Below are 72,089 nucleotides of genomic sequence, written 5' to 3' on the forward strand. Positions count from 1 at the left end.
CATAACATTGTAAGAGTACCTAAGGCCATAGAATTGTGCACTTGAGAATTATAATGGCAAATTTCATGCTATATTTTTTGATAATTAAAAGAAAAATGACAGCAAATTCATCTATAGATTCATCTACAAATTAGAACCCAGGTGTGCTTAGTGACTGAGCCACATCCCAGCCCTTTGTTTTCATTTTTTATTTTGAGAAAGGGTCTTGTTAATTTGCCTAGGGCCTGGCTAATTTGCTGAGGCTGGCTTCGAACCTGTAATTCCCCTTCCTCTGCCTCCCAAACCACTGGGACTGTAGGTGTGCACCAGCCCAGATAAACAGACACATTTCTTGAAAGACAAGAAATATTAAAGTTTACATGAGAGACAGATAATCTGAATGGCTCAATATCTATTAAAGAATTTTAAGTGGCTGAAACATTCCAGGTAAGTCTAGACTCAAGCAGCTTCACTTGTGAATTTTAACAAACTACTTTTTCATTGTACTTGGAATTAAACCCAAAGAATATCACATAGTAGGCAAGTGATATACCACTGAGCTTCATACCCACCTATTTTTATTTTGAGAGAAGTTCTCAAAAAATTTCCAAAACTGGCCTTGAACTTCAATCCTCCTGTTCTTCACCTCCTGAGTATCAGTATTTCTGTGTTATAAAGTATTTTCTTGAATAGTTATAGTCTGTCACCTACCGAGAGTCAGTTTTACTATCTCTCATTTCATCTTCAGTCAACTTAGAAGCTCTGTGAATGATCAATAGGTCAATGTGCTATTAATTGACCTATTCTTATTTCAGGAACTGTTGGCATTCAGGGATGTGGTCATTGATTTCTCTGAAGAGGAATGGGAATGCCTAGAGCCTGCTCAACAGAATTTATACAGAGATGTGATGCTAGAGACCTACAGAAACCTGGTCTTCCTGGGTGAGTAGAGCTACCTTTCAGAATTTTTAGTTAATTAGAATTGCTCATTATATAATTTCCTTCCCTCAAAGAATGCCCTTTGGAAGCTTCTGCTTTTCATGAATGAGTTTCAGATTCTTGCTTTCAAGAAAAAGTTTTAAAGCCAGGCATAGTGGCACATGCCTGTAATCTCAGCAGCTTTCGAGGCTGAGACAGGAAGATCCTGAGTTCAAAGCCAGCCTCAGCAAAAAGCTAGGCATAAACAACTCAGTGACACCCTGTGTCTAAATAAAATACAAAGTATGGCTGGGGATATGGCCAAGTGGTCAAGTGTCCCTAAGCTCAATCCCCATTATCTCTCTCTCTCTCTCTCTCTCACACACACACACACACACACGAGAGAGAGAGAGAGAGAGAGAGAGAGAGAGAGAGAGAGAGAGAGAGAGAGAGAGAGAGAAAGTTTTGTCAGCTGTTACAGAGAAGAAAATGTTAATGTCATTTCTTTCTTTATTATTTGTGGTGCTGGAGATTGAACCCATGGCCTTGTGCCCATGAGGCAAGCACTCTACTAACTGAGCTATGACCCAGCCCTAATGTCATTTCTTTTTTTTTTAAAGAGAGAGAAAATTTTAATATTTATTTTTTAGTTATTGGCAGACACAACATCTTTGTTTGTATGTGGTGCTGAGGATTGAACCGGGGCCACACGCATGCCAGGCGAGCACGCTACCGCTTGAGCCACATCCCCAGCCCTTAATGCCATTTCTTTTATTCCTTATTTTCTCCCTTTCTTGAGATGATATACACCTTTCACTTTAAATCAGTGGTACTTACAGTAATTCAGTGATATGGAATGATGTGACCTACACATCAAAGTCCAAATTCTTCCCTATATGCTACAGAATAGAAGCATCAGTAGTCAGAGGGAGAATCCCAGGAAATAGTCATTTCATTTTCCAATGAACACATTGTCTCTAAGCTATATTTTGACACCTTCCTGTGGAGCAAAGTAGAGAGCTCTGAGCCATGTTCCCAGGTGGATAGAATTCATGAAGCAGAGGACACAGTTGGGCTATCCTCTTCGTCCAAAGGTAAAGGACGAAGCCAAATTTAAACGTTAGTGAAGTTATTATGGCACAGGAGTGGTTTTCCAGAAGCGTAGTTTTACTTCTGTTTTATCCCAAAAGGACACGTACTGCCCCATTTGGCATGCTTTCACCTTCTTTTGTCCCTCTTTCTCCTGCAGTGATGTCCCACTATATTCAAATCCACAGCTCACACCCTCTCATTTGCTTGTAAGGGTCAGCATGATCTGACAGCATTTCCATTATTTAGGGAGTCTCCTGGAGACCTCTGGGGAGGCCATTGTCACCTATTAGTATCATAAAACAACTTCTCTAATATCATTTATATATTTGTTCATTGAAATTCCCTTATCAGAGCTTATTATGAATACTTATAATTGATTTTCTGTGGTATTATTCTGCCACATAATGAATGCCAGTGCTTCACAGTGGATGCTCATTCTGGATGCATAGTCAGAGGTGAAATTTGTAGTGATATTAAAAGAGGTTGTAAAATAAAACATTCATGGTTATTCAGAATTTTGTTCATTAAATTTCCTTTTTCTTTTCTTTTTTTTTCCTTTTCTATGTTTCATTTAGATTTCATGTTGTAGTGTGGGTTTTCTCACAACAGTTAATAATGTTTTTAACCTACATTTTTTGATTCATTGGCAATTTCCAATATTTCTCAAATTTGGGCAATATAATGTGAAATTAAGATATGCCTGATCCAAGCTGGGGTTGTGGTTCAGTGGTAGAGCGCTTGTCTAGGCACTGGGTTTGATCCTCAGCACCACAAAAAAATAAGGGTACTGTGTGCATCTACAACTAAAAATATTATTTAAAAAAATTTATGCCTGATCTTTCTTTCTATTGCCATTCAAATTATATTTGCTTCTATTTTATTTTTTTTATCACCACATAGGTGAAGAATATGGTAAAAGTTTTACTAAAAGAGAATACCTTACTCAATGCCAGAGAATTCATCCTGGAGTGAAGCCCTACAGATGTAAAAAATGTAGCAAAGATTTTTAAGGCTTGTTTATCTTTATTGAACACCAGAGGATTCATGCAGGAGAGAGGGCCTACATATGTGAAGAATGTGGCAAAGCCTTCGGTTTTAGATCAATTCTTTTTATACATATGAGACTTAATACTAGAAAGCATTCCTACAAATGTGAAGAATGTGGGAAAATTTTAAGAAAAAAAGCACAGCTCACTGAACACTTTATTAGGAGAAAACCCCTATAAAAGTAATGACTATGGAAAAGGTTTTACTCAAAAAGATAGCCTTACTCAATACCAAATAATTCATGGAGAAATGTCCTACAAGTGTGAAGTATATGGAAAAGGTTTTAATCACAAAACAACACTTACACAACACCAGAGAATTCATACTGGAGAGAAGCCCTGCAAAAGTATTGAGTGTGGGAAAGGTTTTACTCAGATCACACCTTGCTCAACACCAGAGAATCCACAGTAGAGAGATGCCCTGCAAATATTAACATTGTGCCAATGACTTTAAGGATGGTGCAACCTAATAGCAAACTACAGGAATCATAGTAGAGAGACATTGTACAAAGCACAAAATGTGACAGACTCTTTAAAGTTGTTTGCACCTTTTTCATCACTGGGGAATTCATAATGGGCAGAGGTGATACAAGTGTAAAAACTGTTGCAGACCTTTTAGCAATTGCTTAAATATTACTACTCACTGGAAAATTCACAGTGCCTAGAAATCCCAAAGATTGTAAATACTGTGCCCAAATCTTTACTCAAATTTCAAACTTTCTTTAACCTTAGAAACTTGCTGCCTGTACGTAATATGGAAATACTATAGCTAGTTCTAACCCTATCAGTTACCGTCACCCTAAACCTTGAAATGTACGCCTTTGATAATAACAAAATGTGCATAATGAAGAAACACCATGAGAAATATTTTAAAAAATACCAAAGCCCTTATATCTACCTCAATTTTTGATGTATGTAAGAAGGAAATGCAGAATTGCTTTCAATTTTTGCTTAAAATTTAGTAAACATCCTTTGCTGATGTAGTAGAAATAAAGAAATTCTTACAAATAACCTTGAATAATGCAGAAAACTTGTCTCAATAATTACTCAATATCCTCACTTTTGAAAACTAGAGAAAACAAGTTTAACATAGGTCCTTTTATCAGAAGAAGCTTTGTTCCTGGAAGCTGTTATTTTTGAGACACTATGGTGGATTTTGAAATACTTTATTCACATTATGTAAGAATTTGTTTACAAAATAAAGGTATAATTTCTTAATGTGTTAACATTGTTATGTATTGAATCATGGCAGTATATCACAAGACCACACTGTTCCTCTTTACCAAAGGTTCTACATAACAGATAGTGAAGACATGTAAAAATATCTCTATTACTCTTTTTAGAAACATCAACTTACTTGGAGTATGGTATTCCCATAAATTAGATCTTATTTCATTTCTTCTGTTTCTAATTATGAAGATATTAAAATATTTATAGATGTGAGAACATGAAAGTAAGCTGTAGACATCTCTGTTTTGAATTAATACTGTACAATTTTACCCTGCAGGTGGGCTGGGTTGTTGATTATTGGTAGAGTGGTTGCCTAGCATGTACTAGGGCCCTTGGTTCAATCCTCAACACCCCATAAAAGTAAATAAATGAATTTATTAAAAAGTTCTTATTCTACTGGTGCCAGTTGCAGAGGTGCACATCTTTAATCCCAGCAACTTGAGAGGGTGAGGCAGGAGGATCCCAAGTTCAAAGCCAGCCTCCACAACTTAGCAAGGCCCCAAGCAACTTAGTGAGACCCTGTCTCAAAATAAAAACCACTTGTGCATTTGTTTCAGTGGTTAAGCACCTGTGTCTTCAAATTCTAGTACATTTTTTTTTTTTTTTACTTTATGGAATGAGAGTATTCCTAAAAGCCTTGAAACTTGGGAGAACATAACTTCCCAACAGAGGAATTTTGTATACCCTAGAAACCAGGAACCACCTGTTCATATTTTGTGATAAGGAGGGCCATTGGAGAAAATTATTCTCAGTGCTTGCCTGGGAAGATATGTGGTCAGCTGGACACTGGCCCATCCTGGCTCCTGTCATATGTCATAGAAAACAATAACAAAAAGACTGAAGAACCCAAGAAGTTCCTCATGAATTCCCCAAGAGTAAACCCTGAAGCAAACTGAATCACATCAAAACATTCAGAAAGATATTTTTGCCCAATATCAGATACCTGTTTAGACGTGGACAACAGCAGGGTGACATAATCAGAAACAAGAGCCCAAAAATGAGGGTGAAAAGAAAGAGCCACCATACTCATGGACATGGAAACCTCCCACATAATTTACATAATTATATATCCTTTTACCTTGGCCATCTTTTATTCTGCTCTAGAATTTATCATGGTTATTATACATTTTTGGACTAAAGGACAGAAAGTCTGTGACACAGGCTCCCCAAACTTCTCTACCCCTGAGTTCTTATGAGATTCTCTAAATTACACCTGTCCCTTTCTGGTCTTAACAGGAACATGAGCACATGCCACCCCACAGAGAAAAATGAAGTTCTTATTCAGGTGAGACATTTGAGTATTTACCATTTCTGTTCCCAAGCTATACACAAAACAAAAAATATTACCTTATGTTTTTTTTGTGTGTGTGTGTGTTAGCCTTTTGGCTCAACAGAACATACACAAACATCCAGTTGATTTCAGTTGATTGGGATATATAAATATTGCAAGGTAATGATAAATTTTATGCATAAAAGACATGGAAGCAGTGTGTGTGTAGGATCCTTTGATTTAGGTTTCATCTACATAGCCATCAGCCATTCCAAGGGTTATGACTCTACATTTTCTGCTTGTTTCTATTCCAGAACATCTCATGCAGGAAACTGCTTTGGTTCTGATGAGTCATTTAAAGTTGTCTAAGGTATGTTAAGTTTTTTAAAATATATTTATTTTATAATTGAGCACAATATCTTTATTATTTATTTTTATATGGTGCTGAGGATCGAACCCAGGGCCTCGCACATGCTAGGCGAGTGCTCTAATGCTGAGCCATAACCCCAGCCCCGCATGTTAAGTTTTAATTTGGTAGAACCTGGTAGTTGCTGCAATTAAAAAATTTTTTTTAGTTGAAAATGAACATAATACCTTTGTTATGTATTTATTTATACGCGGTGCTGAGGTTTGAACCCAGTGCCTCAAGGATGCTAGGCAAGTGCTTATCACTGAGCTACAACCTCAGCCCAAGTTACTGCACTAGAGAAAGAATAATTTTCATTTTACAGGTAAGAAATTTAAGTATTGTGTTCAGATGATACATGTATATATTAAATGATCCAACCAGTAATTCACATATCTTTCACTTCATATATTTTGCATAATTATGGGGAAAACAATCTTTGATTGCACCACATATTAATAGCTATAGTCAGTTAACTGCATAATAAGATCCTAGATCCCTGGAACATATTTTCCCCACATATCTGTGTGTATAAATCCATCATTTGCTTTGAACACATATGCAGAAGTCGGGTACCTGAATCAGTCACCCCAGATGGCTCTCTCTTTTTCTATTGGCATATGTTCCTATTTTAGGCACCATGACACTGAATGTCACCATACATGCTTGTCAGCAAGTCAGGAGAGCAGGCTTTGGAATGGGAAGTTTACATTTCTTTTTTAAATGTGTGTTGCCAAAATCTTGGTCCTTGTCTTTCAATCTATTCCAATAATGAAGACATGGTTTTGAGAAAAAAGAAAAATAGGTTTATTGCTTTGCTACAAGGGAGAAACATAGGGGAAACCTGTCTCTGTCTATCAGCAGAAACAGAGGGTTTTTAAAGGGGTGACTCAAGGAATGCATCCCATGTGTTCCCTGTTTGGAGTTGTCATTCAGTTGCTAATTTGGGAGATAGTCATTTCTGAGTTCTTCTGGTGCCATCCCCAACATATGGATCTCTTTGTTCTTATGGTAGGCATGTACTCAAGGACACATAATTATCCCTAGGATGGGGAACAAATGTAATCCTGTTTCCCATCAGGTGAGAGAGGGGGAGAGGAGGAAAAAGAAACATAAACTTTTAAAAATAAGTTGCATTGGCAGAGCAGCAAGGATTATATTCAAAGCATAAAGTGGACTATTGTTACAAGGAGTAATGTGGTGTGTTTCATTTATTTGCTCCACTATAATTGTGTAGTACAACATGAGCCCCTCACTTCCTAAAAAACAAAAACAAAACACAAAGTATATTTAATGACGCCATGATTTTCCTTGTTTTCACAAAAGATAATCAGTTTCCCAAATGAACCATGATGTAACTGCTTCAAGATGGTAAGTCTTGAGCCCAGTTTTCGGTAAGAATTGAAAAATCATATACCTTCAATCAAGAATGGAGACTGCTAAGTAGATGGGACAGTCAGTCAAGTGCAATAATTGTGATTACCTTATCTATTTAACCTAGGGTGACATGGAATATTGGTGGTATTTTATTAAGTTGTATGTGTGAAACAGTATTACAACGAAAAAAATTTTTTTTGGCTCCTATACCACTGAGCAACATCTCTACTCTAATATTTACTTTGAGAAATGGTCTTACTAAGTTGTTGGGTATCTTGCTAAGTTGCTGAGGCTGGCCTCAGAATTGTACTTCTCCTGCCTCAGTCTCTGAGTCACTGGTATTACTGGCATGTGCCACAGTGCCTTGAAAAAAAAAATACCTGCACAGATCTTAAATATTCATGGAAAGATTTTTTTTTTTAACACTTGGATGATCACAAACCCAATGCGTTTTAGGATATTTCTAATGCCTCCCAACAAATTTCTTGTGTTTGCCAAAATGGAATGAATTATAGTCAAAGTAAAAATGTCAACTAAATACTTAAAGTTAAAATCTTGGGGCAGAGCATTGGAGATTGAACCAAGGGGTGCTTATGCACTGAGCCTCACCTCCAGCCTCACCTCCAGCCCTTTTAAATATAATTTTTAGAGACAGTTTTGCTGAGTTGCTCATGGCCTTGCTACATTTCTAAGGTTGTCTTTGAACTCATGATCCTCCTGCCTCTGCCTCCCAAGCCAATGGGATTACACATGTGCACCACTGAACCCAGCTTAAGCAATCTAAGGGAGTTTCACAGCACATTTCATAGCCCAGTAGGGAGAGCAGAGGACTCTAGGTGTTTGTCTGTGGGCACCTTTTGTTTAATGGCTTGAATGTCTCCAAAGGTGTTGCCTTTGACATGTTTTTTTTTTTTTTTTTTAAAGAGAGAGGGAGAGAGGGAGAGAGAGAGAGAGAGAATTTTTTTTTTAATATTTAGTTTTTAGTTATCGGCGGACACAACATCTTTGTTTGTTTGTGGTGCCGAGGATCGAACATGGGCCGCATACATGCCAGACGAGCGCGCTACCGCTTGAGCCACATCCCCAATCCAACCTTTGACATGTTCTAATCTCTGGTCTTTACTCAACATTCTTATGGAAACCTGGAGAGCAGGTGAGCACTGTCTTTTGAGCATCTCCTTGAATTGTACTCTATCTCCAGGTGCTCTACAAAGGAAAGTGGTGACAAAAGTTGCTTCACTGGCACTCAACTAAGCTGCTGGAGGAAGATCGCTTCTCACAATATTGAGGAATCATGGGAAGTGAGGGTGCCCTGCACTAAGATTTCCTTTTTAATTTTTTCTTTTTGTAGATTTGATGCCCTTTAGAACCCTCTGTAATATTGGTACTTGCTGTGAATAAGCATGTTATTAACGACTATTTGAAGCACTCACAAAGTAGACAACATACCCTCAAGTGCTGCCATTTAGATTGTGCTAGCAGAGTGGCACTCTTCATTATCTGCTCCCCAGGCACAAGCCCCTCACTCCTGGGCTCCTGTTCCCCACATGTGCCCTCACTTCACTCATTGTTGCACTTGAAACCATCAGTGTAAATATCGTCAGTCTGCTCCTCTCATCACACTCCTTACAAAGAAGAAACGGGGCAAGTGGCCCGAGTTCTCTGTAATGAAATAGATGCAGGGGCATGCAGGCACTCCAGGATTTGTTATTACAACTTTAGACTCTCCCAGAAAGTGTGGGAGCATTGAATATTCAGAAATTACTCAGGCCTCTTGAGCAATTCTGAATTGCATTATAGTCTAGGACACATGTGCCCACCTAGGTCCTTTGGAGAGGAGAGGAAGGAAGTGTCAGGCTGCAGGAAAGGTCAGTTTATGTTGAAGGCCATTGAGTCTGTGGGCATCTCTCCAGTGGGCAAGGGATTCCTGTATGCCATCTGGGTAAGGATGGTCTGTTGCTGGGCATGAAGTAGTAGACAGGCTCTGTGAGGGCCTAGCTGGTGCCCAGGACTGCAGGAGATGCAGATTAAATGTGCCTGCTGGTGTGAATGGGGGTTTGTCAGTGCAGGCAGGGAAAGCACAGCAAGAATGCTGCATGGGCTTCGTGATTTGTACGTCTGACACTTGTGCAGTATATATAGATGATGTGTGGATGATGTGTGGATGACGTGGGCGTATTTATATGATTTGTCTATACACCTACCCAGTAGGGGCCAACAAGCTCTTTAAGAAAATAGCTGTCCTACCTTTAAATTTTAAAAACATTCATGGTGTCCAATTTGATCTAGTAAATTAAAGCAAACAACTTGCATTTGCAGAAATTAAATGCACTTAAATTTCCAAAAGTAAATATGCAAGACTATGCTACATTTTCAAATTCTTACTTTTAAAACACTCAAAATCATAAGTTAAGTTTCCAACAATAATTAAAACTTCAAAAACACATTGTTCTTCTTTTAAAATTGAAATATATTAGCTTTAAAGTTGAATAAATTGTCAACTTTGCTCACATCTGGATCCTTGAAGAAAATGCTATTTTGAGAACCCAGAAACTCATAATTTTTTTCTTCAAAATTACTTGAAAGACTGCTTTGATCCCCCTTTAGCATCTCACAGGGCCTTCTGAGTTATGATATCTTGGAGCTCTGCTTTTTCCTGTCCCACCTCTCTTGCTTAGGGTCAGTGCCCACCTGTGGGGACAAGTGCATGGAGTACTACATACGTGGCATACATTAAGGGCATCTGAGTGGCAAACCACTTGTCCTATAGGCACAGCCCTGGGCATGAGGCCATGTGTGGCAGTCCCTGCGCTTGCTCCATGGCCCACTCTTTGATTGGTCGCTGCGGGGATAGTTGGCCAGAATGCATTGGTGGCTGCCCGTGATCTGCTTAGCTCCTCCCTGAGTACATATATATGGTAACTGCACAGTAAAATCAGACCTGCTTCCTGCTTGGTCTCCAGAGGTCTGATTAGCCACTCCGCAGCCACACTCTCCTCTTCCCTGTTCTGTGGACCTCCTCGCTGGACAAGAGAGCCCACAGAGCTGGCGCCCGGGCAGAAGTCTGAGATAAGCCAATAAGACAGGGTGTGGCCCCCTCACAGAGCCGTGAGGAAGGGGAAATGGGGAATGTACTGGGTTCCAACACAGACTCACAGCTGCAAGTACTGCATACTCTCTTAGATACTAGAGGTTTAACCCTGAATAAGAGGGAAGCCCAGAGGTTCCGGGATATAAACACTAACCCTGGGATCGTTGCTGCTGATGTCTCTGATCCTACTATGTAGAACAAGAAGACAATGGCAAATGTGTGGCAAGCTGAAGTGAGACAGGGGTGTACTTTACCACTACACTTTTTTTCCTATTGTGACAGCCATTCAGCAAAGTTTAGGGGGCCCTGCTATAGACCCTTGCCATATAATGATGGCCCTGAGGGAAGATGGGGCTGTGAAAGACAGAGGGAAGAAGGCAGGAGTGACAATCTACAGGCAACCACAGCAGGTACAATGTCAGGTGGGAGGATACCTGTTAAGCTAAGTCTTTCTAAATGTCTATACTTTGAAAGGCAAAAAACTTTTCTCTGAAAATATAAATCACCCTTATTACATGAAAGCCCTAAATTTAGGAGACTGAGTGAAAAGCTTTCTTATTAACAAGCTGTATTTCTAAGGCACACTTAAGAATGCTTGCTTTTAATCAGTGAGTTTAAAAATCACCACTTCCTCCCTGAAAACTAACATGACTCCACATGGAGAGTTCCCCAGTGTGTCCACATGCTTCTGATTCTGCAAATGTCAGAAAGCAGGTTTGGAGGAAAAATAGGATTAGAAACCCAGCTGGTTCCCTAATGAATGACTTAACCAAATCAATCCCACCTTTTCAAGATGAGCCTTACACATCTGCCGCCACTCACTTCCACATGCTTGGCTGATAAGGGTCAGGTTCTCTCCACACCTAAAGTGACTTGCTTGCTCTACTTCATGTATGGCCAACTTCTGCTCCATTCGTGTACAATGAATTGAGAAGCTTTCTACTGTCATGTATAACTGATTAGAACTAATAAAAAAAAGTGACTTGCCTGACCTCAACACTATCCCCTAAGATGAAAAAGTCTCATGAGAGCACCTCAAAGCACTTCAGAGGCCACATTCTCCTACATTCTGTCTCCTGTCACCATGCCCACAGTGTTCCTCAAAGCTCATCCAAGTGTCTCCATTTTGGCAGAGCAAAGCTCTGGGAATTTTTCCTAGGATCACACCTATCACTTAGGTGTCAACACTAAGACATAAGATAGAAATTCTACTTTTACCAATAAATGTTGTATAATTTATTCTTCCAAGGCAGGTGGTATTTGTTGCTCTGCACATGATGGGACTGTAGGGTCCCATAGTGACAGTCCTCATTGGGTCCCTGCTGAGATGCACTCTGACAAACTTGGAACATGAAGCTGACTGCAGCTCCGTCAGGATATGTGTGCCATTTGTTAGGAGCACGAGAGACCAGACATTACTGTCTGTAGAGGACACAGGACACAATGGCTCTAAGAGGGCTTCAGTGCCTCTAAGCGAGAGCAATTATCACGGCACCTGTGTTCCTTATAACAGCAATCCCTGCTGCAGCTCCAGGGTTCCCAGAGAGCTCTCAGTTTTTCTTTTTAAGACACGAAGAAGCCATCCACAAAAACCTGGAAATATAGCAGGAGGAAGAGCTTACAGACCTCTAATCCTGGAGCACTTGACATAATTTGGATGTATCCAGAGGAAGTATGTATGATTTATTTTTTCCAATATTGGCAGAAAAAGTCCACCTGCCACTTTCTATACTCCAGCCCTGCAGAGACTGGCAGGAGGTTCTAAGAAGCAAAGGCTGGGGCTGGAGTTGAAGGTGGTAGGATGGTGGGGTAGTGGGGTGGTGGTTGGAGGTGGGTGAGGAGGGCATCCTGGTGGCACTTCTGCAATGGATCAGCTGTGCTCTTGAGTTCAGTTCACACCCAACCCCACGGTGGTCACTTCCATGTATACAGTGGCAGGAAAGAAATGTCCACTATGGCTACAGTAGATGGGTAGCAAAGTCTGAGTTGTGACATTATTCCTTACACTAAATTCACCCAAGCATAATGTCAGGGGATGTTGAGCAAGATTCCTCACTTTTTGAATTAGATCCAGTATCTCTACAATTTTTATACTACCAAAGTCCTAAGCTTGAGTCCATCTAGACCCTCACAATGAACCGGATCACCAGAAACATCAACATTTGTCTGCTGAAGGCGTTCCTGCACCCGCTGTCTGACAGGGTCACAGTGGATGCTGTGGCAGGGCCACACCATCTGGAAACCGGAATCATTAGGGATGTTAAGTGTTTTGTTTATGATACTCATGAACATGGATAACAGGCCATACGTCAATCAATAAGAAAAGTACGTGTTGCCTGAGATTGCAAGAAAATTCCCAGAATGAGATTAAGGATACAATAGAGACATGCCATGTGGTGCGTTTCAATGTCTCTCAGGATACAAACAACAGCCTAAGAAACAAGAAATGTTTATCCCACGGTTAACAATTTACACTAGCACCCCCAACCCCACCCTAAAGCCACAACCTGTTCAACAGCCTAGCTACAGAAAAACAATTGTTGTGCCAACAGTACAAGGACCACTGTATGTAGCCTATGGTATCCCCTCGAGGACAAGAGGCTAATAAAAATACATTACCCCACCAACAGACCCTCCTTTGCCTTACACAGGAATTTATGATGAAAATGGAAAACACATAGTTAATATAAATGACAAATGGATGGAGGTGTAAAGTCTGCCCTTTAGTTAAAGATTACAGACATAAGAATTGGTGAGCTTTGACCAACGATCAAGGAAACTCTGTAAGAAAGAAGTTAAATAGGTCATATAAAAAAGAAACTTACCTTGGGAATTAAAAATGAAATAATGTAAAATTAACATAGATGTATTTTAGAAGCACTTCAGAGTAGTAGGCTTTTTAAGTTTTAGACTTTCACTATTTTAAGTGTGTTTTACTGGGATTTTAGTTTAGAAGTAAGAAAGCTTACCAATAATCATAAGTATGCGTTAAAGTTAAAGGTTAATGAAATAATTATAGGTATGCTTTAAAGTTAAAAATGAATAATAGGTCAGGAGACGTAGTCTAGTTACGTAGTCTAGCACCTAGTGTTTAAGGTAAAAACATAAAAGCTTAATCATGATTGGCAAAGGTTACAGGAAAATATTTTGAACAATGTACTCAATATCTTAGTAATCAATGTATGTCAGAAAAGATTGTAACTCTTCAAAATTATGTATATCAAAGAAGTTTTGGGCTTTGAAGCTATTCATTCGCTACCTGAAAAAACACCTGTAAAAAAGGTATAAAAATAAAGGCCCCTCCAGGGCAGCAGGTTTTTTCTGGGGGCTGCTTGTAATTTGCAACCTGTTGTCTCATCTCTTCTTTCGCCGATGCCACTTCAGGACCCCTGGATCTCCACCGGGGCTGGACCCCGGCATCTGTCTCCTCCTGGTGGTAGTAGTGGGTTTTAGGCATAGCAGTCCTGAGTGGAAACCTCCTTTCCAGAGTCCCTAAAGTATTTTTGGGAGGTACTGGAATTGAACTCAGGGGCACTCAACCACTGAGCCACACCCCAGGCCTATTTTGTATTTTATTTAGAGACAGGGTCTCACTGAGTTGCTTAGTGTCTCACTTTTTTGCTGAGGCTGGCTTTGAACTTACAATCCTCCCATCTCAGCCTCCTGAGCTGCAGGGATTACAGGCATGCACCACTGTGCCCAGCCCCAAAATATTTTTGAAAGCATTCTTTTAAAATGCCACCTCTGTCAGAAGAGCCCTTTGTTACATTTTCCTTTATGAAAAAATAGGAAAGTATTTTTCAAACTCCAAAAGATCTATTGGGAGAGTAACACAAGACATTAACCAGATGCCAAGTGTGCAAGGACATTGCCAGAACCCGTGACTGTAACCAACCTGCAGGGAGCAGATGAAAGCCACTGTCCCCAAACTGGGCTATCCAGCCACCTGACTTTCTGAAACGAGAGAATGCAGTGAAGTGGATTTTTTTTTTTACAGGTATCTCTTATTTTGGTTTGGAATTTTTCCATATCATAAAAAGTATCTAGAGGATTCCAAAAGTTTTGGTTAACAGGAAACACAAATGGAGGTGGAAATGAAGAATGGAATGGAACCCAGTACTCCATAGATTGAAAACCTAGGGGCATCGTAATCAACTGAAGCAGCACCACTTTTGTGGGAGGGAAGACACCTGCAGCTGAAAAGTTTTAGAACTCAGTTTTTCTGTCCCAGAGACTTTTCCAAGTTCTCTTTTCAGGCACCCTGATGATGGAGGAAGAGCTGTCCCCCTCCCACCGTGGTTCAGACGGTTGCTATTGTTCTTTTGCTTTGGTTATCTTTTTATTTTTCTCACCATGTCAAGACTTTTGGGAAACTCTGGAAGTGGACTCCTTTGAATGATAATTTGAAAATTAAAAAAACAAAACCAAGTATCTCAGTAATCTCAAGATTCAGCAATTCTTTTTTCTTCCTCCCCAGGCTAGGCTTAGAGGTATCTCCAGGTCAGACTCTGGGGCTGGAATGAAGCCAAGGGCAACATGGCCCAACTTGCCCAGGGAGGTCTGGGGACCAGCACAGTGGAAGAGCTGGCTCAACTCCAAGCCACCACGTTCCAGGCAGCATTCATCCAAGATGAATCCCAAGTCACTGCCCGGGAACTCTGGCCTCAGCACCACACTGGACAGGAAACTCCTCAGGTTCTTGTGGCACTTGTAATCTAAGGTGATGGTGTGGATGGTCTTGTGGTCCTTGGGGTAGAGGATGATGGTGCTGAAGAAGGGTGTGGCATGTGGCAGGGCTCAACGTGCACCCTAGCCTTGTAGTTGTGCCATGTGCAATTGGGGCTGCAGGTGATTATCTGGCTACAAGAGGCCATTGCCAGGCCCAATGGCAGCTGCACGTCATCAATGAAGTGTCGCTAAGTTATACTTGATGGAGGAAGTGTCCCTTACTTCCATTGGTAAGGAGTCAAATTCCACTTCTTCACCAAGGAACAGTGGGCACAGCCTTGGTGGGTGTTGGGAAAGGTGTTGGGTTCAGGGCCACTGGGGTCATCACTGCATCCAGCTCCAGCATTCCAGAGGCCACTCAGTCCCACTCCTGCTGCCACCTCCAGCCTCTATCAGTCCCCAGCCACTGGGGCTGGGGTTGGGGGTAGCTCTGATACTGGTCTGTCCAGGACACCATCACCCTTTTACTTTGTGTCCTTCAGGCTCAGCCTGCCCATCATGACTGTGTGTACGGTGGGCCCGGGAGCACCCAGTGCAGGGTTCACTGATGAGAGAGGGCCGAGGGGAGCCCAGGCCAGTAGGGGCCACTGCCCTCAGGGCTATCTTCCCTACATGGCTGTCCACATGCTGTCCAGGTGTTTACTTTTATCTCTTCTTCCACTCAATTTAGTCCACTATCATCCATGCTTAATATTTCATTCTACCCTGTTGTTAGGGTTTGGATGTGGTGTCCCCAAGAGCCGTGTGTAAGGCCGTGCAGGAACGGTCAGAGGTGAAATGGTTAGATTATGAGAGGTACGACCTGATCAGAGATTTAATCCAGTGGTGCAGATTAACCAGGCAGGAACTACAGGCAGGTGGGCTGGGGCTGAAAGAAGGAGCTGGCTGGGGGAGGCCTTTGGGGTTTATATTTTTTCCTGGGTAAGAACACACACTCTCTCTCTCTCTCCTTCTTGGTGGCCATGTCCTGAGCTGTTTTCCCTTGAGGTCCTTCTACCACAGTTCTGCCTCACCTCTGGCCCAGAGCCATGGAGGTGGCCAACTGTGGACCTAACCTCTGAAACAGTGAGCCAAGATAACCCTTTTCCTCTCTAATTTGTACTTGTCAGGTATATTGGTCATAGCAATGCAAAAGTTGGCTAAAATAGAAATCAGTACCCAAAGTCCAGTCATTGCTGGGACTAACCTGACCATGTGTTTCAGAAGCCTTTGGACCTGGTTTTTGGGGGGAGAAATTTTGAAACATTTAAAGACGCAAGCTGGAAAGCTTTAGAAAGCTGTGAGTACAGCTTAGTGGGCAATTCCAGTAGGAGCTCAGAAGACCAGATGCCAATAGGATTGTGGACACTCAAGGCTGTATTCACGAGGTTTCAGAGGAGGACTCATGTTCTGGCAAAGAAGTTGTCTATATTTTGTCCATGCCTTGAGACTTTTTTGTGAGGCTAAATTTAAAGGTGATATACCACCTAATCTAGGAGAGAAAATTTCAAGGTAGCACCACATTCAGTAGATTTCATGGTTATAGCTGGAGGCTTTTAGCCAAGATTACTATGAGGATCAAAAAATCAGAGCAGAATGATTTGAAAGACTTATGTATGGCCAACAAAATTTCAAGAAAACCTGGGACTAAAGAATGTGTGATTATTGAATATTAAACCCAGTAAGGAGATGAAAGGCACTTTGAAGGGACAATAGGAAAGATAGCTTAAGGACATCTCAGAAACTGTGAAGACAACATGCATCTGAAGCTCAAGAGTGTAAAGAAAAAATATTCCTAATAAGTGGTCATGGGCTGTGTGTGGTGTCACATGCCTGTAATCCCAGTGGCTCCCGAGGCTCAGGCAGGAGGATGGTGAGTTCAAAGCCAGCTTCAGCAAAAGTGAGGCCTAAGCAATTCAGTGGGATCCTGTCTCTAAACAAAATACAAAATAGGGCTGGGGATGGGGCTCAGTGGTCAAGTGCTCTGAGTTCAATCTCTGGTACCCATCCACCTCCCAAACAAGAGGTCTTGGGGCACCCTGCTTTCACAGGAGTTACTATAATTTTGTTTTAAAATTTTTACCAATCAGCCACACAGACACTCAGAGGTTTGTTCATTCATGATCCCAGGAGGCTTGGCTACCAGTCAAGATGGTGGTGACTTTGGAATCAACACATAGTGCTGGCTATGCAGGGATGCAGGATGCTACGGTCAGAGGGTCATTGAGTCTTCCACGGAGATTTCAAAGGAAGGCCTGGGAGGCCAGTATTGCAAAGCTGGAGTCCCTGAAATCTTCCCTGAGAGGGTGATGTATGAAGAGGTGAAAAGAAAGCCCAAGCCGTGGAGGAAACCTCTGGTACTTAAGATGCCAGTAAGTTTGGATGTCTTATGAAGAAAGCTGCAGGAGTCTAGAAAAACAAGGCGAGAGAGAGAGGTGTGTGGGCTCCAGCCAGCCAGGTCATAGGTGCAGAGCCCTACAAGCCCTTTGGAGCGATATCACCATGCCACGTGCCCAGGGGCCAGACATGGAGCTACAGAACTTGGTTTCCCAGCTGGATTTTGGCCTCACTTTGGTCCTATTTCTTCTTTTTATGCCCTATTTCTCCCTCGTAAGGAGAAGTGGAAATGTTTACTCAGTGCCATTGCATATTGAATGTATGTAATTTGTTTTTGACATTTACTGGGGAAAAGAGCTTAGAATTTGCCTTGAATCTCAGAAGAGATTTTGGACTTGGACTTTTGGGTAGTCCTGGGACTCTTAAGGTTATGGGGACTCTTGGAAATGGACTAAATGTATTTTGCTTTGTTAGATGAGCATGAGCTTCTGGGGGCCAGAAGCAGAATATTATGGTTTCAATATATAGCATCCTCCAAAACTCATACATGTGATAATGCAAGAACATTCAGAAACAAAATAATTAGATTGTCGAAGGTGTAACATAATAATTGGATTAATGCACTTGAATAGTTAACCGAATGGCAACTCTAGGCAGACTGTAGCTGGGAAAAGTAGATCACCAGGGTTGTGCTTTTGAGGCTTATATTATAAAAACTCTTAACAAAAATCTGAGCAACTTAGTGAGACCCTATCTTAAAATAAAAAAAAATAATAAAAATGGACTGGGTATGTGGCTCAGTGGTTAAGCACCTCTGGGTTTAATCCTCAGTGCAAAAACAAAACAAACCCCCTTCCCAAAACTTGTAATAGGTGTTTTTGGTGACTCCATTTTACAAATGAACAGACAAATATTAGGAAGCTGCTCAGCCTCAATGCCCAGCAACCTAGCATGTCTGCAGGGTGGCAGCACAGATGGAGCTTGGCCAGCCTGTCATCTACCAGGCCTGGAGGAACCCAAGTGTCCTCTGCTGCGGGGATGCTGAGCAGCCTGATGGCAGCTACCTCCCAGCTACCTCCCAGGCTTGTGCCCCTGCCCAGCACTCCTCTGCTCCTCTGCCTCTGTGGACAGCAGCCCTCTGCAGCCTTCCTGCCTTGGCACCATGGTCTACAGTGCCATGAGGCCCGACCTGTGGCTTGGCTGCACTCGCAGGTTATCTCCTGCAGGCAGACTGACTGGCTGCTAGGCCATCTGTTGTCTGGATCTCAGCTCACGTCATTCTGCAGGACGAGGATGCCATGCTTAATGTTTGCTGCTGTGACCTGCACGGCCATTAATTCAGGTCCTAGACAAGGCAATGAGGGATGGAGAAAAGACAAACAGACTTACAAGTAGAGGAAAGGCTGGGGCCTCAAGTTGTCCATCCCCTATGACAGATGGCCACCCACAGCCATCTCAGCCTGTTCGACATTCAGGTTTTAACATCAAAGGGATTTGTTGTGAGGAAGGTTCTTCAAAGCAAGCAAAATCAAGGCCGTGAGGAAGAGCAGCTTGATTATGATTATCAGCTGGTGCCCATAACTTTTTACCCCCAAGGCAGCTGACTCTGAACTCAAGGTCAGGAACTGAAAGCTCTGTGGCTGGCACAGTCCCTACTGTGGGATAGGGATTATCGCAACATCTGGGCCACTTAATCAGCACCTTTGCACTAAAGTTCCTAGGAAGGACATCACCTCTGCTGCAGGACAGCACACAGAACACATTTAGTCACTGCTCCAGAGAGCTCGCTCCTTTTGTGTCCCATCTACGTGACAACCTGTCTGAATCCATTAGCTGGACAACTCCTCAGCCCACCTTGTGGAGTGCGACCTTGTGGCTGCTGCCAAGTGCTGCGCATAACCCCACGGGCCACCAGACAGCTGCTATGGGTACACTTAACAGGATATGTGGAGAGAAGTCTATGTTCACTGCTCCCTCCACTGTGATGGCCAGGTCCTGGGGCAGGTGACCTGACTCAAGTAGGACAAAGCAAGATCTGTCTGGCATGTTATCTAGTAACACAGTAACTTAAAGTGAAGGCCATTCCAGAAAATAAAATGTTTGTTCTAGTGCTCACTCTGACCCCTTCCAAAGGTCGGTCTCACCTTTATTACAACAGATTCTGAGCAAAGAACCCATAAGTGTCCTGCAGGCATGAAGACAGGGGTCCTGGGGGAACTTCTGGGTCATTCTCTCAGAGTAGCCACCCAAGACCTCAGAAGCTCTGGAGAAGAACATGTGCAAATTTCTTTGCAAGTTTGGAAATCCAGCTGGTGGTCTTCAGACTGTACTGGAACACTGTCTTCAAGAGGGTCACCTGTTTTCAAGGCAGGAAACCTTCCTCCATGAGGGACACTGGAACTGTGGCAACCCACCCTGCATTCCCCTGCCACCCTGCAGCATTTCTTCTGTCCTCAAGGTGACAAGCTGACTCCTTCTGGGAACCAGAGGCAGCAGATCCTGAGAAGCCTCCACTTGCATTTGTGGTGGAAGACATGCTCAGCAGTGATGGGGTGTGCAGGGTAGGGTGTGCAGGGAGAGGTGTGCAGGGAGAGAGTGTGCAAGATAGGGGGTGCAGGGAGGGGGTGAAGGAAGGCCAGTAACCTAGCATGTCTGCAGGGGTGTGAAGGGGGTACAGGAAGGGGATGTGCAGGGAGGGGGGTGTGCAGGGAGGGGTGTGCAGGGAGGAGTCTTGCTCTCCTCCTATTTTTTTGAGATGGGATCAGCACCATGAAGCAGTTCCATGTTGTTAAGAGGCTGCTCTGGTGACACAGGACCAGATCTGGGAAGCACCAGACCTGGGAACAAATCACAGAGCAGGCCTAGTCCTCCTCCTGAGGTTGGCCCAGCTCATCTGGGAGCCTTGCTCCTGCCCTGTGAGTGCCAGCTGGCTGTCAATGAGCAGGGATATGTCCAGAAGGGCACCTGACAGCTTCACATGTGGTAGGATCCAGCCCCTGTCCAGGCAGGAGGGGTCTGGGAAACACGCACTCCCGTGTCCCCACCCTGAGGAACTCCCTCTGCTCTTCCAGCTTTAGTGGAATGTGAGGAACGTCCCTCCTGAACAGTCTTGAGTCTGAGAAGGGAGCACCTGAGGCCAGGCCCTTCTCATCAAAGCAAAACCTGCCCTTCCATTCTCATGCCATCTGGGTCAAATGGTGTGCCGAGCATGACTCCAGAAGCTTGAAAGGAATGTGCCCTCATGCTGGGCACCCTTCTGGATATCTGCACTTGCCTTTCGCTCACTCATTAGGGTGGAGGTAAGGGGACAACAGTGCACCCTCTTTAGACCAAAAAGGTCTGAGATTGACAGCAGGCCCTTTGTTCAATCAGGGAATTTAGATGGGCTGGGTGAAGTGGCATCCCAGTGTCTCTGAAGGCTGAAGCAGGAGGGTCTCAAGTTCGAGGCCAGCCTCAGCAACTTAGCAAGGCCCTAAACAGCATAGGGAGACCTGTCTGAAGGGATGGGGTGTAGGTCAGTGGTTCAGTACCCTGCTTCAATCCCCAGGACCAGGAAACTAAAAGTAGTTTAGATGGGTTATTTTACCTCATCATTTCGATTCGCCTGGCATCATCTTGTTTTTGAAAGAATGCAGGCAAGGCCCAGGAGGAGAGGGATCCTGTCCCAGCTCGCTGGTTGCTGTCTGAGGTGGGCAGGGGTGGCTTTCCCACCACAATGAGGGCTTCACCATTCGGTAGCAAACAAGGATGAAGTTCAGGGAGTGGCCACTTGGGGGCAGTGGAGGCCAACGAAAGGAAAAGCGACTTGTGCCCCAGCCGGGGTTTAGATCTGTTTTTAGGATTTGGCTGGTGGTCCTGGTCTTGGACCAGAGGCTTGGGTCTGACACCACTCCTCTCATTCTCTGGCTGTGAGATCTGGGGGAAGTGTGCCCTACTGCTGTTCCCTCCGGGACCTCTGTCCTCTGAGAAGGTGTTGGAGGACAGAGGAGGCCACACACCGAGGAATGAGCAGGAAGCAGGCTTATTAGCTGCAGCAGTCCAGAGGGGCTTTCACCTCAACCATTTGTTCCTCTGAACCCCAAGAACAGAAATGTTTAGAACTTTAAACCGAGAATATGGGGAGGAGGAGCTCAGAGGCTCACAATCTGCAGAAATCCACAGAATATTAGTTTTTTTCTACTGTTCTGGGAAATCAACCCAGGCCTGAATACAAAAGCAATCCAAGGACACCCTGTGAAAATCAGTCCTTGGGGAAGGGAAATCACCCCCCTCCCCCAGCTGTTTCCAAGGAACCTAATTTGCACCATTTACTATTAACTTTTTACTGTAAAGGATTTCCCGAGGATATAACTGCTTTTCTTTGACATGTACACATCCCTGTGTAGGCTCCCCAGCCTAGGCTACAGGCCTCATTAAAGGAGCCTGTGCTCCCCAACTGCACTCTGCTCTTGTAAACAAACATCCCACCTGAAAACGCTTACAAACAATCAGAGATCATTTTAGACTAGAAAATTCATGACCCCAGAGGGCCTATCAATATGGTGGAGAAACAAGTAAGAAGTGCTCAGAATCTGGAGTGCTGCTCTCCTCCAGGCCGGTGGCCATATTGAATTACTGTAAGACAGAGCAACAGGAAATAGAAAGCCTAACCATGTTTGAACTCTTTTGCAGAAATTCTTGCTGATAGTCCAAGAGCAGTTATGGTGAGGGTCTCTGGAGGAGCTTAATTAACATTTTCTCTGGAAGAGGGGGTGCCACTAAAAAGGGACTCACAGGGTGGAGTGGGTCAGGGCTTAAAGCTGCCAAGGGTGTGACAGCAACTCACTGCAGTGCAGGGGTGCGATGAACTGCGTGAGCAGGGCTGAAGAGTGGCTCATGTACATGAGTAGAACCTGGCCAGCGAGGAACAGAACAGTGGGTAGCCAGCAAGGGCACCAGCCAAAGGGCCCAGGGCAGATTTGACCACGCCCCCACAAAGCTATGCCCCAGCATCCTCTTTCACTTGCTGATGTAAGGTGCTGAGATGAAATCTAGGGCTCACACCCTGGGAAAGTGCGCCACCAACATTCAGCTCAGTCCTTGCCCAGTTCCTAAGAGTCAGTTTCAAATCCAGAACCTGATTGAAGAGGCCACAACTGCAGAAGGAGGGATCCTGACTGCAACCCCAAGGCTGCAGAAGACCCAGGGTCTTGTGAGCTTGGAGGACTAGACGCAGAGGCTCTGGACACTTTATTACTCATGCATCCTTCACTGCGGTGAGCTTGGACAAAGTGCAGGACCCCCAGTGCCCCTGAGTGGGAACACTCAGAACAGGGCGTGTGCCCACTGCACAGGGGCAGCTCTCCTGGTGTTAGAGGACCGCCCTTTACTGCTTGATCCCCGCCCAGGTCTGGAGACAAGCAAGTGGCCAGCTCCCCTCTCCTTGCCTCCTAGTCCTGTGCTTGAGGTCCTCCTTATCTCGCCCCCAGGAGCAGCGGCTTTGTAGGCGCTGACGTGACCCCACACTAACACCACCTGTGTCCCTCCCATCTCTCCCCAGGAAGCCCCGCTCACTCCTGTGGGTAACTGGGCTCTGAGAAAATGAAAATGCCCAAACACATTAAGCCTGGGTGGACACCGACTCCTACTTGACACTGATAACCTGAGACCAAAATGTGTCATGGCCTCTGCTTCTCTAGAGCATCTATGGGCAGAGAATATGAGACCAAGTTCTGTCCAGAGCAGGTCGCCTGAGTCTGGTGCTTACCCAGTGGCCATTCCCTAGTTCTCCAATGTGCTTTCGGAGTAGAGACTCTTGACAGTGGGCCTAATATCTACGGTTGTTGTATTACAGCCATTTGAATCAGTATGTGGTGGTATTTCAAGGTGTTTTCAGTTTGCTTTTCCAAATTGACCAGTGATGTGGATCATCTTTCATATGCTTAATAGACATTTATACATCTTCTTTGCTGAAATGTCTATTTTGTCTATATATTAAGTGAGTCATTTTTTTCTTTTTTTTTAAAATACCTTTATTTCACTTATTTATTTTTATGTGGTGCTGAGGATCGAACTCAGGGCCTCGCACATGAGAGGTGAGCACTCTATCATTGAGCCACAACCTCAGCCCCGAAGTGAGTCATTTTTGATTCTTGCCTTATGACTGAGTTGATTTTTTTTTGCTAGTAGGCATTGTACCCAAGGATGCTCTACCACTGAGCTACTTCCCCAGCCCTTTATATTTTTATTTTGGGACAGGGTCTCAGTTGCAGAGGCTGGCTTTGAACTTGTGATCCTCCTGCCTCAGCCTTCCAAGTTTCTAGGACTATGGGTGTGCCCAGTGTAAGTTTTTAAATATATTTTGGATATGAGTCCTTATCACACGTGTGTTGCCCAAGCAATTTATCCCCATCTGTGGCTTTTTGCTTTTCTTAATCATGTCTTTCATAGAAAAGAGGTTTTTAATTTTGATGAAGTTCAATTTTTTATGGTCTTCAATTTTTAAGATCATTCTTTTGGTATCCTAAGAATTCTTGCCTAATCCCAGATCTTGAAAAGATTTTTCTTTTATGTTTTCTTTTAAATATCTTATAGTTTGACTTTATACATTTGTAACTATAATCATATTTGTTTTACCACTAATTCTATTACATTATCCAAGTATTATGCAATTGTATTTTTTAATTGCATTTAAATTCACTCAACAGCTGCATGTGGTGGCTGTGCCTGAAATTCCAGTGGATCAGGAGGCTGAGGCAGGAGGATACAGTTCAAATCCAGCTGCATCAACTTTGGGAGGCCCTAAGCAACTTAGTAAGGCTCTGTATCAAAATGAAAAATAGAAAGTGCTGGGGATGTGGCTCAGTGGTTAATCACCTCTGGTTTCAATCCCTAATACAAAAAAATAAAAAATAAAAAAATTCATGCAATGTACACTTAGCCATTTTGAAGTGAACTATTTTGTGGTGTTTGGTGCACTCACCTGTGTCCAGATGTTTTTGTCACCCTGTACCAGTCACACTATGTCTGTCCTTCCCTGAGCCACGCCAGCCAGCAGCTTGATTCATGTGTGGATTTACCTTGCCAAATGCTGCACACCCACAGAATCATGCAGGCACACCCTGTGTCCCTCCACCCTGAGTGTGTCCCAGGATCTTACACACTGCAGCCTGCATCCAGATTTTCTTCTTTTTTAGGGCTGAGTATCCCATTGTACATGGGATGTAGATAATTATAATTGCTTACCAATGCTTTGAACTTCAAGCCTGCCTGCTTGAAGAAGCTTTCTCACAGAAAATCCCTTTGATGATGAAACCTGTGTAACCAACATGCTGAGCTACCTCTGGGTCATGTCTCCAATCAGAGGATGCTGCCTCACAGAGTCCCAGCTTTCTCTCTATAAGTATTTGTTGACTTTCTTAATGACCCCATCCTCCCTCGCTGGTTTTCAAGGGTCACCTGTTCAGGTTGTGGCAGCAAAATATAAGCAAATAAATAGATAAAACAAACATAAAAGGCCTGCTGCTGAAGCTCAGTGGTAGAAGGCTCACCTTGCCTGGGTATGGCCCTGGCTGTGCCCCAGCCCCATACACAAGTATCTATCATGGGTGCAAATGCAGGTCGCACATGTAAGCCACTGCCTGCCACAGCCTGTCCTATTCACTCAGAACATCCAACTTCACACAGCAGTGTTAAGTGTCTTATGTTTCTGTGCTGGGGATGGATGTTAAGTACACTCGACCACTGAGGGTCTCTCCAGCCCTCAAAGTACTGAATATCTCATGCAGGGTGCTGAACCCTGTCCTGAAAGCAAGCACTCCAGTGGTTGTATGGGGACTTTGCAAGGTCACAATCCCAGAAAACAAAAGTCAGGGACCAGCTGCCTGGTGACTTTTTTGAGAGTTTCAGGCTGTTGGGGATTAACCTGGGGCTCTCAACACTGAGCACAAGCTCTGCACACAGCCTGGGTTGAGGTCTTACCAGGCCAGATGTTTCTGATGGTGTCCAGAAGTCACTTCCTGACTTCAACACAGTGTGCCACCTAGAGAATGAGCGCTCCAGAGAGCTCTCCACATCAGGACATCCTGCCTCTTGAATACAGAGGCATTCAACCACATCCCATCCTTTAAAACTTTTTTTTTTTTTTATTTAGAGACAAGGTCTTGCTAGGTAGCTTAGAGCCCCAGTAAGCTGCTGAAATTGAAGTCATGGTCTTCCTGCCACAGCCTCCAGAGCCCCTGGGATCATAGGCGGGTGCCACCACACCCAGCTCATGTAAAAAACAAAAACAGAAAAACAAAAGTCCTCCCTTTTGTCCACCTTTATCTCCTTGTATGTTACTCCAAACAGCACAAGAACCTTAGGCACCCTTTCCCATTACCTGCCACTCCCCACCGGCCCTCTTCCCTCCAGCCCCTGGCAGCCTCCCCTGCTCTGGTCTCTACAGTTCTCTGTGTTGGGAGCTCTTCCTGTCAATGACATGGGGCACTGGCCGTCGTCCTTACTGACTTCTTTCCCTTGGCAAAATGTGTTTGCAGTTTACCCTGCAGCAGTGCTATGTCCTTGCCCAGTAATTCTCCATTGCAAGGACCTACAGTGTCTCATCTTCCCAGTCTTCAGCTGATGGGGACTTGACCTACGCTACTCTTTGTGGATTCCATGACTTCCAAGGACCAAAACTGGCCTCCCATTTTGGACTTTCACTTGGTCATAGTCCATTTCTGACTGTCCATCCCTAACGTGGTGTGTCTGTGTGTGTGTAAGCTATAACCTCATGATGTACTTCTCAGCTCACCTTTTCCTGCATGCTGTGCTGTGAGATTCCTCTAAAATTCATGTTTTGAAATTTAATACCTTATGGTGGGATTGGAAGTGGGACCTCTGGGAAGTAGAGCAACGTGAGTGAATTAGTGCCCTAATTCATTAGGAAATTAGGGAGGTGGCACAGACCCCTTTCCTGTGCCCTGTCACCCCTCTGCCATGCAGGGACAGTATTCACATTCCCTGGGAGAATGCAGCAACAGTTCCCTCAGAGGCAGAGAACAACCCTCAATAGATCCTGGCCAAGCCAGCACCTTGAACTTGGACGTTCCATCCTCCAGAACTGTGAGAAAAGCTATGCACTGCTGTTTTAAATTACCCAGTCTCCGGTGTTTTCTTCTAGCTGCACAAAGGAATCCAGTCAAGTCACCAGTGATGCTGGGCACAGTGAGCACATCTCTAATCCCAGCAGCTCATACAAACGAGGCAGGAAGATTCCAAGTTGAAGGGCAGCGTCAGCAACTTATCAGGGCCCTAAGCAACTAAGCCAGCCCCTGTCACAAAAAACAAAAAGAGCTGGAAATTTGGCTCAGTGGTTAAGTGCCCCTGGGTTCAAAAACAACAAAAAACAAAAGGGCAAAACAAACAACCCCCCCAAATGCCCAGTGAGAATGCCTCCCTCTTGCCACAAGTTTCCGAGTCACAACCCCTCTGTAAAGGCCACCAGCCCCTGTTCTTCCCCTCCCCGAGCCTTGACCAGACTCTTTCAGGTGACTTTGTGTAGCCACCTGGGCCCTCTGCCTCCTTCTGTTGGCACCTGTGAGGGCAATATGCATATTAGTGTGATTTTGTTTTTTAACAATTTTCTTAGCACTGTACTTAATGTTAAATTGTGATGAGAAAAGTCTTGACTCTAGTGACTCCACTTTGTGAAACAGCTGTGCCAACTAGAAAGGTCACAACTGGGATAAGTTGTTTCCCCTTTGTTGTGGAGACTATCAGGAACATGAACTATCTACCTGAGCTGTTTCTGGAACTGGGCTTTTCTGATTGGCTAAGCTTCCCGCCACCTGATTGCAATCTCTGCTTCTGTGACTTGGCTTGCTCGAGTTGGCCAAACCCCCTAATGTCCCTTTAGTGGTTTTTTTTGGCTTAAATATGAGGCCAAACTGAAGAGGATTTCCACTCTGACCATCTTGCTTTTAGAGAGTAGAGTGTCCGCTGCTGGCCAGCAATGAAGGCTTAATTGGAATGGCAATGTGTGTTTTGAGAATTATTTGAGAGTCTTGGTGTCAGTATAACAATAACATTAAGGAGCAAACTACATTTAAGGGAGAACAGCTCTGCATTTTAGGAATTATTTGAGAAGGATATGGTATGAATAAATGAAACAAGTCTCATAAGGAAGGAGCTAGGAAACCAGGGTGATCTTAAACATAATTACTTCATATTAAATCATAAAAGTGTTGTTCACATTATTCTGAAGGTTTTCCTTTTTTCCCATTTATTTATTTGGTACTAGGAATTGAACTTAGAGGCTCTTGACCACTGAGCCACATCCCCAGTTCCATTTTGTATTTTACTCAGAGACAGGGTCTCAAGGAGTTGCACAGTGCCTTGCTTTTTCTTGAAGAGGCACCCCCTTCTCCACAGAAAAGTCTTAACTGGGCTTCTCCAGAAATCTTCACCATGGCTGATTTTAGGACTGTCAGCCAAAGAGTCTCTGCAAAAGAGTTCAATGTAGATAATCTTCCCATTTTCATGTTGTCCTGTTTTACTTGGCCACTGGTGGGGAAGATACCAGCACTCCAGGTGCTGGACACCCGCTTACTACTTTTTCACAAACATGTATAAAGTATAGTAGTTTGTAGAAATGTGCAAACAAGGCCTCTGGCCTTGAGCTGGGCTTCACAGAAATGTCTACATTTTTAAGATAAATTACCAACTGGGCTCCATAGTAACAGCTAGCAGGGAGAGGAAAGAAAGGGGAGAAGAAGCTCTCCCCTTCTCAGGTGTTGTCCTTGAAGAGTTGACTTGCCCAAAACAGTGAAAGAAAAAGCTGCTTTATGGGGACTTCTGCAGATTGGGAACTGCTGAGCCCCTCCCCTTACATGCTGGGTATAAAACTCTGAAACTACATGAATTTGGGGTTCAGGGGATTGATTGATTATAGCAAAAGCTGTGCCCTCTGGACCTGGCTGCAGCCAAATAAAACTGTTTCCTGCTATCTTCGGTGCCTTACCTCATCTGTCCCTACAACAATTTGAGGCTGGCTTTGTACTTAAAATCCTCCTGCCTCATCCTCCCCAAGCTGCTGGGATTACAGGCATGCGCCACCATGCCCAGCTTTTTTGTTTGTTCTTAATCAAAGTAATATATGCATATAGTTTTTAAACTCTGACGATGGCTAAAAGTGCATAATACAATCACTGATCTGCTTCTCTTCTTTCCTGTTTCCTCCCCTACTCCACTCCCCAGAGGCAGCCACAAGAGTCCTTTTACATCTTTTAATTTACCTGCATCTCTGTTTTCAAATGCCCACATTCTGCCCTCTCCTCACAGCAGGTCTTATTGCTGTTCATTCATTAGTCACTGGCGCACCATGGCAGGAGAGGGTCTGGCAATCTTCCTGCTGCCCCCTCCAGCGCGGATGACCCCGGGGCTTCACCTCTGAGCTGCTCCCCAGCCCTGTGCTTGGCTCCAAGAGCACCAGCTGGGTTGCAGGGCTGACCTGACCCAACTGTCCATGCCTGGGCCTCCATGGAGTCTCTTGAACCCAATGTTCCGCCCACGCCCACCCCTGCAGCAGGCCACCTTCTTGGTGAAATCCCCCCTCCATCTCTGTGACCGTGCAGGGACACTGCTAGCCTGGGGCAGGTGGGCGTCTGGAAGGACACTTGTCCTGCTTCCCCGCTCTCCTGTCTTCCTTGGGGTCTCTGCCATAACACCCCGGGTCCAGAGCCTCACCAGCGCCCCTCCAGGCTTTTCTGCATTAGGAAGCCTCCTGCCCTGGCTCCCCACGACGTCATCCGCAGCTCCTGGGCCTGCCCTCCTTGTGGCCAGTCTCTGGCGGTGACCTCGGTAGCTGGGAAAGGACAAGAACTCGTTTGCTGATTTCTTGGTCTTACTGTTCAAGTTCAAGTCCATGTCCTGTTCCCTGTGGCTTCATGATGGCCCTGAGAGGTGAGGGACAAGCTCCTGATTGAACAGCAGGGTCCCTGGCTGGTGCAGCTCGCTGTGGGCGCCTGCCAAGCACAGCTGGGCGGGTCAGGCCCCCCAGTGCATGGGCGGGTTCCTCACCCAGAATTTGGCCAGCCATCTCCATTGCCCCCACCCTTTCCCATTGCTGTCGCTTTTCATTATTAAATATCACCCTAATCCAGCCTGGTAAGAACACAGCGCCTCAACTCTCTGCTCATGTATATTACAGCTTCCCGGAGGATTTCTTCTGCCTGGCCACCCTGAATTTGGCCATCCTCCCTCCTGATTAACATGACTGTTAAAGTGGCCTATGGTACAGCTCTGCGACCTCAGGGCACACAATGGAGCAACTTGATGATCCTCAAGTCTTAGCGTCCATTGTAGTCCCCAAGGCACATCTGTGCCTCAAATGAGCTGATGCGCAGGCCATGGAGGATATTTTCAGCAGCCGAGTGGCTACTTCCACTGAGACCCACCTCTGGGCCTCCCAGGAATTAATCAGGGATGGTCCTCTTTTATTCAGACTCCAAGTCACCTCACCCTTATGGGCTACAGTTGTCTGCTCTGCACAGCAGAGATAAAACCTACTCACCTTCCCAGTCCCATACTGTGCTTGCTAGTTCCTGGGGAGTCTTGCCAGCCTCCTAAGCCTCCCAGAGGGATTACAGGTGACAGTGCCATGTCACAGACCTCCCCATGCAGAGAGAGTTAAGTTTGCTAATGGCCTCACTAAGTTGCTGAGGTTGGCTTTGAACCCATGACCATCCTGCCTTAGCCTTGTGAGCTACTGGGATTACAGGTGTGCATCACCACCACTGGCCATGTGCTGTCTTTAACAAAGTAATTTACACTGAGATTTCATTTCACTCCAGTCAAAATGGCAATCATCAGGATTACAAGTATCAACAAAAGTTGATGAGAATTTTGGGTAAAAGGTGCACTTATACATTGCTGGAGGAATTGCAAAGCGATACAACCACTCCAGAAAGCAGCATGGAGATTCCTCAGAAAGCACGGAATAGAACCACAATTTGACCCAGTTTTCCTATTCCCAAAGGACTTGGAATCAGCATGACATTATGATGCAGCCACATCAATATTTATAACAGCCCAATTCAGAATAGCTGAGGTATGAGACCAACCTAGCTGCCATTCCATAGATGAATGGATAAGGAAAATGTGGTATAAATACAGATGAAATATTACTCAGCCATAAAGAAGAATAAAATTATGGCATTTTCCAGTAAATTGATGAAACTGGAGACTATCATTCTAAATGAAATAAGCCAATGTGGGAAACAAAACAAGAGAACCAACAAAGGCCAAATATTCTCTCTGATGTGGGGATGTGACTCACAATAGGCTGTGGGGAGGGAGGATGGAGGTTCACCAGATTGGACAGGGAGAGTAGGTGGAAGGGAATAGGAAAGATGGTAGAATGAATTGAACACAACTTTCCTATGTTCTTAAAAAAACAAATGAACCTCAAACTAAAAGTTTTTTTAGTTGTTAGTAGACCTTTATTTTATTCATTTATTTATAAGTGATGCTGAGAATTGAACCTGAGGCAAGAGCTCTACCACTGACCCACAGCCCACCCCTCCCATGTTCTTATAGAATAAAGAAACAATGCACACCATGTACAACCACAAGACTGGGAAGTGAAACTTCACATACGTATGTCAAAAGGCATTCGACACTCATTAAAAATTAAAAAGAACAAATAAAAACTTTTCAAAAAGTGATTTGCCTGCAGCCTTGCCCAGTTTAAGTAAGACACATCATGTTCCTCAGCTGCAACATGTTATCTCTGGGAGAAACGCAGGACCACAAGGCTCCTATCTACCATAAGAACACAAGTGAGCTGGGGACGGGAGTGATAATTTCACAGACCAGATTCCAGAACCTGAGGAGACAGGTTAATTCCCCCTAACTAAAAGATCTGTAAGAACAAGTTCCAGTTAGAACCAATAAGTGTGGGCCAAAATGACCTGGGTCTTTAGTGCAACTGAAAAAAAAAATTTTCCATTGGAACTTGAAAGTGTGATGCAATCCCGATGTCAGTCAGAAATCAAGAGGTGGAGTTGGGTAGGACTCTATTACCTGAGTGGGAGGTAGATGAACTTGAAGAGATAAGTCTATGAAGTAGACATACTATGCTGTGTTCCCACAAACATGCTTCCTTTAGAGATACCTAAGACACTCTGACACTGCTGTCTAAACTCAATAGGATACTACATTCCTGCACAGTGGGCCTGTTATGTTATAGCAAGTCTCTCATGGCCAAGGAATGCACCTCCACAGACTTCTTACCATCAATAAGAACCCCTTACCTTGAAAGGGGACTTTGCCACCTATATAATGACCAAAGAGTTGAAGATAAGTTAACAAGATAATTAAAAGAAAAGCCCACTGACCACAAAATCTGTCAAAACAATGAGTTCTAATTAGAACTGGTCAGCACGGGCCAACATGACCAAGCATTGCATCAGATCTTTAGCAGATCATTTTAATTTTTTCATAAGTTTTTGTTACAGTAAAATCTGACCCCCCAGATGGATTTTGCCTGAGTACCTCTGGACAAGACCATTTGCAGGAGGAACTTGCAACCCTCATGTAATCCTTTTGTAAGCTAAGACTTAGGAGGGACTGTGAGAATCCCCATGAGAACTCAGGAAGCCTGGGGGGCCAAGGCGGGTGAGAGTGATGTCTCCCTTCCCCTCCCCGCCTCCCGATACTGACTGGCTTTCTAATGAACTTTGCCACACTTCACCTACATTTCACAACTCATCTGAAATACTCTTCTTCAAGATTACAACCGCCTGCCAAAACACAACCCCAAACCTCAGGACCACAACCAGCAACAATGCCAGCCGTTTTTTAATTTTGAGGTAGTGTCTTGCTAAGATGTTGAGACTGGCCTCAAGGGTTTCTTCTTAGCCAGCCTCCCACATACTTGGGCTTAGAGGCATGTGCCACCAAACCTGGTCCCTTGTCTTTTTAAAAATTTAATCCAAGTTGCTGGTTATTGACCCCCAAAATATAAAAAACACATAATTCCAGTGTAAAACATGAATCTTGCTAAATGAGGTAACGTAATGGGATACTTGAGAAAGGGAGGGACAAAGAAAGAAAGACTCTTAAGACCACTTCCTGGGACCCACAAGTAGCACAGAGAAAGAAACATCAATTCAGAAGACATGGGAACCTGGTATGCAAGGCAGAACAGAATTTGAGCACTTATCAATCAGAGACATGGGCAGATTTATTTAGGATACATAGTCACAGAATGCAGGGCACCTCCAAGGGAGATACAGCAAACCACTGGGTAGTGTTATTTATAGAGGGACATTAGGTGAGGGCTGGACTAGAGGTGGAATCAGAATTGTGATTTCACACATTTTTCTAGGCTTGCTCATTGTCCAGGTATCATATTAGTATTTTGGGAGCACAGATAGTGGCATCAAAAGAATCCTGGTTTTCTTAGAAGTTGCTTGTTTTTAATGTCAATACTTCATGGGCATTTCCTGTATTCTAGTGGCTTATGGTCCTTGTACTTTTGAGACTTAATCTTCCTTGTGTCCCAAATTCCTATTTCAGCCAGACACAGCACACAGTTTCTCATTGGCCCCAAGAGTTGCTAGAATAATCATCAAATTATCACTTGGTTAGTAAAGCAGGCCAGGTGAGAACTAGGCTTCCATTTCCATGGGTTTCCTGTGGACCGCAACTGCCAGCTGTCCCCGAGCTGATCACTGGCAGGCACTTGCAAACTTACCTTCCTGTATCCTCCCTTGAGACCACTTCCTACAATACTCACCCAGCAGCCACCCCAGGCACATGGACTGAGGTTGGGCCTACAGCCCCTGTGCCCACTTGAGTAAATGGATGCTCCCCCTCCCTAGCATAGGGGCAGGCTCCAGGACTCAGGTCATTCTGCGAGAGGTAGGTGGTGCTGCTGTTGGACTAGGCCAGCCTCTGCTGCCCGTGATGGGCATTAACTGTACACATCCTGGGTTGCTCCCTTTGCTGCAGCCCAGCAGGGGAACAGGGATTGAGGTGATTCAGTGTCACCCAGAACGGTGGCAGAGGTGAAGGTGCGTCCTTTATATTTTCATTTTTTTCCTACATGCAAAGGCTGTTTCAAGCCATTTGTAGAAGCAGCTGCTCCAACCTTAGCACCTTCTTTCTGGCCTGTCCCCTAGGGGTTATTAATCCCCCTTGTTTCCACCTTCACTGAGAGAAAACATGGCTTTCAGAATGTGACTTCTTTATGGGGGCATAATTGCCTACTCCTCTGGCCCTAGATGTCTCATTGGATGGACAGCTGATAGCTGGAAGGGGTGATGTTAGCATTGGTTAGATGGGCATCTGCAGACAGAAGTTATGTATGCCGAAGGAATTTTTGCAGCTGAGAAAATAGCAGTGGTTTTTACTTTTGCAATGTTGGCAGATGGGAGTGGCTGTCCCTGCAAACATTTGGCATTTGCCCACCCTCAGCTGGCTTCCTACTCACTCAGGTGGAAGGCAAGCATCAGGGGTGGCTGAGCTGTAAGAATACCTATGGCGACAGAGGAAGGCATTTTTGGAGGTTCCCTTCCATGACCCTAGTATGTTCTCCCTTGAGAGACCTCCAGGCAAGACATGGCACTTACTAAAACAATAGAAAAGTTTATGAAAAGGGATAGAAAAGCCAGGCCCAGTGGCACACATTTTGATCCCAGTCGCTTGGGAGGATGAAGCAGAGGGATCACAAGTTCAAAGTGAGCTTCAGCAACACAGGAAGGCCTGAAGCAACTCAGCAAGACTTTGTCCCAAAACACAATATAAAACAGGGTGGGCCTGTAGCTCAGTGGGGAAGCACCATAGGGATCAATACCTAGAACCAAAATGAATAAATAAAGATATGAAAAAGGGCAAAGAGGACACTCTCAAGCAAGGTAGTAGGTCCTCTCAGAGAGGATCGCGCACTACACTGCCTTGTAGTTTAATTGTGAGTCCCAGTGAAATTTACGAAAAGTCCTGTTTTTAACTGCTCATTTGGGGTTACTCATGAAAATCAACCTATCTAAAAAACCTAGATACCATTTTAAGTCATCTTTTTCCTACCAAAGAAAAACCTTAAAAGTGATGGACACTGCTTTTAAAAACATCTGTGCATGGAAGTAAAATTCTTGCCTTGGTGACAGGACCCCCACTATTTCCAGCACTTATGGCAGGGACCAGCCAATTGGGGGCTTTGCCCCAGCCCAGCATCACACCATAAGGTGTCCGTAGAGCAATGGCAGTGCAATGGTCCATGGGACTCAGCTGGACTGGTCAGTGAACCAAGTACTGGTGCCCACCAGGGCTTCTCCTACCTTGAAGGACGATGGCTGTCCACTCACATTTATCAGCAGGATGTGGTGTTTGCTCAGGTGCACACTGCATCTACCCTAGGATCTTTTGGTGCACACTGCACCTGCTCTAGGATCTTTTGGAGCACACTGCACCTGCCCTAGGATCTTTTGGAGCACACTGCACCTGCCCTAGGATCTTTTGGTGCACATTGCACCTACCCTAGGATCTTTTGGAGCTCATGGGATAAGGGACCAGTGCACAAAGCACTCCTTTGTCCCAAATATGCCTCCACTTTGGTGGGGTGTCTGAGTTACATTCATCTGATTCATGCACCATGGGAACAGCTGCATGCAAAGAAGGCACCACTGCATTCACCCTACAGAGCAGTTACTTTCCAAGTGCCATCAGGCTTCTTTACCACCTGGGACTGTTGTGCTACCAATCACTGTCTCAAGGAGGGATGGGAGTGATAAAGGATAGACACTCCATCTCCCCTGGACTACAAACTGTTAGCATCATTGCAGCCATGTTCCTTTGCCCCACCCCCACTTTATGAGTACTGTTCTTATTCCCAAGAAATAGAAAGTAGCCTGAGATAAAACCTACCAGCTTAGAGACATGCTGGTCTCTTCCTGAGGGATAGGAGACAACTTACCTGCCCCCGAGATAGGGACGTACTGGTTTCCCTATTCTCTCCTTGAGAAGATAAAGGGACGCACCGGTTTCCCTGTTCCCGCTTTGCTATGTCAGTCAAGACTAAACCTGCCCCTAGCACATAGCCATGATTCTAGCCTATAAAAGGTAGCATCCAAGGGGGAGTTGTGGCTGCTGTCCCTCTCTGTGGGACTTCTTATCTCATGTGTGTGTGTGTGCGATTGGTCCTGCACCAGTTTTCTTTCTCAAACGACGAAGTGCACCCCAGGTCGCCATGGACTTAAAGCTCATGCTCCCAGGGAGTAATTTCTCTTCCCTCTTGAGTTCCTTCTGGGATCTGCTAAAGACCACATCTGCAAATCAGTGGGGACAGAAAGCTCCTTGGAGCCCTTTGCAGAAGGCTAAGGCTAAGAGTTGGGCCTGGTGGGGAATCTGTTTTAGTTCTACAGGTGAACCAAGAAAACACAGCCCTCGGTGTTCAGTTTTCATGGTGTTTAGTTCAGTGCCAGCTTAGGTCTGACACTATTTTATGTATTAAGGTATATGCCAAGTATTTTCTAGTCCCCTTCTCCTCCTCCTTTTGTCCTTTGAGGCTAGAGAAAGGTGTTTAAATTTTTTGTTTTCTAATACCAGACTTTAGAACCTGGGCCCTCCTCATGTTTTTCCCCCCCCCCCCCCCTCCTGGCCTTGAACTCACAATCCTCCTTACCTAAGCCTTCCAAGTTGCTGGGATTACAGGCATGTGCCACCATGTCTGGCTCGTCATGTGCTTTTATTGGCTCAGAGAGAACCACTATCCACATTCCAATTATCCAGCTTCAATATTAGACTTGGGAAGGTTCTGTACCTACTGGAAATCTGTCAGAGAATGGTAGTATCTTGTCCTAAAGGAAATTTTTCTGCAGGGTTTAAGGCCAAAAGAATTCTTTTCTTTGGCAAATAACCAGCATCAGTAGTAGAAGTAAAAACTGTGAATGTAAGCTAACACTGTTCTCTTCTTGGTGACTGTAGTGTTGTGTTCTTTTTTTCCTGTGTTGATGAAGGTTTCCAAGTCTCAGCTGAGGTTGCATCGGGTCCCACAGTTCACAAATTTTCCTGAACACAAGGAAGGCATAGCTGTAGAAAGTTCCTCAGGTAGAAAAGAAACAGCATAAAAATAAGAGTTTCCTTGTGCTGTGGACAATTCCAGCTCTTGTTCTGTTTAATCCAGAGATGGTGAGACTGGGTCTGGCCACAAAAAAAAAAGTATAAACAGGAAATACTTACCAGACTCTTGAAGCCTGCCATTTTTCCTACTTTATTAGGGAAGCAGTAGATATAGGTGAACTCTCAACCTGGTGTATCAACTTGTTGTGGATGATAAATGAACAGGGAGGTGACAGGAACACACTCTTCAAGGGCACACAGAATCATGCAGGATGGCTAGGGAGATGCATAATTTTCTGCCTTCATCAAAAGGACATAAATTTCCAAAGAAGAAAAATATACAGACACTGGAAAAGGGAAAGAGATGGAAAGGAGTTAAAAAGGTAAAAAAAGAGACTAAGAAAACCTGACAAAAAGGAAGTTAGATGGACAGGAAGAAAGAAATTTAAAAAAAAGACAAAAAAAAAAAAAAACTCTCCTCAGTTCCAGTCAGTATTCCTACAAAGCTGCACAACATTGGAAGGTGGTCGAGTGGGGTTAGCTGCTATGGAAGAGTGTTGCAATCCAGTTCTCTAGGTCCTCGTAGCATGTTCAGAAAAGACAGCAGGTGTTCTGGGATGCTATCACTGGGACTTTCCTTCTCTCCAGAGTGAATTCTCTTGTGTCGAGTAAGGTGTGCCTTTCGAGTAAAACCTTTGCCACATTCTTCACATTTGTAGGGCTTCTCTCCTGTATGAATTCTCTGGTGTTCAGTAAGGTACCCTCTTTGGGTAAAATGTTTGCCACATTCGTGACATTTATAGGGTTTCTCTCCAGTATGAAGCCTCAGGTGCTGAGTAAGGTGTGATCTTCGATTAAACCCTTTGCCACACTCTTCACATTTGTAGGGCTTTTCTCCAGTATGAATTCTCTGGTGTTTATTAAGATTTGAGCTTTGATTAAAATCTTTTCCACATTCTTCACATTTATACGGCTTCTCTCCAGTATGAATTCTCTGGTGTTGAGTAAGGTATGCTTTTCGATTTAGACTTTTGCCACATTCTTCACATTTGTGGGACTTCTCTCCTGTATGAATTCTTTTGTGTTGTGTAAGGGTTGAAAAATTCTTAAAAACTTTGTCACATTCTTTACATGTGTAGGCTTCCTTACTGCTATGCAATCTCAGGTGTTTAGAAAAGTTTGAGCATTTTTTAAAGGATTTGCCACATTCTTCACATTTGTAGGGTTTCTCTCCACTATGAGTTCTGCGGTGCTTAACAGGGGGAGGTCCTCGATTAAAAGTTTTGCCACATTCTTTGAATTTGTAGTGTTGATCACTGCTATGGTACCTATGGTGTTTAGAAAGGGGTGAGCTACTCCATGCTTGGTCACATTCCTTAAATTTGGGGGGCTCCCTTCCAGGATGAGCTCCACTGTATTGAGGAAGGCTAGCAGCTGGGTTAGAAGCTCTCTCACATTCCTCACATTTGCAAGGCGCCTCTTGGCCCTGAGTACTTGGATGGGTCATCTGCTTTGAGCACTGAGGAAAGACATTCCCACATTCGTCATCTCTGTAAAGGTTCTGTGCACAATGAGCACACTGATGTTCTCTCATATTGCAACCAGAGCTAGAGTTCTCCTGTGTTTTGCTACATTCATAATTGTTTTCTCCAACATAAGTACACTGGTTGCTTAGGGTAGAGACCTGGCTGAAAGTGTTGCTTGTTTCATTACATGTGTTACACACTTTCCAGTAATCTACATCTGAATTTTGATTTAGCAGTATGGAGTACATAGGGGCCTTCCCACAATCATTAAAAGTGTATGTTTGGGAACAAGAAAGAATTCTTTGTTCATCACAGAATAATGGATAATTTGTAAAGAAACTTTCAAAATGATCACTTTTAGAAACTTGTCCTTCAGTTATGCATTGAATACTTTTCTGAGGCACTAAATGTTCTTCAGGTGTGTTGACAGTAAAATTTTCATTAGGTGCAGTCACTACAAATTGGTCTTGTCCATCATAATATGATTTCTGACCTTCACTCTCAACTGCAATGTCCTGTACTTTCTTTTGTTGTAAAAAGTCAAGGTCACAATTTCCATATATTCTGTTTATCACTTTTATAAATAAATGTTCTATGCCAGGCTCTGGTGAAATTTCCTGGGTATGATGAGAGGTCATGGCTGAAATAAATAAAATTTTTACATATTAGACTGAAAATATACTTTGTAAATATAAAATTATTGCAGTCAGAACATCAGCAGGGTAGCAGAATATTACTCCATAAATATATGAGCTAAATAACAATGGACAGATGAAATTACTTTCTGAGAATTAGCCAAACCATCTGAGAGTTCACAGTATTCAAGATGAGTACATCATTAGGAGAGTAATATACTCTACAAGTCATCCTCCTTGAGAATACACCCGTTGTACAATTAGGAAAATCCACCCACTTAAACTACCTTCTATGTTCCATGACTGAGACTTGGATATAACAGATTTTGCATGACAATAACACAGATATTCAACATGCAGATTTAATATCCTCTGGATAACCATTTAAAGCTTGCATTTCTGGATCATGCATTGTAATTTTAATTTTTTTGTGTAATGCTTAAGATCAAACCCAAGGGTGTTGTACCACTGAGTTAAACACAAGCCACTTCAAAATTAAATTGTTTGAGATATCATGGGACATGCCTCAAACATAAAATCCTCTTGCACATCCTTCCTATTACCTGAGTTAAAAGCATGTAGCACTGTGCTTCCCTATTCTTCAATTCTTTACTAACTTCTATATTGTTTTCTAAAATGACTACTATTGGCTGGTTTTTAAATGGATGAATAAAAAGTAATACAGTACAAAAAGAAAAACGGACACTTGGTTTAATAAAAGGAACAAAACACTAGAAATTCACAATTAGGAAAATAAGAGTTACAAATTACCCAAAGAACCTAAAAAAAAACATTCGAAATAAGTTACCTAATCCAGAACACAGAAAATTGAATAAAATTCAGACAAAATCATTACTTGAAACATACAAAAGTTGTGTAATTGAAGAATTTCTTCAAAAATACTGTCTGAGAGAGTCAGGGATGTTTGTGCACAGCTGTAATCTTAGTAATATGGGAGGCTGAGTAAGGAGGATCACAGTTTGAAGCCGTGCAGCAACTTAGTAAGATATCATAAAAAAATAAAATAAAATAAAAGGCCTGAAGAAAAGGGCAGTGGAAAAGCAACTGAGTTTCATCTCTAGTATCAATAAAAATAATCTGGGCTGGGGATGTGGCTCAAGCGGTAGCGCGCTCGCCTGGCATGCGTGCGGCCCGGGTTCGATCCTCAGCACCACATACCAACAAAGATGTTGTGTCCACTGAGAACTAAAAAATAAATGTTGGAAATTCTCTCTCTCTCTCTCTCCTCTCACTCTCTCTCAAAAAAAAAAAAATCTGATAATAGTATAAATAGGAGCAAAAAACCGTATCTAAACAAGATCAAGAAGCTCAATTACCTTCCAAGTAGAAAAATACTAAAGACTCAAAGCACATTTTACTCAACTTTTCAATATTCACAAAGAATCTCGACAGCATCAAGAGTAAAAGACGTGCCAATGAGAAAGGTACTTGAGTGTGATAATTAGTCAATTTCTTAGTAGAAGGATGAAATTCAGAAAGGAGCTAGAGAACACTGTGAAAGGGTGAATGGACAGAATGATGGAAATAACTGTGCCATCAATAACCATTTTCAAAGGATATATAAATATGCTGAATTTTATTATGAAATTCAAGTTAATTTGTTGCCAGATTAAAATGTAGTGTAAGCTTAAAATGATTCTTATAAAAATCCCAAAGTAAATGACAAAACAAATACACACAAAATAAAGGAAAGTAAAAGAGGAATCAAAGAATGTTACTATAGCAGATAATGAACCACAAGTTAAAGCAATAGGAAAGAAAAAGAATAAAAAGAAGCAAATGAAACATAAAAAAATACAGTTTCATGTAGTCTACTGGAGACTCTAAATCTAAGGATGCAATGTGGAGGCAAAAGTATATAAGAATAGTACACAAAAAACTGACTGGAACTGGTGTGGCAATAACCATCACATGGAAAACATACTTTAAGACAAAAACTTACGAGATATATTTTATATCAAATGTAATTTTATTGGCAATAGAAACAAAGACAAAAAATAAAATTGAGCCTGGGGTTGTAGCACAGTGAACACTTGAGAATGCTTAGAGAGCCTGCCTAGAACGCGAGGCCCTGGGTTCAATCCTCAGCACCACTAAAGATAAATAAATGAAATAAAGGTATTGTATCCATCTGTAAGTTCAAAAAAAGTATTAAAAAATAAAATTAAAGAAATAGCAAATATAATTTTATTGGCAATGGAAAAAAGGGTCAGGAGTGTCTTAATTTCATTTTACATTGTGCTAATTGTGAAATATTAGAAATTGCAATTGAATCATAAAATGTAGGAAAAAATAAAAACACCATTAACTCATGTAAGGAAATCTACACTACAACATTAAGTCTACCCTATAAAATGAAACACAGAAAAGGCAAATGAAAATGGAAATTTAAACAACAAAATTCTGAATAACCATGGATGTACTATTTTACAAATCCTTTTATATAACTGTAATTTTCACCTATGACCATATATACCCAAAATGAGCATCCACTGTGAATCACTGACATTCATATGATAGAAAAATTCCACAGAAAATCCAGTATTTTCTTCCTTTTTTCCCTCCCTCCTGCCCTTTCTTTGAACTTGGGGGCACTTTACCACATCCCCAGCCCTATTTTGTATTTTACTTAGAGTCAGGCTCTCACTGAGTTGCTTAGTTCCTCACCATGGCTGAAGGTGGCTTTGAACTCGAGATACACCTGTCTCAGCCTCCTGAGTGTGTGCCACTGTATCCAGCAGAGAATTTCAATGAATAAACATATAAGTGACATTAGAGAAACTTCTTTATGATACTACAAGGACTTCACCCAGAGCTTTACCGAAATGTGCATAGATTTCCAAGAAATGCCCCAAATATTAGAAATGTTGTCAGATCACGCTTACAATCACAAGCAAAGGGGAGTGTTTGAGCTGTTAATCTGAACACACTGTGACATCAGTGCAGCAGAAGCAGGAGACTGAAGAGGTTGAAAGCATGCTAAACACAGGGCAGTACCTGTCCTTGTAGGATAGCAAGAGAACAAATCTAAGCTCCTGGAAAACCATTTCTGTGGAATGATAACTTCTCCATCAATATTTGGAAGTTTGGATTCCTCCTTGAGCTTTGGACCTTTCAACTGTGTCCTCTGCTTCATGAATTTCTACCTACCTGGGTACATGGCTCAGGACTCTTTCCTTTGCTTCAGAGGAAGGTGCCCAAACATAGCTTAGAGACCATGTGCTTATTGAAAAATAAAATGACTATTTCTTGGGGTTCTCCCTGTGACCACTGATCCTTTTATTCTGGTACTATAAAGGAAAGAAATTGAACTTTGATGTGTAGGTCATGTCATTCTGTATCACTGAATTTAGCACCACTAATCTAAAGTGAAGGGCATATATCACATCAAGAAAGGGAAAGATTAAGAACTAAATAAATGACAGTAACATTTTCTTCTCTTTAATAAAAACTGCCCAAGACATTTTCTTAAAAGCAAAACATCTGAAACTCATTAATGCAGTGTAGAAATTCCCAAAAGATATTCTGCACAGGAAGAAAATTATACTATTAGGAATTCTGATTAATTAGGAACTCTGAAGGGAAGCTCTGCTCACCCAGGAAGACCAGGTTTCTGTAGGTCTCTAGCATCACATCTCTGTATAAATTCCGCTGAGCAGGTTCCAGGCATTCCCATTCCTCTTCAGAGAAATCAATGGCCACGTCCCTGAATGTCAACAGTTCCTGAAATAAGAATAGGTAAATTAATAGCACACAGACCATTTGATCATCCACAGAGTGTTTCAATTGACTGAAGTTGAAATGAGAGTTAGCAGACCTGGCTGTCAAGTAGGGGACTAACTTTAATTATTTAGGAAAATACTTTTTAACATAGTGATATTTTCTATTATCTAACTCTGAGGAAAGTATCATGTCCAAAAAAAGTGTATAAACTCCACTTTTATGAAATGTGAAATTAAGGCATTAACACAAGAATATACATTTTAATTGCAATTTTATATTTTATAAGATAAATTGTCTACTTCTCCGGTGAGTTTGTTATGGTGAGTAAGAAGGGTGATTCTTAAATTTTAAATGCAAAGCCATGAATTACAGATTTACTAAAATGCAAACTCTGATCCACTAGTTCTGAGATGGGTCCTGGTTTCTTCCTGGTCCTGATTCCAATATAGTAGTGTCAGGGCTCCAAGAGAAACTTCTGAAGAGCAATGAGGTAGACCACTGTAGGAAAAATCATTGCTGCATCTGAGCTCAAATATTTTAATGAATTTATGTACTTTTATTAAAATAGCAACTATCAACAACAATCCTTTTCAACCACTTCAAATATATACTTCTCACTATGTAAGAGTTTTCCATGTCTTAATGCAGAAAACCAAAATAATGTGATAGCAATAATGGTGTTCATCTTTTGACATTTTGTGAAACAACTAGTAAATGACAGAGCCTTATTTTCACCCAAGTTTATTTGACTTGTAATTCAGAAGAAAATGCAGTATTAAAGTCAATTTAAAGTGTGAATGTTAGAAGAATTTCCAGAGAAGGGCAGTGATTAAAAATGAGAAGACTACTGGCTGCTGTTGTAGCTCAGTGGTAGAGCACTTGCCTAGCATGTGTGAGGCCCTGGGTTCGAACCCAGCACTACGTAAAACTAGATAAACAAAATAAAGATATTGTGTCCATCGAGGCTGGGGTTATGGCTCAGTGGTAGAGCGCTCACCTAGCATGTGCAAGGCCCTGGGTTCGATCCTCAATACTGCATAAAAATAAAATAAAGATATTGTGTCCAAATACAACTAAATATATATTTATATATATATATTTTAAAAAGACATTGTGTCCATCTACAACTAAAAATATTTAAAAAAATGTAAAGAAACAAGATCAAATTGATTAAATGATATTTGTATTTCACATATACACACGTAGAAGTGTCAACTCTATACACTGAAACAAGAATTTTTCATGCAAATGAAAATAAGTCCTATATTCCGTCTTATAAAATTTATAAATCAATTTGGGATGAATGCTATTTTAAAAGACACTGTTGTGATACACACTTGAGTATACAGTAAGGGCTGAGTCTTTGACACTCTTCACTTTTCCTGTTATTCCAAACTTATTTTGAGGTACATTATAAATTTTCAGACCTTTGTAAACATATGAGTTTTGTTTCTTTCATGGGAAATGCAAGGAGGTTATGAGATTATGTCCATGAGCTGCAGGTGGGATGAACTGAAGCCTCCAGGGCTTGGTCAGCTTCAGCAGCTCCAGGAGTAAAGGAACGTCTGTGGCAGACCAAAGGCAGAGTTGCATTCCCCAAAGCAAGGCACAAAGAAAAACGCTAACATTAAATATGATGGTTTATGTAGATTATTTAGAAAAATTCTACCAAGATGCCTAAGAGAAAGAGAAAAACTAACTTTTTAGGGAGAACCTGGCAGGCAGCATTCCTACCAAGCCAATAAGGATAAAACAGCTGTAACAGAACAAATTGGTACAACATGTCAACTGACATAAAAAGACATATCACTGCTGTGGTATAAATCAAAACAACATAATATAATAGGTAACTTCAGAAGACTTTCCATGGCATTCTAGAGACTGGGTCTCTTCTAATCATTCTCTTCTTCTAGGACTTAATAAGTTCTTAGGGGCAACAAATGTACATTTTATTGACTCTTATGTATTTATCAATGTTGGACTATCCAGATGGAAAATAAAGAAAGCATGATTCACTTCTTCAGAAATATCTAATGACCCAAAAACATCCCCAGTGGAAATCTAGGATATCAAGACTTTCCGATGTTCATTTGTCAAAAAGAAAAACTTTTGAATTCTGTGTGTCATGTGCCTGGCCTGGCTTAGGAGACATGTGAGAACAGAAGGCCCCTGGTATAGGGGGTATATCTGGGCATACATATTTTAGAGTTAAAGCTGACTATTCTGAGAGGAAAAGGAAGCAAAGTGGCAACCAATCACATCTTCCTCTTTCTTCTCTAGACTTCCTTCTCAGGAGTGACTGCCTACAATTCAAACCCATATCTGGAAAATATGGGTCTCAAGAAACAAAACACATGGGTCCCAAAGACCTCAAGATTAAATTAACTAGAAGTCTTACTGAGCTCAGACCCCTCTGCTTCCCAATTTTGTTCATTTAGTATTAAATGAGAAAGGACCTACTACTTAATTGGTAAAATTACTCACATTCAGTGGGATTTTGTTATGTAATAAGGATTGAATCCAGGGTGTATTTGCAGATTTATTACTAGCAACACCCATAGCCTTTTTCATTTTTTATTTTGGGACATTATCTCCCTAAGCTGCCAAGGCTGATCTCAAATGTACAATGCTCCTTCATTAGCCTCCTCAGTAGCTGGCATCCCAGGCATGCACCGCCCACTTGACTGGCCAAACTCAGTGTTTATGTCCATAGGAGGCAATAAATGTGCAAAGCACTGACATACATACCTCAAGAGGAAAAGCAAGAGCATGTATCTTTTTCAGAGAATAAATGTACTATTTGGTTGCTATCTATGCTATAACAAATCATTTATTAAAACATAAACCATGTGAATGATTCTAGGATTTGCCTAACATTATCTCATATGATTTACTATTAAACTCCAATGTCCAGGGCTGGGGCTGGGGCTCAGTGGTAGAGCGCTCGCTTAGCACATGCGAGGCCCTGGATTTGATCCTCAGCATCACATAAAAATAAATAAATAAAATAAAGGTATTGTGTCCAACTACAACTAAAACATAAATATTAAAAAAATCCAATATCCAGATGATAAGATCTATGATTTATTGACTATCACAGGCCTTTATGGGCGAGGAGCTGATGGATGACTTGGTAAATCTGAAATTTACCTATGCAGCTACAACTCAATTTTGAAAAACTGCACTCATTTTTCCTTAGCTGTAATGAAAGAGATTTTCCCTATTTATTATTTCTGGTAGAATTTCCAAAGCTAATCCCTGAAATTTCAATTGAAATCACTTCCCAAAATACAAAGCACCTGATGGGGGATATAGCCCAGTGGGTAGAGGATTTGCCTTGCAAGCACAAGGCTCTGGGTTCCATCCTCTCAAAAAACAAAAACAAAAACAAAAACAAACAAACAAACAATAACAACAACAACAAAACCATAGCACATGAGAAACCACAAAGAACACTCTAGACAAAAAGACAGGCGAATAAAACATTTAAACAAAGTAATGTAAGGCTGATTTCCTTTTCTAAAATCCAACTCTGTCCTGTAGCTTTGGCTGAAGTTTCTTATGTTTGAAGCTCTACTAATAAAATACCTCTTATAGTTAAGGAATAGTTGAAGCTGAAGTAAGTAAAGAAATCTTTTCGAGGTGATGAGCTCGGGAAGAACAGAGATGACTAAAAAACAGGTCAGACCCAAGGTTAAAGTCAAGACATCCTGACACCTTGGACCTTCTCCTACCCCTATTCTTCCTCACTGAAGTACACTGGAGACTCTTGTACACCCGAGGGGTATGGGTTTTCCTTGAACATTTGGATTCTCTCCTCGCATTTACAACTTGGAGTAAATGCAGAGAGAATGAATTCTGTACTCACCCCTCAACACCATGATCCAATTTGTAGGCCACAAAAATCTCCATGAAATGGAGGTTATGGGGAAATATTCACATCCCAATGGGTTACACTTGTAGATGTAATGGAGAAAAGGAGATGCCCCGCAGCACCAGGACAACCAGTCTTCCCCCAAGCCTCTACTCCAAGATGTCATTTTACTTATTTTTTTAGTACCAGGGATTGAACTCATACACTCAGTTACTGAGTTGCGTAGCACCTCACTTTTGCTGAGGCTGGCTTTGAACTTGTGATCTTCCTGCCTCGCTTCCTGAGCTGCTGGTACTAAAAAAAAAAAAAAAAAAAGTAAAATGACATCAAAAAAGGAAGGGTAAATCTTCATAAGGAACAAACACGCATGCATGAATGCCCAGGTAGCTGACACATCTCACTGACATTTACTAGTAAATCTGAATTTATGCATAATACACAACCTACTGTTTTTTCCAAATGTGTGAAATATTCATGAAACATTAATGTTTGGAAACAAATAAAAATGACACTGTCAACATCATCAAAAGACAAACTTTAAACAATTCTATTTCCATACAGCAGAACAATGAGTGAATCAATGCCCAGAGAGTAGCATGGCAGCACGTGCTCAGCACACAGAGGCAGAGAGACGGTTCAAAAAGAAAAGGAACCTTTAACATCATCTTCATGGAATACTAATGATAAAAATAAGTTATGGAAAACTCAAGAGTCATACAACTAAGCAAAAAGACTTTTAAGAAATACATGGTAAAATTGTGAGCAGCAATAAGAGACAAGGACTGTCATTGTGCCTGTGGCATAGGGAGATCAGTGGGACACACTGGAACTGCCAGCACCCATGTTTACCTAATGGGGACCCAGAGGTGTTTAGATTCCCATTATTTATAAACAGCATTGCTTCATGGAAAGAATTACCTTGGCTTCTTCAGAGAATTTCACCCCATTCCCTCATATTTTCAAAATATAATTAAAAATCTTAAACTCAAATCATAAAATAAAAATTTCAAATATGAGGGCAAACTGGAATATATGGCCCCAAGGTTTTATGAAAGCGACAACAGAAAAAGAAGTCAGGTCAGCAACCTGTCATCCTCGCAGTCCACATTAGAATAAAGGTACCTCACACCTGGGAGCACCAACTGTAGAGCTGCCCTGCAGGGGTCGTTCCTGAGGAGGGGTGAGGACATCCTGAGCAGCTGAGGAGAAGTTCCTCTGAGGTCAAGGCCCCCCAGGCCCCTTTCCACAGTGTGGAAATGCTCCATCTTCCAGGGTCATGATTCTCATCAGTGAACAACACATAGCTAGCATCAGGTTAAAGTCCTGACCTATGATGTTGGTTTTCTGCAACCACTTCTACCAAAAGGAGTGTGAATTCACAGAACATCAACAAATTTCCTAACAACTAGTTATCCAATAATTCAATTTGGACCCTCGTTGGTAGAGATACCACAACTTTGGGGCTCATACCTGCAGTATTTCACCTAACTGGGAATCCAGTTATAGCCCCAAGATATCATCTATACCTCTTATCCACTGCCTATAAATTGGGGGACTGTACCACTACCTAACATGTTGAATAATTTGATATAATCACTCAGAATAAAGCAAAACACTTTACTTACTATATGTACCAACTTCAAATAACTCTGGAAGTTATCACAGAAAAGATGCACAGAGCAGATGGAAAGTGGCAGAAGATGTGGCCGGTAGGTAATCCTAGGAAAGAGCCAATTGAAAATACTCTCCTATCCTTTGTGTTCTTCTACATCAGCTTACTAAAGAGTCACCTGTCCACAAATTCAAATCCAGGCTCACCAATTTAGAGAGGCTCCAAAGAGCTCAGTGAGACCGTTTATAAATAAAACATAAAAAAAGACTGGGGATGTGTCTCAGTGGTTAAGTGTTCCTGGGTTTAATCCCTGTTACCCTAAAGGAAAACAAAAAGTCACCCTTCCCATTATGATTTTGATGGTCTTCCCTATCTTAATTATAACAATCCAAATATTCATAATCAATTAACCGAAGAAATTGCTTTTAGTTGCCAGAACAAAATATTTGTTACCTAAAATTGGCTTAAATTCCCCTCCTGCCTATAGCCCCATGGAGTCTGACATATCTCAACTTCAGCCAACACACATTTTCCATGTCCCCTCTTAAGTACATGCTGCCTTCATGGTACAAGATTCTTTGATCTTACCCTCCAAATTTTTTTTATAGTACTGGGGACTGAACCTAGGGGTACTTCACAACTGAGTTACATCACTAGCCCTTTTTATTGTTTTGATCTTTAATGTTTTCACTAAGTTCCCCAGGCTATCCTTGAACTGTGACCTTCTTCCTCTATGTCTGAGTCCCTTACATTACTAGCATACATCACAATGCCCAGGTGAGTCTGAATTTTCTATTTATCATCAGCCCCACCCACTCCCACCTGCCAGGTGTTCTATTTGCTTCTCCCTAGGAATGCAACAGGGTCCACTCCATTCAGCAATCCCACCCCCAAGAAATCTTTAGTTCAAAAAGTATGTACAGCTGGCACATTGGTGCCCACCTCTAATCCCAATGGCTCAGGAGGCTAAGACAGGAGAGTAGCGAGTTCAAAAAGCCAGCCTCAGCAACAGTAAGGTGCTTAACAGCTCAGGGAGACCCTGTCTCTAAATAAAATACAAAATAGGGCTGGGGAATGTGACTCAGTGGCTAAGTGCCCCTGAATTCAATCCCTAGTATCAAAAAAAAAAAAAAAAAAAAAAAAGTATGTACAACAATCTGACAGAAACTGATGTGCAAAAGTGTCCTTATTCTACATCACCACCAAGGCTGGAATTGCCTCAGTCCTTTCTAGTAAAACTCCAAAAGAAATAATTACAAAAACAGGCAACAACCTTTCATTCTAGGAGCCCCTTTATCACCCAGTTTGCGCAGGAAGCAGCTTAGAGATGTAGTCACCCATTTTTCCATAAAAATTTACTATGAGGAAAATGAACATAACTCTTGCTGCTCTACCCACTGTGATTCATTTTAAAATTACTCTTTCCCCTGTCTTTTCTCCCTCTCCCCCTTCCTAATCACGGGAGGAGTGAGATTAACTTCTTCCTGTCTGTGGCTGATTGTCTCTCCCTCAGCTCCTGCACCACAGGATAAAAAAAAAAAACAAGACTTCAAGCCCAGCAGCAGCAGATCCAAGAAATGGCTCTCTCTCAAGGATCAATAATAACTCCTGACAGGGCACAGCCAGAGGGCAGCGTGTCACCATTAAGGGCCACTGGTCCTCAGGGCAGTTAGAATCCCAGCCTCTGGGACAGGAGTCCCCTCTTCTCCTTCACCAGCACAGCAAGAAAACTTATTTTTTCCTTTTCTCAAATCCTTGTCTTCATTATTGGATGAGCAATGGGGACAAAACCAGAAAACAAGTGCTTCTCTACTTGACCTAGAGATGCTTGCTTTCCTAGGATGAAGATGCATCTTTAAAATAAACTTGTCGACCAAATCTGAGTTTGGCACGTATATAAACAGATTCACTAAAAACTGTGCTCCCAGATAGGTCATTAAATTTTCCATTCCATCAAAAACATGGACACCTATCACTGAACCCCATGTTCCATGCCGTGTAGCGATCGGTGTAAAGGATGGGAGCGGAAGGACCTGACAGCAGCAGGGAAGGCCCCGTAGAAAGCACTGGCCCCGACAACACCACTTTATGGTCCCAAACACTGGCCTCACTTTGTAACTTTTTTTTTTTTTTTAGCTGAAATCCAACTGTATCTTTCCTCTTAGGAAATATTTTTTATGTCTTTCAAATACCATTGATGAAATACATGGCTTAGATGGGCAAGGCGGGGCCTGCCTACAATCCCAGTGGCCCAGGAGGTGGAGGCAGGTGGATCTCAATTCCAGGCCAGCTTCCAACTTAGTAAGGCTCTAAGCCACCCAGCAAGACCCTGTCTCTAAATAAAATACAGAAAATGGCTGGGGCTGGGGCTGGGGCTCAGGGGTTAAGCGGTCCCAACCAAAACAAAACAAAACTATAAAACCCCTCATAGCTTATGAAAAACCGAACATGACGTTACTGAACTTCTTTTTTTTTTTTTTTTCTTTCAAATTGACAAACTCAGGGAGGGGGCACTTTTCAGCTGAACACAAACATGCCTGACTCTGGGGTCAAGTCAGGTCATCTGCCCAGTGAGAAACTCTTTCACAATATCCTGCTCATTTAAGAACTGGAAGATCATCCCACCATGAGGCACTGTTGTGCCCTCTTATCTGCATGAAGTGAGCTTGGCCTTAGAAATACCTGTAGAATTACTGAGATGATCTTCCTAGTTCTTTGGAATAGTCTAATCTCCTTTTACAACTCTGAGGATCCAAAGAACAAGGATCATCTTTGTCTTTTCTCTCACCAGCAGGAGCTAACCTGCTGAGCAAAAATGTGTCTGCAGGGAATTGAAGCGAGGGTTAGGATTAGGGCCAAATCCATGATCCTCATAGATGAAACCTATGCCAGGATTCTCCTGCATTTTTTAGGGTATCCAGCTGATCCCACAAGATCCTTCATCCCCCAAACCCAAGCTACTCTGCAGGAGGAGAGGAGAACACAGAGGCTGTTATTCCCTAGGAACTCTAAGAGAGAAAGCACCTATGGGTAACTGTGTCATGCAGATCCTAATTGCAAATGAGGAAAATATATTGCAGTGACTGAAGACATATCATCCTGTTAATTTTTCCAAGGGGAGACACAACAAAAAGACATTCTAATATTGCAACTGTGCCTACAGAGGATAAATGGAGAAGAGGTACAAAGATGTTTAACATCTAAGGGTGATTATTCTCTGCTTTCCTTTCATATAAATGTTCAAAATTTTAAAAATGCAAAGAATAACTCAGAAAAATAAATTACAATTCTTTGTTATTTGAAATGTAGCACGAAAAAAACTATTAATAAATAGTGAACTTGGAAAAGGAATACAGCATTTAGAAAAAACATGCTTTCCACAGATTTGGAAAGCGTGACCTCAGGGTACAAGAGAGTGATAAGGAATGCCCAAATTTGAATCCCTTTCATGGGTCAGGATTCCCCCTGATGACCCTGCCTACCTTCGTCACCCACTCTGGGTCAGTGTGAGGTATGGGGAAGGAGCTGCGCAGAGAGGACTCAGATCACTCAAAGGTAAACGATTGGGCACAGGACAAAACCACCAGAGCCCTGGCTGCCAGGCCAGCCTCACTATAAGGAGTCAAAGGACAAAATACTAAGCTGTCCTAGCACTGAAATGGAATTCAGATTTAATCCTAGACCTCAGAAAAGCCCAGGTTCCCAGAGCCAGGTGTGGCTGCTTCCAACCAACCCTAATCCCCTGTAGACTAAACCATTTCCTGGCTTCTAGTATTTCAAGGCAACCTCTCTACAAATCCTCCAGCACCTATAGGTCAGAGTGACAAAGCCACCCACATATCAGAGAACATGAAGATGGACTCAGAGCTTAGCTGGAGCCAGAGACAAAACCTTCCACATGTGAAGTCCATCTCCTGTTACCTGTCTGTGCCTCTGATTGGTAACTGTCATCCCATCCACCCTGAGTGGTCAAAGTTTGAGGTTTGGAGTCCTCTAGCCCTGAGTGGCAGGTGAAGAACAGTGGCTGCAGAACACAAGACTGATAGATTCCTGGCTACAACCCTTTTTAAACACAGCTTCTTACCTTAAAGAATAGCTGACCTTGTAAAAGGGACAATGAAGTGTGTGTGTGTGTGTGTGTGTGTGTGTGTGTGTGAGAGAGAGAGAGAGAGAGAGAGAGAGAGAGAGCGAGAAAGAGAGAAAGGATTATCTCTAAAAACTGGAACAAGATAGGGATGCCTTCTTTTACCACTTCCATTGAACATAATTCTTGAAATCCTAGCCAGAAGCAATTAGACAAAAGAAAGAAAGTAAAAAGTTATGTATATGAAAAGAAGAGCTCAAACTATCCCTATTGGCCAAAGACATAATTCTATACTTAGAAGCCCCAAAACACTCCAGAAAACTTCTAGAACTCAGAAATGAATTCAGCAAAGTAGACTGAAGGAGAAATTAAGACAACTTTCCCATTCACAATAACCTCAAAAAAGATAAAATACTTGGGAATCAATCTAACAAAAGAGGTGAAAGACCTCTACCATAAAAGCTATAGAACCCTGAAGAAAGAAACTGAAGAAGATCTTAGAAGATGGAAAGATCTTCCATGTTCCTGGATAGGCAGAATTAATGTTGTCACTATGACCATAAAGTTGGGCTGGGGTTGTGGCTCAATGGTAGAGTGCTTGCCTAGCCTGTGTGAGGCACTGGGTTTAATTCTCAGCACCACATATAAATAAATGAATAAAATAAAGGTCCATTAACATCTAAAATAATATTTTAAAAAATGACCATAAAGGGTTAAACAGATTTAATGCAATTTCTATTAATATCCCAAGGACGTTCTTTATAGAACTAGAAAAAGTAATCATGAAATTCATTTGGAGGGCTAGAGTTTGTAACTCAGTGGTAGAGCCCTTGCCTAGCACGTACTGGTTTTGAACTTCAGGTACTTTAGGTACTGGGTTTGAACTTCAGCATGAAATAAATAAATGAAATAAAGATATTGTTTATCTAGAATTAAAAATATAAAATAAGAGAAATTCATTTGGAGAAATAAAGAGACCCAGAATAGCCAAAGCAATCCTTACCAAGAAGAGTAAAGCAGGAAGCACCACAATACCAGACCTTAAACTATACTTCAGAGCCATAGTAACAAAAACGTCATGGTACTAGTACCAAAATAAACATGTATCAATGGTACAGAATAGACGACGCAGAGACAAACCCACACAAATACAGTTATCTCATACTAGACAAAGGTGCCAAAAGCATTCCTTTAGAAAAGATAGCCTCTCCAACAAATGGTGCTGGGGAAACTGGAAATCCATATATAGCAAAATAAAATTAAACCCCTATCTCTCAACCTGCACAAAACTCAACTCAAAGTAGATCAAGGACCTAGGAATTAGACCAGAGATGCTTGACATAAGAGAAGAAAAAGTAGGTCCAAATCTTCATCATGCTGGCTTAGGACCTGACTTCATTAACAAGGCTCCTAAAGTCCAAGGCATAAAATCAAGAATCAATAAATGAGGGCTGAGGATATAGCTCATTGGCAGAGTGCTTGCCTCCCACGCACAAGGTTCAATCCGCAGCACCACACATACACAAGAAGAATCAATAAATGGGATGGATTCAAACTAAAAAGCTTCTTCTCAGCAAAGGAAACAATCAATAACACAAAGAGAGAGCCTACAGACTGGAGAAAATCTTTACCACATGCATTTCAGATAGAGCACTAATCTCTAGAATATAGGAACTCAAAAAACTTAACACTAGAAAGCCAAATAACCCAATCAGTAAATGGGCTGAGGAACTGAATAGACAGTTTCCAGAAGAAATACAACCAATCAACAATTATATGGAAAAATGTTCAACATCTCTAGAAATTAGAGAAATGCAAATCAAAACTACTCTATGATATCACCTAACTCTAGTCAGAATGGCAATCATCAAGAATACAAGCAACAGTAAGTGTTGGTGGGGAATGTGGGGGGAAAGGTACGCTCAGACATTGCTGGTGGGAATGCAAATTAGTGCAACACTATGGAAAGCAATATGGAGATTCCTTAGAAAAGTTGGAATGGAACCACTCCTTGATCCAGCTATCCTACCCTTGGTTTATAACAAAAGGACTTAAAATGAGGATACCACAGTGACATGACCATGTCAATGTTTATAGCAGCTCAAATCACAATAGCTAAACTACAGAACCAACCTAGATGCCCTTCAATAGATGAATGGATAAAGAAACTGTGCTATATACATACACAATGGAATATTACTCAGTCTTAAAGAAGAACAAAATTATGGCATTTGCAGGTAAATGGATGGAGCTAGAGAATATCATGCTAAGTGAAATAAGCCAAACCCAAAAAAACCAAAGGCCAAATGTTTTCTCTGATATGCAGATGCTGATCCATAATGGGGGTGGGGTACTATGGAAAGACAGAAGAACTTGGGAGTGGGCAGAGGATAGTGAGAGGAGGGGATGGAGGTGGAGTGGGAAGGATTGTGGAATGAGAGTGACATTATTACCCTATGTATATTATTACCCATGATGCAGGAATGGTGTAACTGTGCATCATATACAACCAGAGAAATGAGACATTGTACCCATTTGTGTACAATGAGTTGAAATGCATTCTGCTGTCATGTATAAATAATTAGAACAAATAAAAAAATTCCTCCTAAATTAGAAAAAAAGAGAAGTAGCTATCATTACCTGACACTAATGTATAAAAGTAATATTGCATTAATAATAAGAATTCATAACACAAACAAAATATATAGCTAAATTCATGTGTATGCAAATTTTCTATTGCCAAGAGCAACAGAAAGGCAATATGAATCCAAACATGAAGAATTACATTAGATTTCAATGCATGGTCAGCCCAATCTAAAGGTAGGTGCAGGAACTGGCAGCATAATTCACTGGTAGAGTGTGCATGCAGAATGTGCAAGGTCTGGGTTCAAACTCCAGCACCACAATAAAAGGCAGGTATTAATGGAGGATAATGTTGGAAATTCAGCAGAATAGGAGGCTCCTGACTCTCCCTCCATCTATGGATACACTGAATAAATATCTACTCATGTTTCAAGTCCTTAGACAAAGTCATGTCATAAGTAAATTGAGAGACCTAGGAGAGGAAGATTGGGACTCTACATATCCTAACTCTAAAGTTTTCTGTGGTTTGCATCCTAATTTGTCTAGTGCTGAGAGAGAAGGGGACTACAAACACACAAGTATCAAGACCACAGGAAAAAGTGATTTTTTATGGACATGCAAGTACTTCCATTGGCTTCATCACCTGGGACCAGGGAAGACAATGGGTTAAATCTCAAAGGTGTCAGTTTATCCCTAGAAGGGCTCTGGGTCTGCCAGTTCACTCTGCCAACTGCTGCTGCAGATGACTGAGCTCCTATATAGCCAGAATCAACTTCAACACCTTTTCTTCCTGGGTCTCCATCCAAACCTCCTGAGTTCTACAAACAAAGGTAACTGAGCATGTGCAAATCTCCACAGATCACAAACAAATGGTTTTACACTGGTGGGCAAGTACTTCCTTGGGCACAATTCCCACCAGGAGTGAAGAATAGAGGATAAAAAGCATACACACAAAGTCACAGCACACTCTTCCAGTGGCAATTTGACAGGCTGGATTCTAATTTTCATCAGGGACTTAATGCACAAATAGTAGACTTCCTGCAGCCTGAACAGTGCAATTAAAGTGGCCACTGTCAAAACTTGCCAAATAATTCTAGGTACATAGCTAAAGGGATTGGAATCAGTATGTCAAAGAAATGACTGTGCTCTTATTTTGATTATAGTGCTATTCACAGTAGCTAATAAAAGAAACAACTGAAATGCCTTTTAGATGGAGGGCGGGGATCTAGCAGAACATTCAGCTACTCCTCTGAGAGGTTTCACCCTCGCATCTCCAACTACTCTCTGGGAGCACAAGACCCAGGGAATGGCGTTCAGTAGACACTCCAAGAGGATTTAGACATGGAGTTGTGACAACCTGTGTCAGGCAGTTCTGAAACCCAGGGCCAGGAAAAGATGGGAGGGTGAGGTGAGTACATCTCAAACACTGATATCTGCAGAGGGGAATCTCAACTCAAAAATCATGATAAGTTTTTGTGTCAAGGAAATACAAAGGGAAAAGCACACACAATTTTCTCCCCAATGGTCAAAAAATTCTCTGCTTTCCTCTCATGAAAAATGCTCAAAATGAAAAACCAGATCTTTAAAAAGTACCATTCAGTACTTGGAAAAAAAAATTAGTAAAATACTGTGTCCATGCAGCATGAGAAACAAATAGTTCACAACCTTGATAAATCTATAAACGTAGGCATTTATAAAGAGCCAGGCTGCAGGACAGGCTCCTCTGCGTCGGACGTGCTGCTTCCCGCACATTCGGGAGGCCCAAGAGGAGACCCCAGCCATCCTCCCACAGGAACACCACGCACAGAGGTGGACCCTTCCTGAGGATGGTCCCTAGTCTCACCGCACAACTGGGGCGAGGCCGGGCTGCTGGCAGACTGCTGCCCAGACAGGGCGGAGGCGACCACGCAGTGACCCGAGAGGGGGCTGGGTTCCCGCCGCGGCGGACCTACGCTCCGCTAGGACGGCCAGGGCAGCTGAGGGCGGCGCTGCCCGGAGGAGGACTCCGGGCTGCAGACTGGAGAGGACCGGGTGTCCCACCCACCGTTTCAGGTTCCCGCCGCGCCAGTCCTGCCAGTTGCACGCAGCGCCCGGGCTCCAGACGCCCCCGCTCACTCACCATTTCCCGTGGACGGGAGCGCAGCGCTCTCCGGTGGGTCCCCAGCGCCTCCGTGGTAGAGCGACGTGGACGGCAAGACAGAGGACAGTGAGGCTGCAGGTGGATCGGAAGAATGGCGGACTCCAAAGACCAGAGCAGCTCAGGAGGCAGACGCCCGCCCCCTCTTCACAGGTTCTGCGCTGGATTGGTCAGATTTCCTTCACGTGCCCCTGATTGGACAGGACTTCAGGGCCCGCCCTCTGGAACGGAGCCCATTGAGCCAATGGACTGAGTGACAGTAGATTGCACCCAACCAAGGAATGAATGAGAACAGAACCACAGGTTCTTGGGTACCGTTTTGTTTTCTTTTGTCTTTCTCCTTCAGTGCTAAGGATTTAACCCAAGGTCACTGAGAACATCCCCAGTTAATTTTTTAATTTTAATTTTGAGACAGGTCTTTCTCAATTGCTCAGGCTGGCCTCTGTTATGATCTGAATTGATCAATACAATTAATAAATTATAGATTAAAAATATAGATTAATAAAATAACAAGTATAGCCACAGTGACTCCATATTTATGGCTCCCATGTGAAACTGTTATATAACTGTTTTTAAAAAGTATTTAAAAAATTGTTTTTCTGTGATTCATACATCTGCAAATGTGCTCGAACCCAGGATGTACAACCACAACTGTGCGCGACCGCGAGAGGTGGTTGTCTGACTCTGCTCTGCTCACTGCTTTTTTCAGCCTTTAGACCCTGTGCTTGCAATTTGCAGATTCCACAGGATATGATTTTCTTCCTTAAATACTGGAACTACAGACAGCCTGGCGCGCTTCTATCAGAAGGCCGTTTGGGACATGACAGAAGCGTCCCTGACCAGGAAAACATAGATAAAATAAAATTCTTCGATTCGTTTCAAATTCGGACTTAGTGTGTTTTCTGAGCGGTCACCCCAGAACTCAACTTGGAATCATGGGGATTTCAGTCATGCCCCACCATGCTTCTTTTCTTTTTTTAATGGTTCTGGATATTGAACCCAGAGCTTCAGACTTGAGCTACTTTAAGGGATGACTCATGCTAAGTAGTGGAATCTAGCCTATCCAGGAAGATATTTGCATTTAACCTTGTCTCCTATTCACCTTGACCATATCAATTTATTAATTGTATGTGCCTGATTATTCATGAAGGTAAATGATATAATATCAATTACTTTAAAATTTTATTTAATTTTTCTGCTCTCTGGTCTTATCAAGAGGAATCTTGAGCTTTGAACTGTGAAACAATACCGTAAGCAGCAAGGTCCAACCCAAACAAAATGTGAGTCACAATTGTAATGGAAGATTTTTCTAACATTCAAATTAAAAATTAAAAGCTGGGTGCGATTCACACCTGTAATCCCAGTGACTTTGGAGGCTGAATCAGGAAGATCACAGGTTCAAAACCAGCCTCAACAACAAAGTGAGGCTTAAGCAATATATGCAGAATAATATCATTTGTGACCAATATAAAATTATTAATGAAGTGTATACATTTTTGAAGCTATATCTTCAAAACTCACTCTATTTTAAGCCCCCAACAGATCTCAATTCACAGTAGTCAAATTCCAGCTTGCAGAGGTCTGGGTCCCCTGACTTCAGAGAGTAGACCCTGACCTCCCCCTTTTCATGCCACAGGGAAAGAATTCACTTCCTCAGTAATACTTCTCCTCAGAAACAAAGCCCAGGAGAGACACTATCTTCAGAAAGAGTAAGGCGTTCTGACAAGAAGTATCCAGAGTAGGCCATTATTTTTCCCACTATTTCTCACCTGATGCAAGGGCAAAAAGGCATTTATTTCCCTTTCAGATACCACACAGCAAAAAAAGGAAGATGGGTGTCCTAGGAGGTGGGAGTCACATGCATTTAGATGTCTGAACAGTTAGGCTCTATTTCGAGATTAAAGAAAATCTTATTTTGCAAATTGGACTTCATGGCCAGGCTGTGGTGTCAGTGTCCTCCTGTGGTATGGGCACTGTGGGAGCTATTACAAGAAGGAATAAACTCAAACCATAATAATTTCTATGAAATCCTGCTGATATTTATTTTTTTTCCAGTAGTTGATGGACCTTTATTTATTTATATGTGGTACTGAGAATTGAACCCAGTGCCTCACACATGCCAGGTAAGCGCTGTACCACTGAGCTTCAACCCCAGCCCCTGCTGACATTTTTTGGTAAAAATCTTATTGACAAGGAGAGAGCCTATTACGATTTTGATTGGGGGATATTTGAGGGAGGGGGCGCTATATCATATCACTATTCTCATTAAATTTTAAGAATTTTTTTTTGTACTAGAGATTGAACCCAGAGGCGCTTAACTACAGAGCCACATCCCCAGCACTTTTAAGATATTTTATGTTTAGACAAATTTAGCTAAATTGCGTAGGGCCTCACTAAATCGCTGAGGCTGACTTTGAACTTATGATCCTCCTGGCTCAGCCTCCCCAGCTTCTGGGATGACAAGAGTGTTTCAGCAGGCCCCGGAATGCTAAGAACTTTAAAAATTTCTCCCCTGTTTTCTTCTATTACCCGTTAACCCTTTAAAGTGCTCTGTTCAATCTCCACTCTTAACATAGTGTCTGTGGCTGGGCGCCCACAGATCGCCACAGGGCTGGTTTTTAAATCTGAAGCTGCTGGTATGTGACACGAGCACCCCCACCCCCAGGCACTCCTCCAAGCAGGGGCTGCGGGACCTGACCAAGTCCCCTGAAGCCCCCACTATCCTCTGACGCGTCCGGGTGGCGAACCCCAAGGCCTCCTGGGAGGGGCTGGGCGCAGCGGCGGTGCGCAGCGGCAGTGGCGCAGGCCGGTGGCATCACCAGGGGGTGCAGGTCTGCCAGCACCTGGCGGGTGGTGATGGCACCTCTTAAACTCCTCCCGTGAGAGCGGCTGCGGGGATCCGCGTCCACTGCGGACCGCGATTTAGTGCTGGGCTCGCGTCAATTGCTAGGCGAGAGCCCGTTGCGTCCTGCGCAGGTTGGAGAAGGTCAGGAACACGCCGGACCACCCTGCTCTCCGTGACCTCTTGCCCTTAGCAGGCTGTGCTGGGTTGAGCTTGGTCACTGACCCCAGAGCTGCTGCACGTGCACTCCTGTGTGGTGGAGCGGACTGGAACTCCACGTTCCCAGCCCCAGTGGGGCCTGAGAGGGACAGCCTGGACCTTCCCGGGGTGAGGGGAGCTGGGAACAGCGGTTTGTGCAGTTTGGAGATATTCCTTCCCGGGTGCATTTGGGAAAGCATAGGGTGATCACTCAGCCGCAGCTGGTTTGGCTGTTGTCTTTCTCAGTCTGCGCTTCTCCTCTGACACTCCGCTCCCCCCCCCATGTCCCCTCCCACTGCACGCCTCCACCGCCCCCCCCCCCCCGCACCGCGCCCCCCCCTTCCCCCCAGCACCGCGTCCCCGCCCCCCGTAGCTTCCTGTGAGCCCTGAAGCAACACTGAACCACTGGCCTCCTCAGAAATGTGATTCCAAAGTTCTGCCGATTGCACAAAGTCCAAGTGATCAATGAGGCTGTGAAGGTACTTTTGGCAGAGATGGGTTGGGCCTCTGTGTAGTCAGTGAAGGAACCGTCTTTGTCCAGAGAGGCTGGGTGATGGACTCATTCGTCTGTTTTTCTTTTTCTTTTTTTTTCACTTTTGAGACCATTTTGAGGACAGGGTTGTGATAGAGATGGGGATTCCTTTAAGTGGAGTGGCACGTTGCAGCTCTTAATGGGGGACCTAGCAGCTGACCACCAATTTCTTTCTGAGTTCTTTTCTGATGAATTTGAAGAATGAAATCCATGGATAACAATGGAAGGCAAGTGTGAAAGGAGTAGGATTTATTTAAGTGAGAAGAAAAGAGAGAGAAGTCTTGCAAGGCAAAAGGGAACCTGGTAGTAGGTTTTTACTTACATGTACTAGTCTAGGGGTTTATGTCTCTTCTGGGTAGGGACAGTGATCAGAAACTGTGCTAAACAGGTATTGTAAAATTACCAAGGCTGTTGGTTAAAATCTGTATGAAACAATCATTGGAAAATTATTGAGGCTATTTAGCTGTGCCTTTTTAGCCCTTGAGTTTGAACTTACCCGTAACCTCCATTTGAGTCAGCCCCTACTTCCATTTTCCCATGCTCTGGGATAGAGGCTTGGCTGGAATGTTTGTAATGTTTCTACCGGCTGACTTCATGGAGTAGCCTTTGCATTAGGAAGAAAGAAAGAAAGAAAAAACCCCTTAAATTTGGGCTCATTATCCTGACAGCGTGAACATTTTACTCTCTATCTAATTCTCTGGGGCCAGAGAGAATAGATTTTTGGGGCCCATTGCTACAGAAGAGGAATCAGGTGGCTAATGATATGTATAAAGCCTGGGAGGAAGGCTAAGGATTGCTCTGAAAGCCTCTTCTTGGGGCACTTGGTTAGAGGTGCCAGGAGAACAGGCAGGGCTCCTGACCTGCCAGATTGTAACCCATCACTGTTCAGCAACTGTTTTCCCACATAGTTTATTGAGGCATAATTGATATATAATAAATTGCACACCTTTAGGTTGTGCCCTAAGGCACCTTCAGTACAACGAGGATAATAAATGTATGCATTCTCCTTAGCAGTTTCCTGCTCTCTTTTTTACCTTCTTGCTTACAAGGAACTACTGCTTTTCTCACTATAAATAAATTTTAACATATTACATAATCATACACTCTGTATGTTCTCATCCATCTTCTAGCATTTTTTTTGTTTTTGCAGTGTCATGCTTTGTGTATATCGGTTCCTTTTCAGTGCTGAGTATTTCTTTGCATCTATTAAAGTTGTCTACCCATTCACTTGGTCCCATTGGATGTACATGCAGAATTCAGCTCTCATCAGCACAGTAGCTACCAACGTTTCCCCATAGTCTTTGTGTAGAACTGTACTTGCACCTCTCTTCCTGATGCCCGGGAGTGGAATGTGTGGACCATGAGGTGGTGGTGCACTTAAAGAACCTGCCAAGCTGTTTGCCAAAGTGGAATCCTTTACATTCCTGCCACAGTGTAGACTGTCCCTGCTGCTCCACATCTGCTCCAGTACTGTGTATGGTTATCCTTTCATAATTGTGTCTTTTCCTTGTACTGGGACGTGAGCTCAGGGCCTCATGCATGTTGGGACATGCTGTGCCACTGTACCACATCCAACCCCCTTTTTCTTGAGCCCAGTGGGGAAATATGTTAAAATCACCATCTCTGTGGTTCCTGGGATGGATTTCAAGCTTGTAATACATGGTGGTAGGACCAGGACCCTCTGCCAGAGGATACGGGGTGTGGGTAAGGCTGCCTTCCTCTAGGACCTTCACCTTGGCTCTTGACCCTCTCACATGGTCGCTCTAGATGCCAGTGGATGCTACCCACCCAGACTTCAGTGCAGAAAAAGCCCTTGTAGAGGTTGTGACTAGCTACCATTCTCTTACTCATATGTCAAACTCTATTTTTTTTTTTTTGTACCAGAGATTGAACCCAGGGGCACTTTACCACTGAGTCACATCCCAGCCCTTTTTAAATTTTTTTTAGAGCTGAGTTGCTTAGGAACTGGCTAGGTTGCTGAAGGTGGCTTTGAACATGCTGTCCTCCTGCCTTAGCCTCCTGAGCCCTTGGGATTGCATGTATGCACCACCACACCCAGCGCAGGCTGCACTGTTCATGAGCCCGAGGCCTCTGGGTCTCTTCGTACTGATGCTGGCCTTGGGGGTTCTCAATAAGCAGCAGGGGGCGTGGCTGCCATACTCATGGCAGTGAGCAGAGCTGTCATATTTCCATCTGCACTGAGCGTCCCCACACTGTGTGCTGCCGACCTACATCACTTCCACAAGGAAGACATGGGCACAGATAGCAGGGGACACAGTCTCGAGTAGGGCTTGCTTCTAGCTCAGGGGAAGAGAGGCATCAAGCCTGGGTTTTAGAGTATGGCTTAAAGGAACAGGCAGGAGGAGACTCAAGGGAAGGGATTATGAGACAGCACCCCTGCTCGCGAGGGCCAAGTGGACTGTGTTTGCAGTGTGGCTGTGGAGGGAACGGCAGGGTAGGGCAGCAAGAGCCCTGGATGGCTCTCCCCCACACCCCGAAACATCAGGTTCCACTTATTTCTCATAAAAGTAAACAGGCCTCCTTCTCCTCCAGAAGGCCAGATGGAATCCCCAGTCCATAGCCCAGCATGCTGCCAGGGTCAAGGGGACGGATACATCCAAGCTGAGGTTCTGCTAGTCACTTGTACTTGGTGCTGGAAAGGCCCAGGCAGCCTAGGAGGGGCAGACCATGGTTAGTTACAGTCCAGCCGAACTCCTCACATCAAGGCAAATGGCTTTACCATTTACTTTTGTTTTTCTAACTATAAAATAAAGTCATGTCGCTATTTAAAAGACATAAAAATGCAGAAGGTTACAAAGAACACAAAAGTTCTTCCATCCTATCAAAGTATTTCTTTGTACATTCTTTCACTTTTTCTAGACATACAAACTCATAGATGTTGTTAATCCTTAAAGATACATTCACTCTAAGTGATTTAATGCAAATACATCATACCAGATGTAGATCTTTATAGGGTCCAGTTGTGCACTATCCCGTGGACTCCAGAACAAGACTTCTCCACCTCAGCACTGTGAAACCTGGGATAGGCCATTCCTGCCATGGGGGGCGTTCTGTACACTGCAAGATTGTTAGCAGCTCTGAGGCCTCTATCCACTTAAGGCTGAGAGCAAACCTCCTGCAACTGTTTTGACACTCTAAAAATGTCTCCAGAAAAAAAAAAATGTCTCCAGAAATTGTGAAATGTTCCCACAAAGGGCAAAATCACCCCTATTAGGAATTACAGCTCTAGAGATAAGAGAGGAAAACAAGTTCACTGATCTTAGGTGTCTTGCATCTAACCATCAGTTTCCAGGAGTGGCTGGAGGGACTTACATCCATTTTATAGATGATAAATTGGGGCTAAGTTCACGATGCCAACAAAGAGAGCAGGTCCTGAACTCAGCCTCCCTGCAGGGACACAATTCACAAACACACTAAGAGAAGGGGTCCCTGCAGGTGTGCAAAGGTCTGGACCTGCTCTCTGTGTAGTCTCTTGGGCTTCAGACTCAGCACTCATCTCATTCTTCTCCTCTGTGTCAACCCAATCACTCTTGCTCTTACTCCTTTTGTAGGCTGAGGGAGCCAGTTGTGTTCCCCCAAAATAAACACATAAGCAAATAAATAAATAAATAAAATTCTTCCTTCTCCCAGAAAGTCTCCCTAAAGTCATGGGAGAGACAACAATCACACTGAGACAGAAGAAAGGCTTAGGGTTCTGTTGGTGGTAGGGGACTGAGAAGGCAGGAGAAGTCATGTGTGGCAGGCTGTAACAGGCAAGCAAGGAACTGAGAGAGGAAATCCAGGCTCTGTCAGCAGAAAGACTTCCACTGTTCAGCATAGTGATTTCCAACCATGCTTTAGAATTCTCCCAGATAGAAAAATTTTAACAAAACATCTTGGGAATGAACATAAGGTTGCTATTGCCTTCATTTCCCAAGAAAGCATTTAAAAAAAAAAATGCCCCATACATAATCATTATTAACTTATAAAAGAGGCTTTTCAAATTGGAATAGAAATCCAATGTTTCAAAATGAAGTAGGCAGTGGACAAATGTGCAATTACATTTCACCATACAATAGCACAAGCTGGCATACAAGGAACGCAACTGTAAAACTCTCACAAGTTCGCACAGACTGCCCTGGGAAAACTGCATCGGAGCCTGGAGCCACCTAGTGGTCAGAAGTGGTTTTGCTTTCATTCAGTCCACAGAGCCTGGGAAATACTTGTCTGTTCCACCCGACTCTGATTTATTTAACACTCACAAACACTACGGGCATGAGTGAATAATCACTTGTCATGGTTTGTAATTATACTCTTTTACATACATAGGTAAGTACTACCCTTTTGAATGGGTAACAAGTTACAATTCATAAACTGTTGAAATCATAATTTACACTAGCGAGTTTTTGGTATGCATTTATCACTAAACAGAATTTTGGATTTGTAACAAGTCCACTTCATGGTGTGAACATAACCCTTTCTGCTCTGCCACTGTGGCTTATTTTAAATCTGACGTGGTTTGTTCCCTTATCTCTTCTTTCCTGCCCATCACTAACCTTGGGGAAGGCAAGGTCAGTCTTCTTCCCATCCTAGGCAGTTCTCTCTCCTTGAGCTCATACACAACAGGAATCCAGAAATTCAGACTTCAGGAACAGCACCCAAAGACCTAAGAAACAGCTATCTCGAAATTTATAAGTGAATTATAACCCCTGATAAGGAACCCTGCAATGGAGCCTTTGAATCTACCTCTTTAAAAGTCCTCTGTTCCCTCCAATGGGCAGAATCACAGTCTCTGGGACAGGAATCCCCTGAGTTTCTCCTTTGCTAACAGGTCAATAAAACTTTTTCCCTTTTTTTCAAAATCACATCCTCATTATTGGATTGGCTTTGGGGGCAAGGACTGAGCTTGGATCACAGATCCCTCTGCAGGGCTGCACCACATGCAACATGACAGCCTTCCTCATGGGAGAGTAATGGTGTGGAAAGGAAACAGGTTATACAGAAGGTAACAAAGACCACTGGTCACAGGACTACAGGAATAATTATAAAATCACTGTTTCTTATTCTTTAAATTATTTTAACAATAGTGCAACAGTAGTGTAAATAATGGCATGATTAGGAATTTCTGGAAATGAAAGATACAAGTGGCTGCACAACATTGTAAGTGAACCTAATGTCATAGAATTATGCACTTGAGAGTTATAATGGCAAATTTTATGTTACATTGTATGACAATAGAAACACACAGTACTGGAGCAGATGTGGAGCAGCAGGGACAGTCTACATTGTGGCAGGAATGTAAAGGGTTCCACTTTGGCAGACAGCCTGGCAGGTTCTTTAAGTGCACCCCCACCTCATGGTTCACACATCCCATTCTTGGGCAACAGGAAGAGAGGTGCAAGTACAGTTCTACACAAAGACCATGGGGAAACGTTGGCAGCTACTGTGCTGATGAGAGCTGAATTCTGCATGTACATCCAATGGGACCAAGTGAATGGGTAAATAACTTTAATATATACAAAGAATTTTCAGCACTAAAAAGAGAAGAACCGAGACACATAAAGTATACAACTTCAAAAAATTCTAGAAGATGGACAAGAACATATAGAATGTATAATTATGTAATGTATTATAAATTTATTTATAGTGAGAAAAGCAGTAGTTTTTTGTTTGTTTTTGTTGTAGATGAACACAATACCTTTATTTTATTTTTTTATTTTTATGTGGTGCTGAGGATTGAACCCAATGCCTCACACGTGCAGGCAAGTGCTCTAACACTGAGCTACAACCTCAGCCCAAGCAGTAGTTTCTTGCATACAAGAAAGTAATAAAGGAGTGGAAGAAAACTACTGTTGAGAATGGATACACTTATTATCCTGGTTGTTCTGAAGGTTCCATTGAGTGCAACCAAAATGTGTGCAATATATTATAAATCAATTATACTTCAACAAATTATGTGGGAATAACCCTGATAAATTATATAATACAAGTTTAAACAAGCAAAGCAAAACAAAAAACAAGAAACCAAGGAACTAAAATAAGATTTGAGTAGAAAGATATCAAGGGCAAAATAAATATCTCTTTTTTTAAAAAAATATTTGTTTTTAGTTGTAAATGAACACAATATCTTTATTTTATTTATTTACTTTTAGGTGGTGCTGGGGATCAAATCCAGGGACTTACACATGCTAGGCAAGAATTCTACTGCTGAGCCACAACCCCAATCCAAAATAAATATTTCTAAACAGAGAAAGATATTTATGAGATCCAACATGGTGGCGGGTGCGGAGAGATAAAGTCTCTGACCTCTTCAGCTGCGCGGGCATAGGGAGTTTTAAACTGACTAAATGCTGTTTGCTCAGGATCACTAGGCAATGCTGAGCTGACGTGGATCTGGGGCGAACAGTCTGGGCCTCTCAGAACACACACCGAGCCCGGATCGGCTGAATTCAAGCTCCTGTTCGCCTGCATCTCGCAGACAAACCGCTGTGACTCAGCACTAAATGATCCCGCTGAAACAACTGGTCGGCCCTTCTGAACCTGGGGAGGATAATACCAACCGAGCCTTCATAGGCAGTGGCCACAGGATTGAGACGGGGCTTGGGAGAGCCAGTCAGGACGCACCTGTTGCATTGGTCACCCGGCAAAGGGAACGAACTGTCACCATTTGCATGGGATACCACCATGGCAGAGAACTGATGTCACCAGAATGCAGCAGAGGAGATAACTTCATTGAAACTGGTGGCGACAGTGACTTCTTCCCTTCCCTTCTAATACCTTTCCTCTCAAGCATCAAATAAATTTATAGGAGTAAATAGTAACTCAGCAGTCAAGCAGAACAACAAGTAACATAAGGAGCATGAAAAAGCAAGGAAGAAAAGGAGTACAAACAATGCAGGACAGTCTAAATATTCAGGAGGACCTAGAGGCTTCAGAAAAATGGTCAAATAAAGAACTCAAGGAATACCTTAGACAGATGGAATGGAATCTTAAAGAGGAGATGAGACAGCAAATTCAAACAGTGAAAGAACACATTGAAAATGAATTACATAAACAGATAAAAGAAGCAAATAAGCATTTTTATCAGGAGATAGAGATTATAAAAAAAATCAAACAATAATTCTAGAAATTAAAGAAACTATAAATCAAATTAAAAACTCAAATGAGAATATAACTAACAGAGTGGAGCAAGTAGAAGCCAGAACGTCAGATAATGAAGGGAAAATATATCATCTTGAAAAGAGTCTAGCCAACTCAGAAAGGCTGGTAAAAAATCACGAGAAAAACATCCAAGAGATATGGGATAACATAAAAAAACCAAACTTAAGAGTCATCAGGATAGAGGAAGGTATAGAGGTTCAAACCAAGGGAATGAGCAACCTACTGAATGAAATAATTATAGAAAAACTTTCCAGAAATAAAAAAGGAAACGGATGTACAAATTGTAGATGCATACAGGACACTGAGCATACAAAATCACAGTAGACCAACGCCAAGACACATTGTTATGAAGATATCCAATATACAGAACAAAGAGAAAATATTAAAAGCTACAAGAGAAAGGAGGCAGATTACATTCAGGGGTAAACCAATAAGGTTAACAACGGATTTTTTATCACAGACGCTGGAAGCGAAAAGATCCTGGAACAACATATTTCAAACACTGAAAGACAATGGATGCCAACGAAGAATTTTGTATCCAGCAAAATTAAGCTTCAGGTATGACAACGAAATAAAAATCTTTCATGATAAACAAAAGTTAAAAGAATTTGCAGCCAGAAAACCAGCATTGCAAAGCATCTTGAGCAAAACACTACACGAGGAAGAAATGAACAACAATAACCAAAACCAACAGTGGGAAGTACCTCAGTAAAGACAGAGGGCGGGGGGAAGCCAATCATGGAGAAACAAGCCAAATTAAAAAAAAAAAAGATAAATAATTAAACATAGCTGGAAGTACAAACCGTATATCAATAGTAACTCTAAACGTTAATGGCTTAAACTCTCCAATAAAGCGACATAGGCTGGTAACATGGATTAAAAAAACAAATCCAACAATATGCTGCCTCCAGGAGACACATCTGATTGTAAAAGACATACACAGGCTGAAGGTGAAAGGTTGGGAAAAAATATACCACACACGGTCCTCGTAAGCAAGCAGGGGTTGCCATCATCATATCGAATAAAATCGACTTCAAGACTAAGTTAATCAAAAGGGATAAGGAAGGACATTATATACTGTTAAAAGGAATCATTCACCAACAAGACATAACAATTATCAATATTTATGCATCAAATAAGGGTGCTGCGACGTTCATAAAACAAACTCTCCTCAAGTTCAAGAATCAAATAGACCACAACACAATAATTATGGGTGACTTCAACACACCTCTCTCACCATTGGACTGATCCTCCAAACAAAAGTTGAATAAAGAAACTATAGAACTCAATATCACAATCAATAACCTAGACTTAACTGACATATATAGAATATATCAACCATCATCAAGTGGATATACTTTTTTCACAGTAGCACATGGATCCTTCTTAAAAATGGACCATATATTATGCCATAGGGCAACCCTCAGTAAATATAAAAGGGTGGAGATAATACCATGCATTTTATCTCATCATAATGGAATGAAACTGGAAATCAATGATAAAAGAAGGAAGGAAAAATACTACATCACATGGAAAATGAACAATATGTTACTGAATAATCAATGGGTTACAGAAGACATAAAGGAGGAAATCAAAAAATTCTTAGAGATAAATGAAAATACAGACACAATATATCGGACTCTATGGGACACAATGAAAGCAGTTTTAAGAGGGAAATTCATCGCCTGGAGGTCATTCCTCAAAAAAAGAAAAAACCAACAAATAAATGACCTCACACTTCATCTCAAAGCCCTAGAAAAGGAAGAGCAAAACAACAGCTAATGTAGCAGAAGGCAAGAAATAATTAAAATTAGAGTGGAAATCAATGAAATTGAAACAAAAGAAACTATTGAAAAAATTGACAAAACTAAAAGTTGGTTCTTCAAAAAAATAAATAAGATCGACAGACCCTTAGCCATGCTAATGAAGAGAAGAAGAGAGAGAACTCAAATTACTAACATACGGGATGAAAAAGGCAATATCACAACAGATGCTACAGAAATACAGAAGACAATTAGAAATTATTTTGAAAACCTATATTCCAATAAAATAGAAGATAGTAAAGACATCGATAAATTTCTTAAGTCATATGATTTGCCCAGACTGAGTCAGGAGGATACACACAATTTGAACAGACCAATATCAATGGATGAAATAGAAGAAGCCAACAAAGGACTACCAACGAAGAAAAGCCCAAGACCGGATGGGTATACAGAGGAGTTTTACAAAACCTTTAAAGAAGAATTAATACCAATACTTTTCAAGTTATTTCAGGAAATAGAAAAAGAGGGGGCTCTTCCAAATTCATTCTATGAGGCCAACATCACCCTGATTCTGAAATCAGACAAAGACACCTCAAAGAAAGAAAACTGCAGACCAATATCTCTAATGAACCTAGATGCAAAAATACTCAATAAAATTCTGGCGAATTGGATACAAAAACATATCAAAATAATTGTGCACCATGATCAAGTAGGATTCATCTCTGGGATGCAAGAATGGTTCAATATATGGAAATCAATAAATGTTATTTACCACATCAATAGACTTAAAGATAAGAACCATATGATCATCTTGATAGATGCAGAAAAAGCATTTGACAAAGTACAGCATCCCTTTATGTTCAAAACATTAGAAAAACTAGGGATAACAGGAACTTAACTCAACATTGTAAAAGCTATCTATGCTAAGCCTCAGGCTAGTATCATTCTGAATGGAGAAAAATTGAAGGCATTCCCCCTAAAATCTGGAAGAAGACAGGGATGCCCTCTATCACCACTTCTATTCAATATAGTTCTCAAAACACTGGCCAGAGCAATTAGACAGATGAAAGAAATTAAAGGCATAAAAATAGGAAAAGAAGAACTTAAATTATCACAATTTGCGGACGACATGATTCTATACCTAGAAGACCCAAAGGGTCTACAAAGAAACTACTAGAACTAATAAATTAATTCAGCAAAGTGGCAGGATATAAAATCAACACGCATAAATCAAAGGCATTTCTGTATATCAGCAACAAAACTTCTGAGATGAAATGAGGACAACCACCCCATTCATAATATCCTCAAAAAAAATAAAATACTTGGGAATCAACCTAACAAAAGAGGTGAAAGATTTATACAATGAAAACTACAGAACCCTAAGAGAGAAATAGAAGAAGATCTTCCAAGATGGAAAAATATACCCTGTTCATGGTAGGCAAAACTAACATCATCAAAATGGTGATATTACTAAAAGTTCTCTATACATTCAATGCAATGCCAATCAAAATCCCAATGGCATTTCTTGTAGAAATAGATAAAGCAATAATGAAATTCTTATGGAAAAATAAAAGACCCAGAATAGCAAAAGCAATTCTAAGCTGGAAGGGTGAATCAGGAGGTATAGCGATACCAGATTTCAAATTGTACTACAGAGCAATAGTAACAAAAACAGCATGGTACTGGTACCAAAACAGGCGGTTGGACCAATGGTACAGAATAGAGGACACAGAGACTAATCCACAAAGTTACAACTATCTTATATTTGATAAAGGGGCTAAAAGCATGCAGTGGAGGAAGGATAGCATCTTCAACAAATGGTGCTGGGAAAACTGGAAAACCATATGCAACAAAATGAAACTGAATCCCTTCTCTCACCATGCACAAAAGTTAACTCAAAATGGATCAAGGAGCTTGATATGAAATCAGAGACTCTGCGTTTGATAGAAGAAAAAGTTGGCTCCGATCTACATATTCTGGGGTCGGGCTCCAAATTCCTTAATAGGACACCTATAGCACAAGAGTTAAAAACAAGACTCAACAAATGGGACTTACTCAAACTAAAAAGTTTTTTCTCAGCAAGAGAAACAATAAGAGAGGTAAATAGGGAGCCTACATCCTGGGAACAAATCTTTACTCCTCACACTTCAGATAGAGCACTAATATCCAGAGTATACAAAGCACTCAAAAAATTAAGCAATCAGAAAACAAATAACCCAATCAACAAATGGGCCAAGGTCCTGAACAGACATTTCTCAGAGGAGGATATACAATCAATCAACAAGTACATGAAAAAATGCTCACCATCTCTAGCAGTCAGAGAAATGCAAATCAAAACCACCCTAAGATACCATCTCACTCCAGTAAGATTGGCAGCCATTATGAAGTCAAACAACAAGTGCTGGCAAGGATGTGGGGAAAAGGGTACACTTGTACATTGCTGGTGGGACTGCAAATTGGTGCAGCCAATTTGGAAAGCAGTATGGAGATTCCTGGGAAAGCTGGGAATGGAACCACCATTTGACCCAGCTATTGCCCTTCTTGGACTATTCCCTGAAGACCTTAAAAGAGCGTACTATAGGGCTACTGCTACATCGATGTTCATAGCAGCACAATTCACAATAGCTAGACTGTGGAACCAACTTAGATGCCCTTCAATAGATGAATGGATTAAAAAATGTGGCATTTATACACAATGGAGTATTCCTCAGCACTAAAAAATGACAAAATCATGGAATTTGCAGGGAAATGGATGGCATTAGAGCAGATTATACTAAGTGAAGCTAGCAAATCCCTAAAAAACAAATGCCAAATGTCTTCTTTGATATAAGGAGAGCAACTAAAAACAGAACAGGGAGGAAGAGC

General features: G+C 42.3%; 1 protein-coding gene and 1 pseudogene across 1 annotated transcript; both read right to left on the minus strand.

Moving 5' to 3' along the window:
* Positions 1-11,621: 11,621 nt before the first annotated feature.
* LOC144368982 (refilin-B pseudogene) lies at positions 11,622-32,502 on the minus strand (annotated as a pseudogene).
* A 138-nt stretch (positions 32,503-32,640) lies between these two features.
* On the minus strand, positions 32,641-56,865 carry LOC101956511 (uncharacterized). The gene is made up of 4 exons (XM_013364302.4): positions 56,711-56,865; positions 42,312-42,438; positions 36,097-38,699; positions 32,641-33,033 (listed from the first exon to the last, which is right to left on the minus strand). The coding sequence occupies exons 1-3, from the start codon at positions 56,711-56,713 to the stop codon at positions 37,078-37,080; spliced, it is 1,752 nt and encodes a 583-aa protein (XP_013219756.1). The 5' UTR covers positions 56,714-56,865; the 3' UTR covers positions 32,641-33,033; positions 36,097-37,077.
* Between the last annotated feature and the right edge of the window lie 15,224 nt (positions 56,866-72,089).

This window comes from Ictidomys tridecemlineatus, chromosome 12 (assembly GCF_052094955.1).
Source record: "Ictidomys tridecemlineatus isolate mIctTri1 chromosome 12, mIctTri1.hap1, whole genome shotgun sequence".
Lineage (NCBI taxonomy): Eukaryota > Metazoa > Chordata > Mammalia > Rodentia > Sciuridae > Ictidomys > Ictidomys tridecemlineatus.

Bases quoted from the DNA above. Each gene is read 5' to 3' on its own strand.
- LOC101956511 (XM_013364302.4), bottom strand. The intron at 38,700-42,311 runs GTGAGCAGAGCT...TATTTATTTCAG, and splicing joins CAGAAACCTGGTCTTCCTGG to CCATGACCTCTCATCATACC.